At 37.8% G+C, this 72,089-nt stretch overlaps 1 long non-coding RNA gene across 1 annotated transcript; it reads right to left on the bottom strand.

The window, feature by feature from the left end:
• Nucleotides 1-11,400: 11,400 nt before the first annotated feature.
• Nucleotides 11,401-49,536, bottom strand: LOC122230946. The gene is made up of 3 exons (XR_006207969.1): nucleotides 49,388-49,536; nucleotides 27,828-27,986; nucleotides 11,401-11,437 (listed from the first exon to the last, which is right to left on the bottom strand). It is a non-coding gene; the product is annotated as an uncharacterized LOC122230946 (long non-coding RNA).
• Between the last annotated feature and the right edge of the window lie 22,553 nt (nucleotides 49,537-72,089).

Consider the following 72,089-nt stretch of genomic DNA (forward strand, 5'->3'; position numbering starts at 1 on the left):
ATATACAGAATACACTACATTAGTTTTCCAAATCTCAAGTTCAATGTTGTTATTACTGATCTATAAAATTAATCAGAGAGTTTAAGGGAAAAGAAAAAAATATATGAATTAAAATATTAATAAGATGAATCAAATCTAAATTCTGGGTGTTTACCAGAATATTCTTCCAATCAAATGGTGATTACTTTTAATTCCAGCCCCTACATGGTACTTTTAGAATGTAGTTGGTCACAACACAACTAGACTGGTCACAATATAGATTTTCCAGCATTTAATCACATGCCTTTGCTAAGTAGTATAAACAAAATACTATTGCTAAGATGCACCTTTATGTCTCTCAATTTATAGACTACTTCCTCTTATCTCCCTTACTTTTTCCTAAAAATATCCCTATGAAATTGCACTTGGAAATTGAGAATCCAAGCTGTTAAGTGACTTGCCCAAGAATACAAAGTACTATTAGGCAATAGATGAAGATCAAATAGATAATCTGCCTCTGGTTCTCATACACTCTCCACCTTATCACTCTCATCTTTGATACCTCTCATTAGCTGAGGATGCCCTGATGAGAATATTGCAATTTTTAGCATAATGAAAAAAAACAAAAAATGGAAGGTATTCTAATTCTCAGGATTCCTGTATATATTGTGGGGGTATTCATTCATTCAGTGCCTACCTGATGGTGCCTACTATTTGTCTGGTACTGTTGTTGATATTGAAGGTATACAGTATCAGCAATGAACAAAACAGACACAAATTTCAGTCTTCATTTTAGTGTGAAGAGATAGATATACAATAAAAATAATAGTATAATATGTAATAAGTTAAAAAGTAGTAAGTTCTCTGAAGGAAAAATAAATTTAAAAAGTAAAGAAGGAAATGGAAAATGCCAGGAAGGTGGGAGGTTGGAAGGTGTGAACAAAGAAGGTAAGAACCTTGAGGATATCTTGGGAATGGAATTCAAAGTAAAACAAACAGGAAATGCAAAGACACTGAGACAAGAATATACATGGAGAGGTTAAGGAATGGCCAAAAACAACCTATCATAATAACAAATAAAAGTTATAGTAACAGTGGGGTACTAGATGGAATGAAGCATTGTAGATTATTTTAAGAACTTTGGCATTTCAGGGCATCTTGGTGGATCAATTGGTTAAGCGTCCAACTCAATTTCAGCTTAGGTCATGATCTCACTGTCATGGGATTGAGTCCCATGTCAGGTTCTGCACTGAGTGTGAAACCAGCTTAATATTTTCTTTCTCCCTCTCCCTCTGCCCCTCTCCCACTCATGCACTTTCTATCTCTCTCTCTCAACCTCTCTCTCCCCCCTTCCCCCCCAAAAGAAAGAATACTTACATTTAAATGGAGTAACCTCAGAGAGAAAGGGAAACCCTCTTGCACTGTTGGTGGGAATACAAACTGGTGCAGACACTCTGAAAAACAGTATAGAGGTTCCTCCAAAAACTAAAAACTACCCTACAATCCAGTAACTGCACTATTAGGTATTAACCCAAAGTATACAAAAATACAGATTTGAAGGGGTACATGCACCCCAATGTTTATAGCAGGATTATCAACAATAGCCAAACAGGAGAGAGCCCAAATGTCCATTGACTGATGAACGGATAAACAATATGTGGCTGGCACACACACACACACACACACACACACACACACACTGGAATATTACTCAGCCATCAAGAAGAATGAAATCTTGGCATTTGCAACAACATGGATGGAGCTAGAAGGTATTATGCTAAGTGAAACAAGTCAATCAGAGAAAAACAAATGCCTTATAAATTCACTCATATATAGAATTTAAGAGACAAAACATATTAACATATGGGAAGGTGGGGAAGAGGAGAGAGGGAAACAAACCAGAAAAGACTCTTTACAATAGAGAACAAACTGAGAGTTGACGGAGGGAGGTGGGTGGAAGATTGGCTAAATGGGTGATAGGTATTAAGGAGGGCACTTGTTATGAAGAGCACTGAGTGTGGTATGTAAGTGATGAATCACCGAATTCTACTCCTGAAACTAACTGAAATTGACTAACTAAAATTTAAACAAAAAATTAAAATAAATGGAGTAACCTTAGAAGGAAAAAAATTATTGTCAATTAGATATAGATATAGATATAGATATAGATATAGATATAGATATATAGATCTATATCAGTTTGGTTAAAAATTCTAAGAAATGTTATGCTCCTATTCTACATTCCTAAACTTTAAAAAGGAAGGATGCACAAGACATTATAAACATAACTCCATTAAATGCTGAATTATAATTTAGTAGTGGTTCTAAATATGGTAATTTAGTAATTTTGAATTGTAAAACAAATAATTCTTAGTTCTAAGAATTTAGCTCTAAGAATTTAGTTTAGTTAACTAAAATTTAGTTCAGCTAAGTTTATATCTCTTGAAAATGATTGATCCTCAGTAGTCAAGATGAATTACACACTAGAGGAAAAAATAAATAGAATGGATTCACTGAAATATAGAATTTATATAAGTTCATATGTGATGAAAGAGAAATCAAAAGATATGTTTCAAGTCCAAGTTTAAACATATGTGTGATTCAAATCACAAAATTGAATCTAAATTCCTTCTGTTTTGTCTCACTCCAAAGAGTGTCATGAAGATTAAATGAGACTCTGTGTATATGATTGTTTATGTGTGTGTAAGCACTACAAATCACTGTAGATATAGAGTAAATTATTGTAAATATAGCAGTAATAATACAATTTTAAAATAAATGACAAGAAATTGGATTTACATGAATAAAGTAATTGGGATTGTTTACTCTGGAGGACTTCTCTTCCTTCTTCTTAATAGAGGATGTTGCCCAGAATCCTATCTAGAATTCCACCCAATCTTGCTCTCTTCTTCTCTTGTTCAGCTTACATGTTTCCCCTGAGCTCAAGACCCATACTTCCAGGAGCTTATTGAATATATCCATAAGTATATAATCAAACTAATTTCATTATCTTTCTCCCAGGCTATCTCTCCCCATGTAGTCCTACTCTTAATGAATAGAATTGTCATCTACTCAATTTCTCAAGTTCCAAATCTTGTACTTTTCCCAATCACTCAAATCCTCCATCAGTTTGAAAGTACTTACTGTACACTTAGTGCTTAATGGCATGATATAGTCTTGGCTCTGCCATCTACTAGCAGTGAGACATCAACAAAAATCATTTAACCTCTCTGTACCCCACTTAACCAACTGAGCCACCCAGGCACTCCATGTAATCTTTTTTTATAAGAAAAAAATTTATTTCACATTCACTTATTTCTCTTTTTTATTACTTTTTATTTTCATTCCAGTATAGTTAACATAAAGTGTTATATTAGCTTGAGATGTACAATATGGTGATTCAATCATTCTATACATCCCCCAGGGCCCATCGTGACAAGTGCACTCCTTAAACCCATCACTTCTATCACCCATTCCCCCACCCACCTCCCCTCTGATAACCATCAGTTTGTTCTCTATATTTAAGGGTCTCTTCATTGGTTTGTCTTTTTTTCTGTCCTTATTTTTTCTTTTCTTATTTGTTTTGCATCTTAAATTCCACATAGGAGTGAAATCATATAGTATTTGTCTTACTGATTTATTTCACTTAGCATTATAGTATCTAGCTCCATCTATGTCATTGTAAATGGCAAGATTTCATTCTTTTTATGATTTAATAATATTCCATTGTGTGTGTGTGTGTGTGTGTGTGTGTGTGTGTGTGTGTATACCACTTTTGCTTTATCCACTCATCTACCAATGGATATTTGGACTTCTTCCATAATTTGGCTATTGTAAATAATGCTTCTATAAACATAGGGGTGCATATATTCCTTTGACTTAGACTTTTTGTACTTTTTGGGTTAATATATAGTAGTGTGATTACTGGATCTTAGGATGATTCTACTTTTAAATTGTGGAGGAACCTCTATAGTGGTTTCTAAAGTGGCTGCACCAGTTTGCATTCCCACTGACAGTTCAAGAGCGATCTTTTTCTCCACATCCTCAACAACACTTGTGATTCTTGTATTTTTTATTCTAGCCATTCTCACAGGTGTTGAGGTGATATATTGTTGTTTTGATTTGTATTTTCCTAATGATGAGTGATTTTGAACATCTTTCCATGTGTCTGTTGGTCATCTGGATGTCTTCTTTGGAGCTGTCTCTTACTGTTTGTTGCCCATTTTTAATTGGATAATTTGGATTTAGGGTGTTGAGTTTTATAAGTTCTTTGTATATTTTTGATACCAACCCTTTATCAGATATGTTATTTGCAAGTGTCTTCTCCCATTCAGTAGGATGCCCTTAAGTTTTGTTGATTGTTTCCTTCACTGTGCAGAAGCTTTTATTTGGATGTAGTGTCAATAGTTTATTTTTGATTTTGTTTCCCTTGCTTCAGATGACAGATCTAGAAAAATATTTCTATGGCCAACTCCAGAAAGAAAAACTACTACCTGTATTCTCTTCTAAGATTTTGATAGTTTTAGGTCTCACATTCAGGTCTTTAATGCATTTTGAATCTATTTTTGTGTATGGTGTAAGGAAGTGGTCTAGTTTCATTCTTTTGCATGTTGTTTTCCAGTTTTCCCAGAACCATTTATTGAAGAGGCTACTTATTGATGTACTTAGATTCCTTTCTCTTTACTTTTTGCATATCTATTACTGGTTTTTGATTTGTGGTTATCATGAGGTTTGTATATAATAAATTCTGCATATAGAAGTCTATATTAAGTTGATGATCACTTATGTTTGAACTCATTCTTAATTCATTCCCCTACTTCCCCGTGTTTTAGATACATCCTTTTATTTTGTGAATCCCTTGACTGGTTTTTACAGATATTTTTCATACTGTTATTTATCATATTTCCTTTCGCTCAAATCAAAGAGTCCCCTTTAATATTTCTTGTAGAGCAGGTTTAGTGGTCATGAACTCCTTTAGTGTTTCTTTGTCTGAGAAACTCTTTATCACTCCTTCTATGCTGAATGATAGCCTTGCTGGATAGAGTATTCTTGGCTCAAGATTTTTCCAGTTCAGCACCCAATGGCTTGTATCATGCTATTCCCTTGTGACCTGAAAAGTGTCTGCTGAAAAATCTGCTCATAGCCTTATGGGGTTTCCCTTGTATATAACTTTTCTTTCCTGTTCCTGTTTCTAATTTTTTTTCTTTATCACATTTTTTGCCATTTTCATTACTATGTGTCTTGGGTGGACCTTCCTGGGTTGAATTTGTTGTGAAATCTCTGTGCTTCCTGGATCTGGATACTTGTTTCCTTCTTCATATTAGGGAAGGTTTTTTTGCTATTATTTCTTCAATAAATTTTCTGTCCCTCTTTCTCTCTCTTCTCCCAGAATCCCTATAGCATAACACGTATGTTATTATGTTTGATGGAATCACTGATTTCCCTAACTATATTCTTGTTTTATATAATTATTTTTTCCTTCATTTGCTCAGCTTGATTAATTTCCATTATTCTGTCTTCAAGGTCATTAATTCATTCCTCTGCTTCCTCTAAGTTGCTGTTTATTCCATCAAGTGTATTTTTTATTTCATTTATTATGTTCTTCATCTCTGATTAGTTGTTCTTTGTTTTCCACCACTTCGTTAAGGGTCTCACTGATGTTTCCCACTCTTTTCTCAAGTCCTGTGAGTATCTTTATAATCATCACTTTAAATTATCTATCAGGCACATTACTTATATCTTTTCATTTAGGTGTCTTGATGTGGTTTGTCCTACTCTTTCATTTGGGATATGTTCTTCTGTCTCTTCATTTTGTCTAACTCTGTATTTGTTTCTCTGTGTTAGGGAAGACAGCTACATCTTCTGCACTGGAAAGGAGAGGCCTTATGAAGAAAAGTTCCTGAACTCTTCCACGTAGTCACCCCTATTCACAAGAACTGAAGCTTCAAAGGTGTCTCCTATGTGTGATTCATGTGCCTTGCTTTTGTAAATGACCTGTTTTTTTCTTCATTCCAGTCACAATGGCTCTCTCTGCTTATTGTTGGCAGCATTTGGTCCCTGTGGTGTTAGTGGACCAGTCTGGGAATGCTATGGGCTTGAGTTGAGTCAGATCAGGTATTTGCCAGAGATGCAGTAGCACTAAATTTCAGGGTACTTTCCCTGTAATATCCCTGAAAAGCTTTCATTGGTGGGTGGGGGCTGCAGTCAGATCAGTTCTCTGCCCATTACTGGGGCCTCTGTCTGAGTTTTGTGTTTGGTTATATTTCCTTCCTCCAGGGCAGGAGTCACTTTTGAGGGTCTATTTGCACACTGCCAGGCTTATGACACCACACTTTATGGGCTCTGGCTAAGAGTGTATTGGAGAAGGCAGAACTCTCAAAGCACAGTCTGGTGGCTGTGTGGTGGGGCAGGAGTGCTAGCAAGCTTTGAGTGCCAAGGGATAGGCCTTGCACCAATGGAACTGAAGCGGCCCATCTGGTTCTGTGACAGGGCAGTAGTATTAGCAAGCTTAGTGCACCCCTAGTCCTCTGGGGGAGGGACATGCAGCACTGGATTGAGGCTTCCCACTGAAAGGGTGGATTGGTTGAAGCACAGAGTGTGTGGGTAGGGTGGCAGTGCTAGCAACTTAGGTAGCCAATCCTCAGATGCCCATGTATTTACACTGGGGGGTGGGGTAGGGAAATGGTGCCTTCCAGTTCCTTTGTTCCTGGAGGAGTTCCCTGGCAATATCTGTTCTTCTAGGACAGGCTCGGAGAAGAATAAATAACTCTCCCTTCTGTATCCCCCAGGCACCTTTCAAATGGCTACTTATATACTGTATCTCCAGGGGCTGTTTGTTGTTGTGTCTTTTAAGGGCAGGGACTCAGTTTACTCTCATCCTTATGACTCCTATAGCCACACCTAGTGATTTTTTTTTTTAATTTCTGCTTTTAAATCCCATCGGTTGTAAGAATTCATGAAATTTGGCCCCTCTGATTTTTAAAGCCAAATGTTATGAGAATTCATCTCCCCCTTATGGGTCCCCTGTGTAAGGGTCTATTTCTCTTCCATCTCTGGGTGCATGGCATCCTGAGGGCCCATGAGACATCTTGCCCCACAGAAAGTCTTATGAGTCCATTTATTTCCCAATCACGTCTTTGCCCTTCCTACATTTTTTCATGTGGCCTCTTCTCTACATTTAGTTGTGGAGTTTATTCTGCCAGTCTTTGGGTCATTTTCTGAGTTATTTGCACTACTGTGAGTGCTCTCTAGTTGTATCTGTGGGATGTGGAGACCTTAGGGTCCTCCTGCTCTGCCATCTTCCCCCTCTCCCTTATATGTAATCTTCTGCTTAACACAACTCAGTTAAAATTCAGTTGTATCAGAACACCAGAACTTGAATTATAATGATTTTGAGTTTCAAAATGAAGGTAGTATGAGAATCTGTTTAAACATTAACTGAGATCAATTAATCTTCTAGGCTTCAAGTCAATTTCTCAAAATGAGACTTTCCTTTTTACTTATCTTAAGTGATTCATCAAAGTATTACTCAGAATTTATAACAGAAAAGCCAAGAAATGTTTTTAGAAGCTTCACATGTTTAGACATATCTGAATCTATCTATCTATCATCTATCTAATCTATATTTTTGTATATCTGAACACATAAGGTGTTTCCATATGTCAATGCCTTCATAACACATTATTTACTTTGCCTAGTCAGTTCATTCTTTCCCTCTTCACCTGACAACATTTTAGTCATCCTTCAAATCCAGTTCAAATATGCAGTTAACTTTTAAAATACATGTGGCAGTAGCTTATTGATATTATTTAACAAAGTAATTTATTTTGTTTGATTATTTAACAAAATAAATCTCTGAGAGTAGGGAGAAAGAGAAAGACAGAGGGACAAAGAAGGAGGAAGTAGAAGAGAATGGGAAAGAGAGAAAGCAAGCAATCTTCTTTAAAGTTTAAGAGCTTAAACACCTAGATCAATGAATTTTACCATGCTAAACTGTATTTTGTTAAAAAGAAAATACAGTATTATGGAGATGACTACATAGGAGCTGGACTGGATGTACAATTCCAAGTTTAATATGCTATGATTGGAAGCTGGACTTTGAAGCTCAATGATCTGTAGGAGAAGAATCTAGGGCCTGACATTTATGAATTGTGGAAGCTCAAGAAACTCACATCATATCTCTCCATTTTAGTTTCCTTAAACTTAAAATAGCATTCATATGGACCTCTTTTTACATGATTGAAGGTTAAATTAGACAATAAATGTGAAAGGGTAGTCTATGTAATACTGGATGCAAAATGGTTAAGAAATAGTCAGTGGGAGATATTTAATAATGTTAACCAGGAAGTGCCATGACATTCAGACTTTTCTGGAATTAGGAGCTATCTATTTTCAATTTTAACTTCAATAATGAAGTTACTTTTCCCACAAAAAAATATCCCAGGCAGAACGCAGAATACAGAATGCTGATCAATTGGAATGCACAGAGCACTCATGTCAGACAGTATAATGTGGAACAAGCATAAAAAGGCCGTTTCTGAATAATTAATGCCAGATATGCAGAGTGGAATGAAGAAAGCAAATTTTTCCTGTTGATAAAATGAATAAGGTTTTTTAAAATGAAATTGGAAAATATGCAGAAGCTCAGAATGAGTTCTTTGGAAAACAAAATCTATAACAAAACATAACTGTCCTAGCACAAATACTAAATAATTATTCAACCTGCATTTACTGAACTCCAATTGGTACAAGACTTTGCTATACTAATGGGAAAGACACAAGACACTTGTGGCCAAGGCAAGCCTGGAATATACAAAAAAGAAATGACAGAATCTGAATAACAAGAAAAAAAAAGATTGGATCCATATATCTTCTAATATGTTAGATACAACCACTTCAGTTAGACATAGCTTGCTCATGGAGATAGAAATTAACACCAACATAGTTTGTTATATATAATTTACTTTTTAATTGTCTGGTAATAGTCTGACTAGTGTTGAAACAGTCCTTTTTGATCCTTTTTCGCCTTTTCCACAAAGTTCAAAGTGCAAAAATCTCCTCAAGTATTGTTATGTATTGCTCTCTGAACTAAATATTCACTATATATCTATTACAGTAACATTTTTGGTATCCAGAATAGACCCACAAGCTAAGAAATGTACAGTTAAAGAATATGGTCTGGGAAAGAAATTCTCATAACAGCAGTGTGAAGGTCCTTCATGCAATTTGGAGAAAAATATAAATTATCAAGGAATATTAATTAGCCTCATTCATTCACATCTCTTCTATTACTATAGATCATATATTTTGTCCCAATTCCCAAGTTCCTTAGAGCGAGATAAATAATGGCTTAATACAAAGTTTCTAACATAGGCTGTATATAATTGACTAAAGATTGAAAAATATTTCTACCAGAATCTGGGCCCAAAAGATGTGGTTAAGAAAACAATTTGGAAGTTTCTTTGTAGCATGGCTGAAATCACTCATAGAACACCATGACCCAGGGCATTGAAAGACATAAATACTTTAGGCAATTCCTGTTTTAAAAATATCACCAGTCTGTTTGGTTTGAAGAAGTTGCTGTTCTAACCCTTCTTCATACATATAAATAGCACAGAAAAATAAAAGATTGCAAGTAAATTAGAAGAAGGCCCAAATGACCTTTAATATAATATTATGTGCCCAAACCACAAGGTGTTTAAATTAGTAGCTTAAAATGTTCCATTTGACACATATCATGGGAAGTAAAATCTTTTTTTTTTCTTACTTGCTTCAGCTACATTCCTCCAAATTCTTGACCAGCTGAACTGTTTGTTCCAGGTCATCAAATCCCTTAATAATTTAAATTCCCAAATCAGACTTACAAAGGATATGGCTAGGTACATACTGCTGTCGGTTCACTTAGCAGGAAAAGAATGCTACACATATATACTTGTATGTACACAATTTCCTTCAGAAGCATGCAGTAAGTTAATATTTCCACAAAGTTAAGTATAAATAGGAATTTCACTATGTAAACCAACATATGACACCTATGTCAAAGCCTGGTTTAATTTTCAAAGTCTAAGTTCTTTACAGTCTTTTCCAGGTGAGGCCAAGCTGTATCATCTCCCCTCAGTTCTCTGGAAGGCACATGGCTTTTCACCTCCACAAGCCTTAGATAAAATTACATAAGCCAGGCTTTCTCAAAATGAAATAAAAATAATCAGTTCTATAAGATGTGAGCTGTTGTCACTCAGCAGGGAAAAGAGCTCATGGCCAAACTGGGCAATAGTTAGCTCAATAAAGCTAAATAGGTTTTCATTTCTTGTTTGCTGATTGGTAGGTTTTCTCACAAATGTTAATGCTCGTTTTTCATAATGCTATTGCACACTGTAAAAGGAAATAGGTGAAGAATCAATGTTAAATGTGGTGTAGCCTTTCCCAAAGTTATTTGAACATCTCATGGGAGTGGTGTTATGAAGCAAACCTGGTTGGAAAATACTTCCTCTTTGCAGGAAGCACCTCTCAGTCTTTCCCTTTGGGAATCTTTTAACCTAACCCCACTTCCCCAAATATCATTCCTCCTACAACTCCAACAGGTTCTCTGTGCCCTCATGCTGTTCTGGACATTCCTATTAGGAAAAGCTAATTCTCCTCCAAATGTAGGCAATTATTAAACTTAACTCTCTGAAGATAGAGCCTGCTGGCCTTGGCCCTGAGCTCAGTGCAATTTTTATTAATGCTGTATGTCCTGCCCAGCTACTGACTCTGTGTACCATGCCCCTGGCTGCCACCATGCTTGGGGGTGATCACCTACAATTAGCGACTTTTAGTACAAATTTTACTAACACCATGTGTGTGGTCTGCCACACACATACACCAAAAGTCCCTGGCCACCACTACCACCCCAGTGTGCTATGGCCCTAACAGTCACCTGGCTGTGGGAGATCTGGCCTAGGCTTAATGCAAATTTATCTAACACCACAGACCTGCCCAGAGCCCTTCTGCTGCCATGTCTCCCTCCCCCAGCAGGCCTGTCTGGATCTCACTAATATTACAGAGATCAAGCACAGCACACAACAGGCAAACTCAGTGGAGATGTCTGGACAGAAAGGAAAAGTGACTCAGACATGGTAGCAGGATGCAAGCAATGTACACAGGAGACTCCTCTGAAGTATCAGGTTCTGGTGAACAAGGGATACTGCATTACAGGAACTACAGGATCTCCTTTTCATAAAGCAACTACTTTCAAGAGCAGAAGACATAGCTAACTTTCTCAACACACAAAAACAGACACAGAGAAGTAGACAAACTAAGGATACAGAGATATATATCCCAAATGTAAGAACAAGAAAAAATTACAGCAGGAAATCTAAGTGAAAGAGAAATAATTAATATGTCTGATATATAATTTAAAGTAGTTATCATCAAGATACTCACTGTACTTCAGACAAGAGTAGAGGACATCAGTGAGACCCTGTACAAAGAGATAAAAAACAACATGTCAGAGATGAATAACTCAATAAATGAAATTAAAGATGCGATAGAATAAACATTAGTCTACAGGAAGCAGAGGAATGTGTCAGTGACTTGGAGGATACAGTAATGGAAGCAAATAAAGTTGAAAAGGTGAGAGACTAATACTGTATAATGATAATAGACTTAGAGAACTCAGTGACTCCATTAAGTATGCAAACATACCCATTATAGGGATCCCAGAAAGAGAAGTGAGAGAAAAGGGACAGAAAATATATTTAAATAAATAATAGCTGAAAATTTCCAAAATCTGGGGAGAGAAACAGAGATCCAGATGCAGGAGGCACAAAGATCCCCCAACAAATTCAATACAAGAAGGTCCACACCAAGACACATAGTAATTAAAATGGCAAAAAGTAGAGATAAAGAAATGATTTTAAAGATTGCAAGAGAAGACACTTACATACAAAGGAAATTCCCTAAGGCTATGAGCTGATTTTTCAGCATAAACTATGCAGTCCACAAGGGAGTGGCATGATGTATTCGAAATGTTGAAAGGGAAAAATCTGCAGCCAAGAATACTTTACACAGCAAGGCTGTCATTCATAATAGAAGAAAAGATAAAATTTCCCAGAAAAACAAAAGCTAAAAGAATTCAGGAACACTAAACTCTTCAAGAAATGTTAAGGGAAACTCTGTGAATGGAAAATAAAGACCATAAGTAAAGTAAGAAAAATAGAAAGCACAAATTAAAAGGTTGTAAAAGATGATGCCAAATATCTTATATGTGGAGGGAAGTGGAGTAAAGAATGAATTCAAACTTAAGCTGCCATCAGCTTAATATAGAGTGCTCTATGTAGATGTTATATATAAACCAACTGGTAAATACAAATCAAAAACTATAACAGATATGCAAAAATTGAAGAGTAAGAAACCCAACTTTGGTAAGATAACTTACCAAAGAAAACCAGTAAACAGCAAAAGAAGAAAAGGCATCCAAATTGGCAAGGAGGAAGTAAAGTTTCACTATTTGCAGATGTCATGATACTGTGTACAGAAAACCCTAAAGGCTCCATGAAAAAACTACTAGAATTCATAAATGAATTCAGAAAAGTTGCAGGATACAAAATCAATGTCCAGAAATCTGCATTTTTATACACTAATAATGAAGCAGCAGAAAGATAAATCAATAATCCCATTTAAAATTGCTCCAAAAATATGGGAATGCAATTTGGGGCAGCCACTCTGCAAAACAGTATGGAGGTTCCTCAAAAAACTAAAAATAGAACTACCCTATGACTCAGCAATTTCACTACTAGGCATTTACCCATGGGATACCGGTGTGCTGTTTCCAAGGGACACATGCACCCCCATGTTTATAGCAGCACCATCAACAATAGCCAAAGTATGGAAAGAGCCCAAATGTCCATCAGTGGATGAGTGGATAAAGAAATGGTATATATATACAATGGAGTATTACTCAGGAATCAGAAAGAATGAAATCTTGCCATTTGCAACTACGCGGATGGAACTGGAGGGTATTATGCTAAGTGAAATTAGTCAGTCAGAGAAAGACAAAAATCATATGACTTCACTCATATGAAGACTTTAAGAGACAAAACAGATGAACATAAGGGAAGGGAAACAAAAATAATATAAAACCAGGGTGGGAGACAAAACAGAAGAGACTCATAAATACGGAGAACAAACTGAGGGTTACTGAAGGGAGTATGGGAGTATGCATAGCCAAGGGCTAATTCAACCATATGCCATGAGAGATGTCCCTAACACTGATGGCATAAGAATATATGAGCAAAATAGAAGCGACAGAGCTGAGGGCGGAGGTGCTTGTGCATGCAGCTGCCTGGGACTCAGAGTCGGCTGTCTCCCTTTTACAGCCGCCTTTTACAGTGTTGTGGTTTTTAAAGTGGTTTCTCTTGGGCTGTGCTCTTTGGCGTGCCTCTCTGCTTGGCCCCTGTTAGCGAATGGGACTCTAACTCTCCTCAGCCGGCAACCCAGGCTGTGAGCCCAGAATGGCAGACGTCTGCAATCAACGTTGGGGGTGGGGTTCGTGTCTGAACTGCGCTAGTCCTGGCCTTTCCAGCTCCTCGACCTGCTTGTGGAAGTGAACGAAGACGCCTCGAAAGGGGCTAGCCCCGCTAAAGCGAGGGAGTCTGCCACCATCCTGTGCCTTTGGTGGAGACATGAACGCAGGCAGGGAAAGCTTTTTAGCGACGAGCAGGAGAGGCCTTTGATGAGCCTTGGATGCACTTTGGCGAGTATGGATGTTGGGGACGGGCTAACTAAGCGGGTCATCCTGTCTGGGATGGCTTAGGGAGTATTTTGGCTTTCTCCGGTTGGCCCTAAGTGGGCCAGGGACAAAAATATACTTAAGCCGGCAGTTAGTGACCAAGTCTTGAATGTGGGGGCCTGTAGCTGGAGAGGTTGTGGGTCTGCTCTATTACATAAGGTGGGTCTGCCGGTTGTTGTGTATGCAGTCTCACTGCGTGGTAGGGCTCAGAGTCTGAGATACTCCACCTGCTGACCTACCACAGGAACCTTCCCAGGCAGGCCTGCTGGCGACAGCCACTCTGGCCCTGCTTGAATGTCAAAAGCTCCTGAATTGTTCCCTCGTGTCTGAATTGTTCCCTCATGTCTGGGGGTAATCCTGTGACCAGCTGTCCTCGCTTGGACTCTTGTAGGGCTAACCTCATTGGTTGCTTTATCCAACAGCCATCATCTTCTTACTTGTGTATTTCATACTTGTTAACATGACCCTGCAATTTGTAGATTCTTCCAGGAAGTCTGGAATCTGACTTCCAAAAGGATAGTCTTGATGGAATGGGCTCGTGCCTCTTGCTGTGTTACTGAATTAGACAAAAGCCTTCTGGCCAAGGAGAAATGACAGGTCTGCAGGGCGCTTCTGGGGAAGCTCCCTCTCAGTAATTGACATAGACCCTAGTGTGTCTCCTTTTATTGTCTCTGAACAGTGTTGTCTGCACATTATGTGTAGAACAGTACTGCCATGCCAGCACCTTGAAGAGACCAGCCCAAGGGGCAAAGTCAACATGCTGAGAATGGCAGAGCAGAAAGATCTAAAGAACCAGAGTTACCGAATCAACTAATATTGCCTGTGCCCATCTTGGGACTTTTCCTTATAAACGACCTTGTTTGTTTTTATTATGGAAAACTTCAAACATATAGTGTGATGAAAACCCATTCTTCCCTCCATGCATTTACTCAACTTCATTTACCCACCTCATTCTGTTTTTTTAAATTCATCCCCACTTGCTCCCAGCCTCCACTGGATTGTTTGGAAGCAAATTCCATATCATTTCACTCTTAAATACCTAAGATTATCTGTAAAAGAAAATGATTTTTGGCAGAATAGGAAAATCCATAGAGAAAGTAAATTAGTGGTTGCCTAGGACTGGGGAAGTCTGAGGGGAAATGAGTGACTGCTAAATGGATATCGGTTTCTTTTGGGGGTGATGAAAATGTTCTAAAGTTGATTGTAGTGATAATTGTAAAACAGTAAAATAAAACCATTGAATTGTAAAAAAAAAAAAAAAAAAGACAAAGACTATATGAGCAAAATAAAGAGAACCCCTGACCCCCAAACTAAGCCATTAGCCAAAGAAAAGAAAAAAGAAAGGAAGAAAGAAAGCGAGGGAAGGAAGGGAGGGGAGTTGAGAGGAAGAAAGAAAAAGAAAAATAAGTAAAGAAACCTGTATACTGGGGGAGGAGGTGGACAACAACAGCAACAAAAAACTGAAACAGATACACAATTTGACACAATTAGATACCAAATATTTACTATAAGAATATATATATATAAAATAAGAAGATAATAGAGCACTGATAGGTTTCTGCACTTTGATAACATGGGTTCTAAATTAATTTTAATATCTGCTGACATGCACAATTAGCAAACATTTATGGCCTTAATTAATACTGTGGCCCAAATTACACTTATATCAGGGTTCCACTAGATTTAAACAAGGTATCCCCTGTAATCTTAGGAGAATAAAATAGAGAACAAAGAAATATGCCTATTTTAATCATTAAAACTATTGCCTTGTCTAAATTTCACATGGACATAAGCACCCATTGCCTTAAAATATCCTATAGTAGGCATGAATGCTCAATGAGTAATAAATTAAATAATTAATAACGAATAATAAATTAAAATTAAATTAAATCTTTCACCGTTACAAATGAGGTTGAAAAAATGGGACCCCGGGGACAATTATTCCCTAGTTAAAATAATTAATAGTGCCTAATAATTTAAAACAGAACCTTCAAGGCACTCCTGGGTGGCTCAGTCAGTTGAACCTCCGACTTTGGCTCAGGTCATGATCTCACAGTTCGTGAATTCAAGCCCCACATCGGGCTCTACACTGACAGTGTGGAGCCTGCTTTGGATTCTCTCTCTCTCCTCTCTGCCCTTCCTTCACTCATGCTTTCTCTCTCTCTCTCTCAAAATAAATAAATAATTTTTTTTAAACACAGAGCCTTCAAGAATTAAAACCCATTATATAAGACTTATTTGGAGAAGAAGTAATTATCTCCATTGCTTCTCCTTTTAACAGCTATATTTGGCCTTTCTAAAACTTGGAAAAAATGAATGGTGTGTCACAATGTTTTAGCACAAATTTAATGCTGTAGTCCCATGCGTTAACGCCCTCATAACAAATATAACTGAAGTTACTGATTCCATCTCATCAGCCATTGGCATGTATTTTGCTATTATAGATTTGGCTTGTATGTTCTATTCAGTGACTATTTCAACAGCCTCTCACTACAGTTTGCCTTTACCTTCAAAGTCTCTTATGGTCTAAACTGTGTCCCTCTAAAATTCATATATTGAAGTCTTATACCCCTTAGCATTTGACTATATTTGGAGATAAGACCTTTAAAGACGTAATTAAAGGGTTGCCTGGGTGGCTCAGTCAGTTGAGCATCCAACTCTTGGTTTTGGCTCAGGTCAAGGTCTCATGGTTCATGGGATTGAGCAGCACGTGGGGGCTCTGTGCTGGCAGCATTGAGCCTTCCTGGGATTCTCTCTCTCTCTGCCCTTACCTTGCTCATGCTCACTCTCTCTAAATAAATAAATAGGTAATTAAGGTTTAAAAAAGGCCATGTGGATGGGTCCTAATCCAATATGAGCAGTGTCCTTACAAGAAGAGGTTAGGACATGGACAATACACAAAGGGGTGACAACATGAGGACACAGCAAAGAGGCAGCCATCTGCAAGGCAAGGAGAAAGCCCTCAGAAGAATCCAAACCTGAGACACCTGGGTGGCTCAGTTGGTTGAACATCTGACTCTTGATCTAGGTTCAGGTCATGATTTTGCAGTTTGTGAGTTCAAGCCCCATATTGGGCTCTGTGCTGACAGCTTGGAGCCTACTTGGAATTCTCTGTCTCCTTCTCTCTCTGCCCCTCCCCTCATCGCATGCAGGTGCATGTCTTCTGCCTCTCCCTCTCTGTCTCAAAAATAAATAAACTTAAAAATAAAGAAGAAACCAAACATATTGACAACTTGACCTTGGAATTCTAGCCTTCAGAACTGTGAGAATGTACATTTCTGTTGTTTAAGCCAATCAGTCTTTTGTTATGGTAGTGCTAGCAGACTAATGCAACACTTTTACTGAATTTTTCAATAACCTTGCCTTGAACACAGTCTTTGCAGGTAAGATCTTACTGGCATGTAACTTTCTCCTGGAACACAGATATGAAATGACAGTGATGCCATCCTCCTCTAAGAGATTTATTTGACACATTCATTAAAGACACAAATGCATAGAAAGTAGCTACAAAAAGGTGAAGAACCATTGTCCCACCACTTCACTTAAATTCCGGAAAATTATTTGGTAATCTGTGAGAAGCTCCATCCCCGGCACTGTCAAGAAACAGCTATTTACCTTCTTAGCAACCATGATAGTAAACAAGCCAACATGTTTGAGGTCTTTTGGGGTTTTGAAGGCAACACATTCTTTATATGCCAGTATTTATTTAAGTTGCAAATTGACCTACCTATAATGAGACCCCTCCAACAAAAGGCTCCATAATTTGTTCAAATTGCAATATAATGGGCATTCCCAATAGTGCTTTCCAGAGACTCCCTCATTGTAAAGGCTTTAGAAACTTCTATTCATGCCTCCTAGAGACTCTGGCCACCCATAATGACCTTAAGTTTCCCATGTACTTATGATGCAAGAAACTGTCCTCTCCAGCTCCCTTATGTATCATTAGAGTGGCAACTGCTGGCTACATTCTGGGCTTTCCTGAAAATACAGACTTTCACAGGCCCTGGGTCCATGACCCCCATGACCTATAGGTAGTTTCTTGGGTTACAAAAGCAGCACCCTATAAACTTAACAAGGCCACTGAACCTGCCTTGCTAGAGTATGGAGTCAAACTTGGGTCTCCTGGCATATCCCACTTGTGAGGTGACCTCCCCTATACTCAGTCTCTTGTCATGGTGCTAGAGGAGATGACTTGTCTCACAGATCCTTTGGCTACCTAGGGAGCCCTTTGGTCTTAACTGAGTGAACAGCAAAGGGAGTCCATCTTTATACATAACATATTTAGAGTTCAATGGAGAGTTACTGCTTTTCATATATCAGCTGGGATGTCAGCACAATTGGTCAAACTTCAGGCAGTTATCTTGGCACCAAATGACTTGAACAACAATTAGCTCCAGTTGCACATTTTTACAGATTCTGCCATTGTCAATGGTTTGGCTGTCTGGACCAAGAAATTGCAGAATCAACAATTCCTTATACAAGGTTTTACCCTTTTAGGTAAAGAATCCTGGGAATCTGTTGCCTTAGATATCTAAAATATAAATTAACATTACATATGTCTCTGCACATACTAGAAACACAATACAAGGCATCAACAAGACACTCCTTATTCTGTTCAGATTTCCAGAGTTCACTGACAGTGACCAATACACTCATTTTACACAAAACAGACAATGCTACTCTCTTGAATAAGGCTTTCAATGGAAACTCCCTTACCAGGCACACGTAGCATTATAATGGCTCACTTCAGTTAAAAATCAACTAAATGAAACTTGGCACATTTCAGTCATTAGTCATACGATGACTGGGGTGAATTGTAATAAAGATTCTGACTCTATTTTTTTTTTACATTTTGCTGCCGATAGCTTTTAAGCCTCGCTCCACTCTTTTCCCCTTCTGCCATACATCTGAACAACAGAATAAGAAAGCCCAGGTACTTCTTCCTGTGCCACCTGCAAGAAGTTCAAAATCATGCATAAGAAACCTCATCTATGCTACCCATAACCAACCTAAAAACTCTAAACTAGATTCGTTTTCTGGCTCTCTCAAGTCATTTTTGGAATGCTTGGCAGCTGTCCTGCTCTTTCCAGAAAGCCTCATTATATAAATAATAGGCCTTCCCATACCCTCTTGGTGGTGTGTGGCATCATGATCTCAATGACTCCACAAAATTTTTGGTGAAAGTATAATCTACTTCAGAGTGACTACAACCTCCACTAAATGAGTATATACTTATTTTTAACTATCCTCAGATAAATAAACCTTGAAGCACTGCTCTAGAACACTTTAATAACACTCTTCCCAACTCTTCTTTTGTTCTGTTCCTTTTTTAACCTATGAATAAAACAGTACTATTTTTTATTATTTCATACAGGCAATGTTTATCTACATGTCTACAACTTAAGTGCCATTTCTTTTTCAATTTCCTACCTTCTGTCTAGGGTCATTTCTTTCCTTCTTCCCTTTAGCATTATCTTTATGGCTTTATCTTTCCTTTATCTTATGGCTTCCTTTGTTGCCCTTTCTTTGTAGATGGTGCACCTTGTTTTTGTGGATGCTTTGAATAAATTCTCTTCAGTTTTATGCTGTTTCATCACAGTCAAAATGTGCAGATGTAGATTTTTTTCTAATTTATCTTGTTTGGTATTTACTTTGTTCCTCTTAAGTGTGGATGCCCATATTTAACGAAATTATTTTCAGCCATTGTCTCTGCATATACAGTGACCACTTAGACAACATGAGTTTGAGCTGCACAGGTCCACTTATATTTGGATTTTTTAAATAAATACAGTGCTATAAATGTATTTTTCTCTTATAAGTTTAATAATGTTTTTATTTTCTCTAGCTTACTTTATTGTAAGAATACAGTATGTGATACATATAAAAAGTATGTGTTAACTGACTATGTTATCAGTAAGGCTTCTGTCAACACTAGGCTATATAGTAGATAAGTTTTTGGGGAAATCAAAAGTTACACGCATAGGGGTTGTAACTCTTAACACCCATGTTGTTCAAGAGTCAGCTGTATTGCCTCTTTCCATTTTATCTCTTCTCATTTTTTGGCAGTTCCTTTAACTTATATTACACCTTATTCTGTCCTCCATATTTCTAAAACTTTCTTTTATATTTCCATCTTTTTATCTTTCTCTGTTCTACATTCTGAATAATTTATTTCAGTTCACTAATTATTTCTTCAATGGTGTCTGACATGCTCTTTAAACTACACACTGATTTTAAAAAATTAACAATTATATTCCTTTCTCTGTTTTGTTCTATTTTTTAAAAGCTTTCATTTAAACTCATTAGTTAACATACAGTGTAATATTAGTGTAATATTAGTTTCAGGTGTATGATATACCTCCAATTATATTTGATTTCTTATTCAAATATTGCTGGTAATTTTTGAAATTTCTCTGTGCTTTTGTGTTTTTTACTCTTTTAAAAATATATTTAAATATTTCGTTTATAGTTATATTGACAATTTCAATATCTGACATCCCTGGGGAAATCTCTCTGTGGTTTTGCTAAATTTCAGTCATGAAAGCTTGAGTGTAATCTAAAAAATTCCTGCAGTCTTAACAGAAGTTGCTATCTTTCAGAGAGGATTTACATCAGTTTCTACCAAAAGCCAAGGTTTGATGTCAACCTGGAATCAATAGAGTTAATGATAAAGATTCTAAAGAGTGAATATAAGATTTTCCATCTTGCAATGGACAGATAATTTAACTCCTTATTGCTTCACTAATACAAGCATTTTCTTTCAAACCAACCTCCTTTTCCAATTTGTTCTCCAGTTATTGCTCACTGCTGCTACTTCAGCGTAAACTCAAAAATTTATTAAAATATTTGTCTGTCTAGGGAAAGTGCTCTGCAGTTCCATGCCACCCCAAGGACAACACAAAATGATAAAATGGAAGAACTCTCCTCAAAATAAACTCCAAGAAGTAGCAACAGCTAACGAATTGATCAAAAATGATTTAAGCAATACAATGGAACAAGAATTTAGAATAATAGTCATAAAATTAATTGCTGGGCTTGAAAAAGGTATAGAGGACAGCAGAGAATGTATTGCCACAGAGATCAAGAGACTAGGAAATAGTCATGAGGAGCTAAAAAATGCTATAATTGAGATGCAAAATAAAATGGAGGCGACCACAGCTCGGATTAAAGAGGCAGAGGAGAGAATAGGTGCATTAGAATATAAAATTATGGAAAAAGAGGAAGCTGAGAAAAAGAGGCATAAAAAATCCAGGAGTATGAGGGGAGAATTAGAGAATTAAGTGATGCAATCAAATGGAACAATATCCGTATCATAGGAATTACAGAAGAAGAAGAGAGAATGGGGCTGAAGGTGTACTTGAACAAATCATAGCTGAGAACTTCCCTGATCTGGGGAAGGAAAAGGCATTGAAATCCAAAAGGCACAGAGAACTCCCTTCAGATGTAACTGAAATTGATCTTCTGCATGACATATCATAGTGAAACTGGAAAAATACAACAGTAAAGAGAAAAATCTGAAAGCAGCTAGGGATAAACAGGCTCTAACTTATAAAGGGAGATGCATAAGACTATTGGCAGATCTATCTACTGAAACGTGGCAGGCCAGAAAGGAATAGCAGGAAATCTTCGATGTGATGAACAGAAAAAATATGCAGCTGAGAATCCTTTATCCAGCAAGTCTGTCATTCAGAATAGAAGGAGAGATAAAGGACTTCCCAAACAAACAAAAACTGAAGGAATTCATCACCACTAAACCAGCCCTACAAGAGCTCCTAAGGGAGATTCTGTGACTGAAATGTTTCAAGGACCACAAAGTACCAGAGACATCACTACAAGCATGAAACCTACAGACATCACAATCACTCTAAACTGATATCTTTCTATAATAACACTGAAGGTAAATGCACTAAATGATCCAACCAAAAGACATAGGGTATCAGAATGGATAAAAAAACAAGACCCATCTATTTGCTGTCTCTTATAAGAGACTCATTTTAGACCTGAGGACACCTTCAGATTGAAAGTGAGGGGATGAAGAACTATCTATCATGCTTCTGGAAGTCAAAAGAAAGCTGGAGTAGCCATACTTATATCAGACAAACTAGACTTTAAATTAAAGGCTGCAACAGAGATGAAGAAGGGCATTATATAATCATTACAGGGTCTATCCATCAGGAAGAGGTAACAATTATAAATGTCTATGCACCAAATATGGAAGGCCCCAAATATATAAAACAATTAATAACAAACATAAGCAACCTTATTGATAAGAATGGGGTAATTGCAGGGGACTTTAATACTCCACTTACAACATTGGATAGATCATCTAGACACAGGATCAATAAAGAAACAAGTGCCCTGAATGATACATTGGATCAGATGGACTTGACAGATATATTTAGAACTCTGCATTCCAAAGCAACACAATATACTTTCTTCTTGAGTACACATGGAACATTCTCCAAGATAGATCACATACTGAGTCACAAAACAGCCCTTCATAAGTATACAAGAATTGAAATCATATCATGCACACTTTCAGACCATAATGCTATGAAACTTGAAATCAACCACAGAAAAAGTCTGGAAAACCTCCAAAAGCATGGAGGTTAAAGAACACCCTACTAGGGACGCCTGAGTGGCACAATCGGTTGGGTTTCTGATTTTGGCTCATGTAGTGATCTCACAGCTTGTGGGTTCAATCCCCTCATCAGGCTCTGTACTGACAGCTCGGAACCTGGAGCCCGCCTCGGATTTTGTGTCTCCCTCTCTCTCTGCCCCTCCCCCACTCACACTCGGTCTCTCTCTCCTTCAAAAATAAATAAACATTTTAAAAAAACAAAAGAACACCCTACTAAAGTATGAATGGGTCAACCAGGCAATTAGAGAAGAAATTTAAAAATATATGGAAACAAATGAAGATGAAAATACACCAATCCAAACGCTTTGGGATGCAACAAAGGCAGTCCTGAGAGGAAAATACATTGCAATCCAGGCCTATCTCCAGAAACAAGAAAAATCCCAAATACAAAATCTAACAGCACACCTAAAGGAAATAGAAGCAGAACAGCACAGACACCCCAAACCCAGCAGAAGAAGAGAAATAATAAAGACCAGAGCAGAAGTAAACAATATACAATCTAAAAAAACTATAGAGCAGATCAATGAAACCAAGAGTTGGTTTCTTGAAAAAATAAACAAAATTGATAAACCTCTAGCCAGGCTTCTCAAAAAGAAAAGGGAGATGACCCAAATACATAAAATCATGAGTGAAAATGGAATTTTTACAACCAATCCCTCAGAAATATAAGCAATTATCAGGGAACACTATGAAAGATTATATGCCAACAAACTGGACAACCTGGAAGAAATGGACAAATTCCTAAGCACCCACACACTTCCAAAACTCAAACAGGAAGAAATAGAAAACTTGAACAGACAACATAACCAGCAAAGAAATGAAATCAGTTATCAAACATCTCCCAACAAATAAGAGGCCAGGACCACATAGCGTCCCTGGGGAATTCTACCAGATATTTAAAGCAGAGATAATACCTATCCTTCTCAAGCTATTCCAAAAAATAGAAAGGGAAGGAAAACTTCCAGACTCATTCTATGAAGCCAGCATTACTTTGATTCCCAAACCAGACAGAGACCCAGTAAAAAAGAGAGAACTACAGGCCAATATGTCTGATGAATATGGATGCAAAAATTCTCAATAAGATACTAGCAAATCGAATTCAACAGCATATAAAAAGAATTATTCACCATGATCAAGTGGGATTCATTCCAGGGCTGTAGGGCTGGTTCAATATTCGCAAATCAATCAGTGTGATACATCGAATTAATCAAAGACAAGAAAAGAATCGTAAGATCCTGTCAATCTATGCAGAAAAAGCATATGACAAAATTCAGCATTCTTTCTTAATAAAAACCCTCGAGAAAGTTGGGATCGAAGGAACATACTTAAACATCATAAAAGCCATTTATGAAAAGCCCGCAGCTAATATCATCCTCAATGGGGAAAAACTGAGTGCTTTCTCCCTGAGATCAGGAACACGACATGGAAATCCACTCTCACCACTGTTGTTTAACATAGTGTTGGAAGTGCTAGCATCAGCAATCAGACAACAAAAGGAAATCAAAGGCATCAAAATTGGAAAAGATGAAGTCAAGCTTTCACTTCTTGCAGATGACATGATATTATACATGGAAAACCCTATAGACTCGACCAAAAGTCTGCTAGAACTGATACATGAATTCAGCAAAGTTGCAGGATACAAAATCAATGTACGGAAATCAGTTGCATTCTTATACACTAACAATGAAGCAACAGAAAGACAAATAAAGAAACTGATCCCATTCACAATTGCACCAAGAAGCATAAAATACCTAGGAACAAACCTAACGAATGTTGTAAAAGATCTGTATGCTGAAAACTATAGAAAGCTTTGAAGGAAATTGAAGAAGATATGAAGAAATGGAAAATCATCCCATGCTCATGGATTGGAAGAATAAATATCATCAAAATGTCAATACTACCCAAAGCTATCTACATATTCAATGCAATCCCAATCAAAATTGCACCAGCATTCTTCTTGAAGCTAGAACAAGCAATCCTAAAATTTGTATGGAACCACAAGAGGCCCCGAATAGCCAAAGTAATTTTGAAGAAGAAGACCAAAGCAGGAGGCATCACAATCCCAGGCCTTAGCCTCTACTACAAAGCTGTAATCATCAAGACAGCATGGTATTGGCACAAAAACAGACACATAGACCAATGCAATAGGATAGAAACCCCAGAACCAGACCCAAAAAAGTACGGCTAACTAATCTTTGACAAAGCAGGAAAGAATATCCAATGGAAAAAAGACAGTCTTTAACAATTGTGCTGGGAGAGCTGGACAGCAACATGCACAAGAATGAAACTAGACCACTTTGCTACACCATTCACAAAAATAAACTGAAAATGGATGAAGGACCTGAATGTGAGACAGGAAACCATCAAAACCCTAGAGGAGAAAGCAGGAAAACACCTCTCTGACCTCAGCCGTAGCAATCTCTTACTCAACACATCCGCAAAGGCAAGGGAATTAAAAGCAAAAATGAATCACTGGGACCTTATGAAGATAAAAAGCTTCTGCACTGCCAAGGAAACAATCAACAAAACTAAAAGGCAACCGACAGAATGGGAAAAGATATTTGCCCATGACATATCGGACAAAGAGCTAGTATCCAAAATCTATAAGAACTCACCAAATTCCACAACTGAAAAACAAATAATCCAGTGAAGAAATGGGAAGAAAACATGAATAGACACTTCTTTAAAGAAGACATCCAGATGGCCAACTGGTACATGAAAAGATACTCAACGTCGCTCCTTATCAGGGAAATACAAATCAAAACCACACTGAGTTACCACCTCACGCCAGTCAGAGTGACTAAAATGAACAAATCAGGAGATTACAGATGCTGGTGAAGATATGCAGAAATGGGAACCCTCTTGGGGCGCCTGGGTGGCACAGTCGGTTAAGCGTCCGACTTCAGCCAGGTCACGATCTCGCGGTCCGTGAGTTCGAGCCCCGCGTCAGGCTCTGGGCTGATGGCTCGGAGCCTGGAGCCTGTTTCCGATTCTGTGTCTCCCTCTCTCTCTGCCCCTCCCCCGTTCATGCTCTGTCTCTCTCTGTCCCAAAAATAAATAAAAAAACGTTGAAAAAAAAAATTTAAAAAAAGAAATGGGAACCCTCTTGCACTGTTGGTGGGAATGCAAACTGGTGCAGCCACTCTGGAAAACAGTGTGGAGGTTTCTCAAAAAATTAAAAATAGATCTACCCTATGTCCAAGCAGTAGCACTGCTAGGAATTTACCCAAGGGATACAGGAGTGCTGATGCATAGGGGCCCTTGTACCCCAATGTTGATAGCAGCACTCTCAACAATAGCCAAATTATGGAAAGAGCCTAAATGTCCATCCACTGGTGAATGGATAAAGAAATTGTGGTTTATATACACAATGGAATAATATGTGGCAATGAGAAAGGATGAAATATGGCCTTTTGTAGCAACATGGATGGAGCTGGAGAGGGTTATGCTAAGTAAAATAAGTCATACAGAGAGAGACAGATACCATATGTTTTCACTCTTATGTGGATCCTGAAAAAGTTAACAGAAGACCATGGGGGAGGGGAAGGGGAAAAAAAAGGTTAGAGAAGGAGGGAGCCAAAACATAAGAAACTCAAAAACTGAGAACAGACTGAAGGTTGATGGGGGGGTGGTAGGGAGGGGAAGGTGGGTGAGGGGTATTGAGGAGGGCACCTGTTGGGATGAGCACAGGGTGCTGTATGGAAACCAATTTGACAATAAGTTTCATATAAAAAATAAATAAATAAGTAAATAAATAAATATTTGTCTATTTATAAAATGATTCTTGGAGATTTTCCTTAACTCCTTTAAGTCAAGCAATTCATTAGAAAAGTATTTTTTATTTAAGATATACTTGGTTTGTAGTAGATGGGCCTTCAGAATTTACCTTACTCCTAGAAGCAGGTGTTTAATGATTAGAATTCCAGCCCCATTCACTGGAGAGGTTTTCAGGCACATAGGCCAGATGTGTCTCATAACTAGCACCCCAGAAGCAATTGCCTCATCCACGTATACATCATAGGAGTAGTCCTTCTCTAACATTTAAGCAGAAATAGGAGATTCATTATGTAGGTCTTCCAGACTCCATTCTTTGCATTTTCTATTATATTTCTTTTAAAAAATATTATTTTTAGTTTTATGTGACTGGTTATCTCTTGACTGTTTTATTTGCTTTTTCTTTCATTTTTAGGGCATTTAGTACTATTTTTTAAAATGCATCAGTATGCTAGTAATAATTACTAAAGAGATACTTTATTCAAGTTGTATGTCATGATGATAAACTAAAAACATTTTACACTCTTTGCCTGGTCTTCTCAATCTGAAAATTTCATGTACACATTGAATAAAATGATTACTTTTGACTCAGATTTTAATTATAACTAAATTTTTATTTAATGGCTCACCTTTCTGAGCTACAATTTCCAACTAGCAAAATTACTGTACAGAATTTAGAGTGGCTGTGTGCCACCTCGGTTGTTTAGGATATAACTAGGTTACAATTATGACAGCAAACCAGTTCCAAAAAGCAAAATTAGTTTAGTAGCAATTAAATTCAGAGAGCCATTCCAAAGAAAGCTAAGCAATAACTTTAATTGAGTTGTACATAAAATGAAAAGGGTTCCAAGCAAATGTTTCTAAATATTTTGTAGAAAAGTGACACTTATCTATAATTTTTTCAACCTTCTTCAGCCACAGAGATAAAAAACTATATATTGAAATTTTACATGAAAAGATCATAAATTGTTAAGTAGCTCACAAAAATGTCAAGGTGAACTTCATTTGTTAGTAAACTCTCAAAATACAGTTTTTCACATCTCTTAAGGGGAAAAATTAATTTCCACATTCTATCTATTGCGACTTTTCAAGAGTGAAGCAAGATGAAAAAAAATTTTATGTGATTAAAATTACCAACAACTATTTCTTACAGTCTCCTATAATAATTAAAAAGACTCCATGGAATAACTATTTTTCTCCCAGAAGGTGTTTTCTGCCTTTGAATTTTATCTTCATTAAAGTAAATGAATGCTTTATGAATTTGTCTTCATAAAAGCCCCACTTCCTGTCATAGTGGAATAACAGATAGGGAACTCATATTCCTGCTGTACACAACTCTAAAAAACGCAGGGTTTTGATTTGTGAGAAAAAAAAAAAAGAGGCACATGGCAGCAACATATTTGCCCACACATTCTCTATGAAGATATATTCACAATATGGCATTTGGAGGTTAAGCCAAACAGACCAGTATGATCTCTGAGCTGAGACGTAGAGACTGAAGTTCAGAGTAATGAAGCAGTTGGAATTAACAGGGTATATTACTTTGCTCACAAATCTGCAATGTGGGCAGAACTCAGTGTAGATATCTAATTTCCACTCCACTCAGTCATTTGGAGGAGGTCAAAAGCTGCTGGTTGGAATCATCTGAAGATTTTGTTCACTTACATGCCTGGTGGTTGACACTGGAAAGATTCAAACTATTGGAGGCTGGAACAGCTGGAGCTTCTTGGGCATCTCCATCTCTGTGACTACTATATATATTTTCTCTATCCAGAAACTTCATGTAGTCAGGCTTCTCATATGTCAATTCAGAGCTTCCAAGACCTGTGTCTCAAGAAAGGGAAATAGGCAGAAGCTGAATTGCCTTTTCTAACCTAGCTTTTGAAGTTATTCTGCTTCTCACCTAACATATTAGAAGTGAATCACAAAGAGTGCCCAAATTCAAGGAGAGGGGAATCTTTGTAGGAGGAATGTCAAAACATTTGCAGACATGTTTTAAAACTACTTCAAGATCCAGAATCACATGAGATTCGTCTTAGATGGAGACAGAAATGACATTTCATGCAGAAGAAATAACTTGATAGATTGAGGTAGGGAGAGGAAGCAGTAAGAGATGGTGGTTGTCAGAAATAGGTAATTGCTGGAATATAAAATTACACTGAATGCAAAATGCAGACCAAATTTCATACTGTCAGAGTTGAAGAAGCCAAAATTTCTTGAAGAGCAGGGCCTTTGGGCTGTGCCTTAAGAAGGAATGATGCACAACATCTTAAGGAGAAATTAGAAAGATGAGTAAGAATATCAAATTGGGCCTTAGTGTAGCTGGAATGGTTAAGGGAGAGGGTGCAGGTAGCCACAGTGTAGTGAGAAATTAAAGCTCAGAGGTTAACTATAAAAACAGAGTACAGACAAATTTTGAAAATGGAAACATCTGGTTTTGGGTGATTTCAGTCTAGAAGGGCAGTTTGAATAATGACAATACATTTGTGTAACTTTTTTTAATTTTAAGGAAATTTTTAAGGAAAATAATGCAAAGCTAAAGGGCAAAAGTAGATAAATTGATTTAAAAAGTCCTATAAAATGTCTGTTTTGGTATAGAAATAAAAGAAAACAGTATAGAAAATTAAGCATGAAAGGACACAAGGAAGTGATAGAATAGGGGACAGTGACAAAGCAAAGAAAAAGAGTAGAAGTGAAGTATGATTCTCATAACCAGTAAAAATAGTGAATCCTTGGGGGAAAGGAAGGAGAAATTTTATCATCAAAATATTCCACCTAAAGAGGTATAAGAGGAAATATAAAAGGAAAAAGTTAGACAAAGTGCTCTGTTTTAATAAGCAAGGTTTTAAGGTCATCAAACTTAAATTCATAATAAATATAAAACTACAGATTCTATCAGAAATTAGTTGTTACTTGTGGGAAATACAAGGCCTTTTTCTAGTATGCAATAACAATATCCCAATACATGATAATATGCTAGGATTTCAGCATAGCTATTGGTTAATAAGATTTGCTATATATTTTTACAAATTATACTACATTTGTAAGCTAAATGCAAGAGACCATAAACCAACATATAAGAGAATATGGGTTGAATAGATTTCTGAAAGCATATTTTGAAGTAAGCTTTAACATTTTTTACTACATCAGGGAGCCTGGGTGGCTCAGTTGGTTGAACGTTTGACTTTGGCTCAGGTTATGATCTCACAGTTCGTGGGTTTGAGCCCCACATCGGGCTCTGTGCTGACAGCTCAGAACCTGGAGCCTGTTTCACATTCTGTGTCTCCCTCTCTCTCTGCCCCTCCCCTGTTCACGCTTTATCTGTCTCAAAAATTAAAAAAAAATTTTACTCTATGTTTATCATACTCTCAAATAGAATTTATTAATGAATTTTGTGGATAGATCTGTTTCTTGTTTTATGTAGAAAATAAGGGTTTCTTTTTCAGTTACTTGTTCTGGCTTGATAATGAATTTACAAAAACATGTAGGCACTGTGTAAAACAATTTACATGTATTATTTCTAACCCAAACAATAACCATTCAAGTAAGTGTTAATTTTATCCCTGTTTTAAATCCCTATTTCATTGAATTTTGTGGAGATTAACTGACTACCAAGACTGAATAGTTTTTAAGTGTCAGGACAAAACCTTGAACACAGCTCTGGATACTAATGATGCACTTCATCACATTAACGATCTAAGCAAAATATGAAGTTAAGGATAAATTTAAAACCATATCTAATTAGAGACTTTTGGGAAGATGGCAGGGTAGGAGGATCCTGGGCTCACTTTATCCCACAGATATACTGAGATAACAGCCACATCAGTGCAACTATCTCTAAAAACAACCCAAAGACTGGCAGAGCAGGCATTCCACAGTTAATAGTAAAAATGAAGCCACATTGAAAAGGATAGGAATGGCAGAGACATAGTTGGGAACCAATGAGGTTAACCACAAACAGGAGGAATACCAAATCACGGAGAAGGGAAAAGTCTACCAGTCATGCCAGGCACAAGGGACTGTACTAGGAAGATGAGTCCCCATAACATCTGACTTTAAAAAGTGGTTGGGCTTGGGATGTAAGGCTAGGTACTTTAGAAATTAGCAGGCTTAGCTCTGGGAGAAGCAGAGGGCAACAGGTAACTGATTCCCTGCCCTTAAAGAGCCAGCATAATAAATAACCTCACCACATAAGCATAGCAGCAACAGTTTGAAAAGTGCCGGGGTATACATGAAGATTTATTTACTAATCTCAGAATGTGTGCTGGAGGGGGAGAGATCTCTAGAAGACTTCTGCAAGAAAAATAGAGTTGGCAGGTATCATTTCTCCTCTCAACCTTCCAGCCTAGGTAGTCAAACACTTGAAGGAACCACTGTGAACACTTCCATTCTAACCTGCTAACACAGCCTGCTCCACCCACACTTTCTCCTGTGGATCCATTCCATCCACCCCTGTCACTTAGCAGGTATTCCCCCAAAGCAGGTCCTGGCCTGACACATCCTGAAAGCATCCTGGGCAAGGACATACACCATTCAAAAGTGAACCCTGCCCTGGGAATAACGGAAGATAACCACATGCACCTGTCTGTCCACAATCCTAGCAAGTGACCCTTATAGCAAGCACTGCCCATTAGTGCATCTGCAGCCCAGCAGACATCTGGTCAGAATTCTGATTGTGCTAACAAACAAAAGTCTCTCATGGGACAAGGTAAGGAGAGCACCCTACATTTTGGAACAACTGCAGCCCTGGAAAAAGAGCTGAGGGCAGGCATCTGGTCTGCTTGCTGACACTCCCCAACTATAAGCCTGAGGCAACCCAAGACTGACCTCTTAACAGCACAGGAATCCAACCCTGTCTGGGCTAAAATGGGCCACTGCAGCTGACTGGACTTAAAGCAAACACAGCTCAGCCACAACAGTATGACACAAACAACCCACATGGGAGACACCCCTGAAGCACCTGGTTCTGGTGAACAGGGGGCATTGTGCTACAGGGCACCATAGTATCTCTTCTTCATAAGGCCACTACTTTCAAGATCAGGAGATATAACTGATTTTCCCAATACATAGAAACAAACACCGAGTGAGACAAAATAGAAATACAGAAATATGTCTCGAATGAAAAACCAAGGAAAAAACAAACAAAGAGCTAAATTAAATGGAGATAAGCAATATGCCTCATAAAAAAATAAAGCAATGGCCATAAAGATGATCACTGGACTTATGAAAAGAGTGGATGATCTCAGTGAGATCATCAACATAGAGATTAAAAATATAAAAAGGAACCAGTCAGAGATAAAGATCAACAACTGAAATAAAAAATACACTATAAAAAATCAACAGGAAATTAGAGAAGGCAGAAAATGATTCAGCAACCTGGAAGACAGGGTAATGGAAAGCAACCAAATGGAACAGGAAAAAGAAAAAAAAGAATAATAAAAATATGAGAATAGGTTAAGGGAATTCAACAACATCATCACCCTAAATAACATTTGCATTATAGGGATCCTAGAAGGAGAACAATGAGATAAGAGAAAATAAAAATTAAAGAAATGATAGCTAAAAACTGCCCTAACTGGGGGTAGGAAACAGATGTCTAGATTCAGGAAGCACATGGAGCCTCCAACAAAATCAACCCAAGGAGGTCCACACCAAGAAACATAATAATAAAAGTGGCAAAAAGTAGTGATAAAGAGAGAATTTTAAAAGCAGCAAGATACAGGGTGCCTGGGTGGCTCAGTTGGTTAAGCATCTGACTTCGGCTGAGATCAAGAACTCACTGTGGGTTCGAACCCTGTGTCGGGCTCTGTGCTGACAGTTCAGGGCCTGGAGCCTGCTTTGGACTCTGTGTCTCCCTCTCTCTCTGTTCCTCCCCTTCTCTCACTCTCTCTGCCTGTCTATGTTCTCTCATGTGCTCTTTCAAAAATAAATAAATATTTTAAAAATTTTTTTTAAATAAACAAAAGCAGCAAGAAAAAATAAAACATTCACTTACAAAAGTAACCACATTAGGGTATCAGCAGAATTTTTTCAGCAGAAACACTACAGACCAGAAGGGAATGACATGATATACTCAAAGAATTCAAAGGAAAAATCCTGCAACCAAGAATACTCTATCTGGAACAATTATCATTCAGTATACAGGAAGAGATAGAGTTAACCAGAAAAACAAAAGTTGAAGAGTTCATCACCACCAAGCCAGTCTTATAAGAACCATTAAAGGGAATTCTTTGAGCAGAAAGAAAAGGCCATGAAGAGGAATAAGAAAATTATAAAAGGAAAAAATTTGACAAGTAAATACAAACATATACTAAGTAGTAGATAAATCACTTATAAAGCTAGTATGGAGGAAAAGCACAAAGGCAGTAAAATCAATTATATCTATAAAAATTGGTCAAAGGTTTACAAAATAATAGCATGTAAAGTATGACATCAAAACATAATATGTAGGGGGTATAATAGCTAATTTAGTGCTTTTAGAATGGGTCCAAACTTAGGTGACCATCAATTTATGTAGACTGCTATATTCATAGATGTAATTTGAACCTAATGATAACCACAAATCAAAACAGATACACAAAAAAATAAAGAGAAAGGAATCCAGCATAACACTAAAGAAAACCATCAAACCACAAAGGAAGAAGGCAAGAGAAGAAAGGAATAAAGAACTACAAACACAACCAGAAAATAACTCACAAATGACAATAACTACATACATCTCAATAATTACTTTAAATGTGAATGTACTAAATAATCAAAAGACATAGGGAGACTGAATGGATAAAAAAGACCCACGTGCATGCTACCTACAACAAACTCACTCCATACCTAAAAAGACATGTAGATTAAAAAAGAAGGGACAAAAAATCACTTACCATGTAAATGTCAAAAGAAAGCTGGGTACCAACAACTTATGTCAGACAAAATAGACTTTAAAACAAAGACTTTAACAAGTGACACTGAAGGACACTATGTAATCATAAAGGAACAATCCAATAGGAAGATGTAACAATTGCAAATATTTACACACCCAATATGGCGGCATCTAAATACATAAAGTTACTATTAACAGTCCTAAAGAAAAAAACTGACAGTAACATAACAGTAATAGGGACCTTAACACCACATTTACATCAATGGACAGATCATTCAGACAGAAAATCAAGAAAGAAACAGTGGCTTTGAGTGACACATTGGACGAGATGGACCTGACAGATATATACGGAAAATTTCATCCAAAAATAGATGGGAAAGTTAAAATAGTGGAGTACAAGTAGGACCCTATGCTTGCCTCATGCCTTGAACACAGCTATATAAATATCAAATCATTCTGAACACCCAACAAATAGATCTCAAGACTGAGAAAACAAACAGAACAACTAGAAGGAGAGGAGAAGCCATATCATGAAAGGTAGGAGGAGCAGAGATGTGATTTGGAGAAGGAAGGGGATCATGGGTGCTATGGAGGGCAGGGAGCCCTGATCACAGAGAGTGGAGAGAGAGACACACACACAGAGACAGAGAAACCCACAGGCGATCACAGAAGTGAAAGATTTCACCAAAAATATTGGCTGGGAAAATAAGAGGGTCTCATTATTTTATTTTATTATTTTATTTTTTTAATTTATATCCAAGTTAGTTAGCATATAGTGAAACAATGATTTCAGGAGTAGATTCCTTAATGCCCCTTACCCATTTAACCAATTCCCCTCCCACAACCCCTCCAGTAACTCTCTGTTTGCTCTCTGTATTTAAGAGTCTCTAATGTTTTGTCCCCCTTCCTGTTTTTATGTTATTTTTGCTTCCCTTCTTTTATGTTCATCTGTTTTGTGTCTTAAATTCCTCACATTAGTGAAGCCATATGATATTTGTCTTTCTCTGACTGACTAATTTCACTTAGCATAATACCCTCTAGTTCCATCCATGTAGTTGTAAATGGCAAGATTTCATTCTTTTTGATCGCTGAGTAATGCTCCACTGTATATGTACCACATCTTCTTTATCCATTCACCCATCAATGGACATTTGGGTTCTTTCCATACTTTGGCTATTGTCAATAGTACTGCTATAAACATTGGGGTACATGTGCCCCTTCAAAACAGCACACCTGAATCCCTTGGATAGATACCTAGTAGTGCAATTGTTGGGTTGTAGGGTAGTTCTATTTTTAATTTTTTGAGGAACCTCCATACTGTTTTACAGAGTGGCTGCAACAGTTTGCATTCCTACCAGCAGTGCAAAAGAGATCCTCTTTCTCTGCATTCTCGCCAACATCTGTTGTTTCCTGGGCTGTTAATGTTAGCCATTCTGACAGGTGTAAGGTGGCATCTCATTGTGGTTTTGATTTGTATTTCCCTGATGATGAGTGATGTTGAGCATTTTTTCATGTGTCAGTTGGCCATCTGTATGTCTTCTTTAGAGAAGTGTCTATTCATGTCTTTTGCCCATTTCATCACTGGATTATTCGTTTTTTGGGTGTTGATTTTGATAAGTTATCTATAGATTTTGGATACTAACCCTTCATCTGATACGTCATTTGCAAATATCTTCTTCAATTCCGTTGGTTGCCTTTAGGTTTGCTGATTGTTTCCTTCACTGTGCAGAAACTTTTTATTTTGATGAGATCCCAGTAGTTCATTCTGGCTTTTGTTCCCTTGCCTCCAGAAATATGTTGAGAAAGAAGTTGCTGTGGCTGAGGTCAAAGAGGTTTTTACCTGCTTTCTCCTCTAGGATTTTGATGGCTTACTGTCTTACATTTAGATCTTTCATCCATTTTGAGTTTATTTTTGCGTATGGTGTAATAAAGTGGTCCAGGTTAGTAGGCACATGGATGGCTCAGTCGGTTGAGCATCTGATTTAGGCTCAGGTCATAATCTCACTTCTTGAATTGAGCCCCAGGTCAGGTTCTGTGCTGACAGCTTGGAGCCTACTTCAGATTCTGTCTTCCTCGTTTTTTGCCCCTCCCCCACTCACACTCTATCTGTCTCTCAAAAATGAATAAACCTTAAAATAAAGTGGTCCAGGTTCGTTTTTTTCCCATGTTGCTGTCCAGCACCATTGGCTGAAGAGACTATCTTTATTCCATTGGGTATTCTTTCCTGCTTTGTCAAAGGCTAGTTGGCCATATGTTTGTGTGTCCATTTCTGGGTTCTCTATTCTGTTCTGTTGATCTGAGTGTTTGTTCTTGTGATAGTACCATACTGTCTTGATGATTACAGTTTTGTAAAACAGCTTGAAGTGCGGGATTGTGATGCCTCCAGCTTTGGTTTTCTTTCTCAAGATTGCTTTGGCTATTCGGGGTCTTTTCTGGTTCCATACAGATTTTAGGATTATTTGTTCTAGCTCCGTGAAGAATGCTGGTGTTATTTTGATAGCGATTTCATTGAATATGTAGATTGCTTTGGGTAGTATTGCCATTTTAACAATATTTGTTCTTCTTATCCAGGAACATGGAATATTTTCCCCTTTTTTGTGTATTTTTCAATTTCTTTCACAAGGTTTCTATAGTTTTCAGTGTATAGATTTTTCACTTCTTTGGTTAGATTTATTCCTAGGTATTTTATGGTTTTTGGTGCAATTGAAAATGGGATCTATTCTTGATTTCTCTTTCTGTTGCTGCACTGTTGGTGTATAGGAATGCAACCGATTTCTGTGCATTGACTTTATATCCTACAACTTTCCTGAATTCATGAATCAGTTCTAGCAGTTTTTTGGTGGAATCTTCTGGGTTTTCCATATAAAGTATCACGTCATCTGTGAAGAGTGAAATTTTGACCTCCTCCTGGCTGATTTGGATGTCTTTTATTCCTTTGCGTTGTCTCACTGCTGAGGCTAAGACTTCCAATACTATGTTGGATAACAGTGGTGAGAGTGGACATCCCTGTCTCGTTCCTGACCTTAGGGGGAAAGTGATCAGTTTTTCCCCATTGAGGATGATATTATTGGTGGGTCTTACATTTATGGTCTTTATGATCTTGAGGTATGATCCTTCTATCCCTACTTTCTTGAGGGTTTTTATCAAGAAAGAATGCTGTTTTGTCAAATGCTTTCTCTGCATCTATTCAGAAGATCATGTGGTTCTTGTCCCTTTTTTGCTGATGTAACATATCACACTGATTGTTTTATGAATATTGAACCAGCCCTGCATCCCAGGTATAAGTCCCACTTGGTCGTGGTGAATAATTTTTTTTAATGTATTGTTGGATCCAGTTGGCTAATAACTTTTTGCGGATTTTTGCATCCATGTTCATCAGGGAAATTGGTCTATAGTTCTCCTTTTTAGTGGGGTCTTTGTCTGGTTTTGGAATCAAGGTAATGCTGGGTTCCTAGAAAGACTATGGAAGTTTTCTTTCCATTTCTATTTTTTGGAGCAACTTCAAGAGAATAGGTGTTACCTCTTTAAATGTTTTGTAGGATTCCCCTTGAAAGCCATCTTGCCCTGGACTCTTGTTTTTTGGGAGTTTTTAAATTACTAATTTGATTTCTTTATTGGTTATGGGTCTGTTCAAATTTTCCATTTTCCCTTTTCAGTTGTGGTAGTGTATATGTTTTAAGAACTTGTCCATTTCTTCCAGATTTCCCATTTTATTGGCGTATAATTTCTTGTAATATTCTCTTATTATTGTTTGTATTTCTGCTGTGTTGGTTGTGGTCTCTCATGTTTCATTCTTGATTTCATTAACTTGGGTCCTTTCCTTTTTTTTTTTTTTTTTGATCAATCTGGCTGGGCTTATCAATTTTGTTAATTCTTTTAAAGAAACAGTTTATGGCTTCATTGATTTGTTCTACTTTTTTTTTTGTTTTGTTTTGTTTTGATATCATTAATTTCTGCTCTAATCTTTATTATTTCCTGTCTTCTACTGGTTTTGGGTTTTATTTGCTGTTCTTTTTCAGCTCTTTAAGGTATAAAGTTAGTTTGAGTATCTGAGACCTTTCTTCTGTCTTTAGGAAGGCCTGTATTGCTATATATTTCCCTCTTATGACCGCCTTTGCTGAATTACAGATATTTGGGGCTGTGGTGTTATCATTTTCATTGGTTTCCATATACCTCTTAATTGCCTCTTTAACTTCTTGGTTAACCCCTTCCTTCTTTAGTAGGATGTTCTTTAGTCTCCAGGTATTTTTTATCTTTCCAGATATTTTCTTGTGGTTGACTTTGAGTTGCATAGCATTGTGGTCTGAAAATATGTAAGGTATGATCTCAATATTTTTGTACTCTTGAGGGCTGATTTATGTCCCAGTATGTGATCTATTCTGGAGACCATTCTATGTCCACTGTAGAAGAATGTGTATTCTGCTGCTTTAGGATGAAATGTCCTGAATACATCTATTTAGTTCATCTGTTCCAGTGTGTCACATTGTTTTCTTTTTGATTTTCTGATTAGATGATCTGTCCATTGCTGTAAGTGGGGTGTTGATGTCCCCTACCATTATGGTAGTATTATCAATGAGTTTCTTTATGTTTGTGATTAATTGATTTATATATTTGTGTACTTCCATATTTGGAGCATAAATGTTCACAATTGTTAGGAGTTCTTGGTGGATAGACCCCTTAATTATGATATAATGCCCTTCTTCACCACTTGTTACAGTCTTTATTTTAAAGTCTAGATTGTCTGATATAAGTATGGCTACTACAGCTTTCTTTTGTCGACCATTAACATGATAGATGGTTCTCTATCCTCTTTCTGTCTGAAGGTGTCTTTAGGTCTAAAGTGGGTCTCTTGTAAACAGTATATAGATGGATCTTGTTTTCTTTTCCATTCTGTTACCCTGTCTTTTGATTGGAGTATTTAATCCATGATGTTTAGAGTGAGTACTGAAATATCTGAATTTATTGCCATTATGTTGCTTGTAAAGTTGGAGTTTCTGGTGGTGTTTTCTGGTCCTTTCTATTTTTTGCTGCTTTTGGTCTTTTTGTTTGTTTTCTTGTTTGTTTGTTTGTTTGTTTGTTTGTTTGTTTTCGTCTTTTCCCTCCTCAGAGAGTCCCCCTAAATGTTTCTTCTGGACTGGCTTAGTGGTCATGAACTTCTTTAATTTTTTTTGTCTGGGAAACTTTTTATCTCCCCTTCTATTTTGAATGACAGGTTTGCTGGATGAAGAATTCTTGTGTGCATATTTTTCTGATTCAGCACGTTGAAAAAATCCTGCCACTCCTTTCTGGCCTGCCAAGTTTCTGTGCATAGGTGTGCTGTGATCCTGATCTGTCTTCCATTGGAGGTTAAGGACATTTTTCCCTTACTGCTTTCATGATTCTTTCCTTACCTGAGTATTTTGTGAATTTGACTCTTATACATCTTGTTCATGGTCGGTTTTTGTTGAATCTAATTGGAGTCCTCTGTGTTTCCTGGATTTTGATGTCTGTGTCTTTGCCCAGATTAGGAAAATTTTCTGGTATGGGTTGCTCACAGTACCCTTCTCCCCCTTTTTCTCTCTCTTCCTCTTCTGGGACCCTTATGATTCTGATGTTGTTCCTTTTTAATGAGTCACTAAGTTCTCTAGTTCTTAAATCATGCTGTTTTGCCTTATTTCCCTTTTATTTCTGCTTCACTGTTCTCCATAAGTTTGTCCTCTATCTCAATGATTCGCTGCTCTGCTTCATCCATCCTTGCTGCCATGGCATCCATCTGAGATTGCAGCTCAGTTATAGCATTTTTTATTTCATCCTTACTAGCTTTTACTTCTTTTGTCTCCGCAGAAAGGGATTCTAATCTATTTCAACCCCAGCTAGTATTCTTATTACCATGATTCTAAATTCTGGTTGAGGCATCATCTTGTATCTGTGTTGATTAAATACTGGCTATCATTTCTTCCTGTTCTTTCTTTTGGGGTGAATTCCTTTGTTTCATCATTTTGAAGGAAGAAAAGAAGCTAATAAGGTAAAAAAAATTAAAAATTAAAAACAACACAACAAAATCAAATAAAGGATGCTAGTTCCTAGGTGTGTTTTATTCTGGTTGCTGAAAGGAACTTGATAGATTATAGAAAAAAGGGAAAGATAAAAAAAAGGAAAAAAAGAAAAAAGAAGGAAAACGTTTGAAAATTTGAAAAAAATGAATACACTAAAATAAAATAAAATGAAATTGCAGAAGTAAAATAGAATTATGATTATTTACAAAAAAGTAAAAATATAGTGGAAACAAAATTAAACTTTTTTACTAAAAATAGAAAATAAAAATACACATTTTATCTTTCTGCATTTAAGAGTAAGAAAATAAAAGAAAAAAAGTGAGTATATGGACTGGCGAACAGAATGAAATATGATGGAAATTACATCCATTTTCCCTTAGAAGTCAAACTACGAAGCACTTTATAGTCCACAAACTAAGCAGGCAGAGAGACTTGTGTTCCTGAAGAACGAGGTTGGCCCAGTTGGGTGGAGTTTAGTGTAATGGCTCCATTATCCACTAGATGGCCCTGCTTAGTTTACTGGGGTGGATTGTTGTGGCGTATGTAGCTGTGTATGAGCATGTGCAGAAAGGGTGAAAATAGCATCACCCAGCTATGCAGTCTCTAGTATCAGAACTCTGTGCTCTCCCACCAGCAATTGGTCACCCTCGTTTGTTTGTGGCTACCATCCACTCCCCACTTTTACACTGTCTGTGACCAGGCCATCAGGCTGCTAGGTGGCACCTCTCTCCTGAGTTCATCCCAGATGTGGCTGTGTTCCCAAACCCTCACTTCTGAGGGATTGTGGCTTTGACTCATTCTGACCCACTGAGGGAAGGTCTCACAGAGCAATGGCTGAGTGCCTGCCTGCCTCCAGAACATTTGTGAGCCCACACTGCTTGCAATGTCCAGAGACTGCAGCTAGGTGCCAGCCTGCTCCAGAAAAATTCATGGAATCATGTAGCAGCAGTGTTTCAGGGATTAAGGTAAATCACAACACACATCTGGCACCAGGCTTCCCCCTTAATGTCCTTGTTCCAGCACCAGTGAATGTGGTTGTTCTCCAGGCTCTGCTGGGACTTTGCCTGTGGGGTGGCCACACAGCCTCTACCAAATGTCCTCCCAGCAGGGGAACTGCCTTCCCTGTGTGGCCCAAGGACCCTTCAGACCTTGCTCTCTGCTCTTGGTGATTTGCCCTTCCCACCAGAGTACTGCCAGGTATTGAGCTGTAGAGTTTCAGACTCTGTGCTTCCACTGTTTATAGAATCTTAATGGAATTTAAACCCTCTCTTTTCTCCTTTCTTACTTTTTTGTTCAGTCCCTTGTGAACTCTTTCTTTTTTCTCCTGCCGCTTTTGGGAGGGGAGGTTTTCCCACCCTCTCTCCCTGTAGCCATCCTCTCTCCACAAGCAAAAACAGCTCCCTACCCATCATGGCTTCTCTCTCCCCCAGTTCACCTCTCTGAACAATGTACCTGTCGAGTTCTGTGATTCACGTTGTGTAGATTGTTGTGTTAATCCTCAAATCAGTTTTCTAGATGTGCAAGATGGTTTAGTGTTGATCTAGCTGCATTTCAGGGATGAGAGATGCAAAAAAAAACCACTTCCATGTTGTTCCACCATCTTGGTTCCTCCAAAAGAGGGGCTCATTATTATGAGTTTTTACAACTAGCAGAGCTCAGAGAGTGGAGATTTAGGAATCCAGTCTGTGGCCAGTGTAGAGCCTGGCATGTGTGGTGCTGTTCCTGTGGAGAAGGAGGGCAGTGGCCTGGGAGAAGATGGTGTGATCTGAGGATCCCCTGGGACACACGGAGAGAGGTGTTTCCTCCGTGTTGGAGTGCATCAGAGAGGGGGGATCATTGCTTCTCAGAGGACAAAATACCCGGTGGGTACCATTGCACTCCCTCACCCATTAAGCACAGGTATAGAGATACCTGCTTGTTGCTGTGCCTTACTCTAAAATCCAAGATCCTATGTATTGGTGTGACTGCCCTTCTTGGACAAACCAGCCATAGTGCAGTGAGACCCTACCCTAGAGGACCAGCACAGGTCCATGCCATGCTGATTATCTAAAGTTCAGAGTTTTGAAACTCAGCTGGTATGCCTGAGTTAAAAGACAGGTACACTGAATGGCCAGGTAGGCAGACAGCCCCAACACAGACAAGGTGAAGGCAGGGATCAGAGGGATACTGGAGACACACGTGGAGATATTGTTTGCTCTTCTGTGAGGGCTTCCAAGACACTGGCAGGTGTGAACTCTCATCTCTGGGGGTGACAGAGAGAGCTGATGCCTCACTCAGTACAGACTGAGTTCAGTGAGTAGAACATCAACAACAGTGGAGCCACATACAACAAGCCCCACCCTTCTCCACTTTTCAGGTGCTTTTTAACTAGAACAAATATGCCTGAGTACCAGACCATCAAGGCCATTCCACAGAAGACCAACACAAACCTCCCTGCAAATACCAAGTTTACTAACCATAGAGTGCTGAAAAGCTTCAGCTCTAATGGAAATAATATCAGACCTCTTTTAGCAAGCAGACCAGATAACACCTAGTTAAAACTTGCCACACTATGGACAAGGTTCAAACACTTTCCACTTCAGCCAAGGAGAAACTCTGAAGAGGACTGATGTGAAGGAAAGAGCAGCCAAACACAGTAGCAGAGTGCATACAGCATACAAAAGAGAAACTCCTGAAGTGCCAGGCCCTGGACAGTATATGACCTCTTCTCCATAAAACCATTACTCTCAGTAGCAGGAAACATAATACACTTTCCTAACACAGAAAGAAGACAGAGACATAAACAAAAGGCTAAGATGAAAGAATTCATCTTAAAAGAGAGAACAAGAAAAGGTCATGGCCAGGGATCTAATGTAAACATATAAGCAATATGCCTAACCCAGAATTTAAAACAGTCAGAAGGATATTGCTGGACTTAAGAAAAGCATAAAAGACACCAAGGAGTCCCTTAATGCAGAGATAAAAGACCTAAAATCTAGTCAGACCTAAATAAAAAATGCTATAACCAAGATGCAAAAGCCACTTGCTGTAATGACCACAAAGATGGAAGAAACAAAGGAGTGAATAAGTGATATAGAAGATAAAATTATGGAAAATAGGGAAACTGAATAGAGAGAGGGAAAGAAAAATCATGGATCATGAATGTTGACTCAGAGGATTCAGCAACTCCATAAACCATAATAACATTCATATCATAGGAGTCCCAGAAGAAAAACAAAGGGAAAGGGGGCAGAAGGTTTATACGAGCAAAGTATAGCTGAAAATATTCCTAATCAAGGGGAAGAAGCAGACATTCAAATCTCAGAGGCAGAGAGAACTCCTATCAAAATTAACCAGAACAGACCAACACCAAGACATATCACAGTAAAATTTGAAAAATACAGAGATAAGGAAAAAAATCCTAAAAACAACAAGGGAAAGGAATTCCCTAACCTACAAGGGAAGACAAATAAAGTTAGGAGTAGACCTCTATCAGAAATTTGCCAGGCCTAAAGGGAGTGGCATGATATATTCAACATGCTGAATGGGAAAACATGTTGCCAAGAATACATTAACTAGCAAGGCTGCCACTCAGAATAGAAGGATAGATAAAGAGTTTCTCAGACAAACAAATACTAAAGGAGTTCATGGCCACTAATACAGCCCTACAGGAAATATTAAAGAGGACTATTTGAGTGGGAAAGAAAGACCAAAAATGACAAAGACTACAAAGGAACAGAGAAAATTTCGAAAAACTACAACTTAAAGGTAATACAATGGCACAAAGATCATAGCTATCTATAATCACTCTGAATGTAAATGGACTAAATGCTCCATCAAAATACATAGGATATCTGAATGGATTCAAAAAAATCAAGACTAATCTATATGCACCTACAAGAGACTCATCTTAGACGTAAAGACACCTACAGATTGAAAGTGAGGGGATGGAGAAGCAATTATCACACTAATGGACATCAAAAGAAAGCCAGAGTAGCCATACTTATATCAAACAAACTAGACTTTAAAACAAAGACTGTAACAAAAGATGAATAAGGGCACTATATCATAATATATCATAATAAAGGCATCTATCCAACAAGATCTCACATTTGTAAACATTTATGCCCCCAAATGGAAAACACCCAAATATATAAAACAATTAATAAAAAACATAAAGGAACTCATTGATAATAACACAATAGTAGCAGCGGATTTAACACCACACTTACAACAATGGACAGATCATCTAAGAATAAAATCAAAAAGGAAACAATGGCTTTGAATGACACACTGGACTAGATGGACTTAAAAGCTATATTTAGAACATTTCATCCTAAATTAACAGAATACACATTCTTTTCAAGTACACATGGGACATTCTCCAGAATAGATCACATTTCACAATATTTGACAATAAGTCACAAATCAAGCCTCAACAAGTACAAAAAGATTAAGATCATATCATGCATATTTGATGACCACAATGCTGTGAAACTTGAAGCCAACCAGAAGAAAAAATTTGGAAATACCACAAATACATGGAGGTTAAAAACAATCCTACAACAGAATGGGTGGGTTAACCAGGAAATTAAAGAATAAATTAAAAAATACATAGAAACATATGAAATATTTAAAAATACACAGAAAGAAAGAGGGGCACCTGGGCGGCTCAGTCAGTTAAGTGTCCGACTTTGGCTCAGGTCATGAATTTGAAAACTGTGGGTTCAGGCCCCACGTCAGGCTCTGTGCTGACATCTCAGAGCCTGATCCTGCTTCAGATTCTCTGTCCCTCTTTCTCTCTACCTCTTACACCCTCTGTCTTCCTCTCTCAAAAATAAATAAATATTTTTTAAAAATGTTTATGACATAGAAACATATGAAACAGTATGGTCCAAAACCTTTGGGGTACAGCAAAAGCAGTCATAAGAGGGAAGTATATAGAATATAGGTCTACCTCAAAAAGGTAGAAAAATCTCAAAACTCTCAAACATAATGTAACCTTAAACTTAAAGTAGCAAGAAAAAGAATAGTAAATGAAACCTAAAGCCAGAAGAAGGAAAATAATAAAGATTAGAGCAGAAACAAATGATAGAGAAACAAACAAAAACAGTAGAACAGACCAATGAAACTAGGAGCTGGTTTATTGAAAGAATTAAAAACTTTATAAACCCCTAGCTGGACTTATCAAAAAGAAAAGAGAAAGAATCCAAATAAATAAAATAAAAAATGAAAGGGGAGATATTACAATCTACACCACAGGAAAAATTATAAGAGAATATTATGAAAAATTATATGCCAACAAATTGGGCAATCTGGAAGAAATGGATAAATTCCTAGGAACATATAACCTCCCAAAACTGAAACAGGAAGAAATATAAAATTTGAACAGACTGATAAACAGAAAAGAAGTTGAATCAATAATCAAAAATCTCCCAAAAAACAAAAGTCCAAGGCCAGATGACTTCCCAGGGGAATTCTACTAAACATTTAGAGAAAAGTTAATACCTATTCTTCTCAAACTTTTCCAAAAAATATAAATGGAAGGAAAACTTCCAAACTCATTTGACAAGGCCAAAATTATCTTGATTCCAACACCAAAAAAAAAGACCCCCTGCTAAAAGGGAAAAATTACAGACCAATATCCCAAATGAACATGGATGACAAATTTCTCAGCAAAATACTAGCAAATTGAATCCAACAATACATTAAAAGAATCATTCACCACAGTCTAGTGGGATTTATTCCTGGGCTGCAGGAGTGGTTCGATATTTTCAAATCAGTCAATGTGAATCACCACATTAATAAAACGATGATCTGTCAATAGATGTAGAAAAAATGACAAAGTATTGCATCAATTCTTAATAAAAACCCTCAACAAAGTAGGGATAGAAGGAACATACCTCAAAATCATAAAGCACATATGAAAAACCCATAGCTACTTTCATCCTCAGTGGGGAGAAATTGAAAGCTTTTTCCCTACAGTCAGAAACACGACAGGGATATCCACTCTCACCATTGTCATTCGATATAGTACTTGAAGTCCTAACCTCAGCAATCAGAAAACAAAAAGAAATAAAAGTCATCCAAATTAGCAAGAAGTCAAACTTTCACTCTTCATAGATGACGTGATACCCTACATAGAACCTGAATGACTACACACATACACACACACACACAACACAAAATCTCTAGAACTGATACAGAAATTCAGTAAAGTAACAGGATACAAAATCAACATACAGAAATCTGTCCATTTCAATACAATATTGAAGTGGCAGAAAGAGAAATATAGGAATCACTCCCAGTTACTATTGTACCAAAACCCATAAGATACCTAGGAATAAACCTAACTAAAGAAGTAAAAGATCTGTACTCTGAAGACTATAGAATGCTTATGAGAGAAATTGAAGAAGACACAAAGAAATTTTTTTAAAAATCATGTTCATGGGTTAGAAGAACAAACACTGTTAGAATGTCTATACTATCCAAAGCAATCTACACATTCAATGCAATCCTTGCAAAAATACTACAAGTATTTTTAACAGAGCTATACAAACAATCCTAAAATTTGCATGGAACCACAAAGGAGTCTGAATAGTGAAAGCAATCTTAAAAAAGAAAGGCAAAGCTGGAGGTATCACAATTCTGGATTTTAAGCTATATTACAAAAGCTGTAGTCATCAAGCACAAACACAGACATAGATCAATGGAACAGAATAGAAAACTCAGAGGGGTGCCTGGGTGACTGTCATTTAAGGGTTTGATTCTTGATTTCAGCCCAGGTCATTCATGAGATCAAGCCCAGACAGCTCAGAGCCTGCTTGGGATTTTCTCTCTACCTCTCTCTCTGCCCCTTCCCAGTACTCTCTTTCTCTCCTTTCAAAATAAACATTAATGAAAAAACACAAATGGATCTATAAGGCCAACTCTTCTTTGAAAATGCAGGAAAGAATATCCAATGGAAAAAAGACAGTCTCTTCAACAAATAGTGTTTGGAAAACTGGACAACAAAATGCAGAAGAATGAAACCATACAACTTTCTTACACCATACACAAAAATATATTCAAAATGAATGAAGGACCTAAATGTGATACAGAGAACCACCAAAATCCTGGAGGAGAAAAAAGTCAGTAAACACTTTGACATTGGCTATAACAACTTCTTGCCAGGCACATCCCCTGAAGCAAGGGAAACAAAAGCAAAAATAAACTTTGAGACTTCATCAAGAGAAAAAGCTTCTGCAATTGTGAAGGGAACAATCAACAAAACTAAAATACAACCTTCAGAAAAGGAGAAGATATTTGCAAATGGCATATCTGATAGTTAGTATCCAAAATATATAAAGAACTGATGCAACTCAATAGCCAAAAACAAATAATCCAGTTAAGAAATGGGCAGAAGGCATGATTAGGTGTTTTTCCAAAGAATGCATACAAATGGCTAAGAGACACATGAAAAAATGCTCAACATCAGTCATCTTCAGGGAAATATAAATTAAAACTATGATGAGATACCACCTCACAAATCAGAGGGGCTAAAATTAACAACACAAGGAAGAACAAATGTTGGAGGGTGCAGAGAAACACACTGTTGGTGGGAATGCAAACTTGTGCCACCACTGTGGAAAACAGTATGGAGGTTCCTCAAAATGTTAAAAATAGAACTATCCTATGATCTAGCAATTGCATTACTAGGTATTTACCCAAAGAATTAAAAAAAAATAGTGATTTGAAGGGATATATGCACCTCTATGTTTATAGCAGCATTATCAACAATATCTAAATTATGGAAAGAGACCAAATGTCCACTGACCAATGACTGTATAAATAAGATTTGGTATATATACACACACAATAGAATATTACCCCGCCATAAAAAAAAGAATGAAATATTGCTATTTTCAAGAACATGGTTGGAGGTGGAGTGTATTATGCTAAGTAAAATGTCAGTCAGAGAAATATAAACACCATATGATTTCACTTATATGTGGAATTTAAGAAACAAAACCGATAAACATAGGGGAAAGAAAATAAAAGACACAGACAAACCATAAAAGAGACTCTCAACAATAGAGAACAAACTGAGGGTTACTGGAAGGAAGTGGGCAGGGGGATGGCCTAAATGGGTGATGAGTATTTATGAGGGCACATGTGATGAGCACTGGGTGTTGTAGGTAAGTGATGAATCACTAAATTCTGTTATTGAAACTAGTATTATACTGTATGTTAACTAAATAGAATTTAAATAAAAACTTGAAACAAAAAAACACAAAAATAGTTATTCTTTGGAGTTGTTTTCTGAAGACCCCTGATACAGATGTAGCCACATCAATGTGCAAATTTTGTTTGTTGATGAGTTAGTTTATATCTAAAGCTGAGTGGGGAGAACTTTTTGGTTTCTTGTTTTCACATTAGCTTTATAGTGATTTCAATAAAAATATTTTCAGGCCCTTGAACCTTTAAAAAATTGTGAAAATGCTCATAATTAACTGTATGAAAAACACTCCTGTTATAAGATCATGTGAAAAGTCAGCATCTTAATAATTTAAAATAAATATAAAGAGAAAAGGGAAAAAAAACAACACAGAAAAATACACATTCTTTTCATGTGGACATGGAACATTCTCCAGAATAGATCACACATTACTCCACAAAATAAGCCTCAACAGATTCAAAAATATCAAAGTCAACCAAGAAATCAAATAGGAAATCAAAAAATACATGAGACAAATGAAAACGAAAACACAACTGCCTCAAATCTTTGGGATGCAAAAAAGACAGTTCAAAGAGGGAAGTTTATAGCAATACATGCTTACCTCAATAAACAAACACAAATTTCAAATAAACAACCTAGTCTTACACCTAAAGGAGCTAGAAAAAGAACAAAGTCCAAATCTAGTAGAAGGAAGGAAATAATAAAGATTAGAGCAGAACTAAATGAAATAGAGACTTAAAAAGCCCCTATACAACAGATCAATGTAGCCAGGAGCTTGTTCTTTGAAAATATCAATAAAATGAATAAACCTTTAGCCAAACTCATAAAGAAAAAAAGAGACAAAAGTCAAATAAATTAAATCAGAACTGAAAGAAGGGAAATAACAACCAACACCACAGTAATACAAAGAATTACAGGAGAATATTATGAAAAACTATATGCCCATAAATCGACCAACCTAAATGAAATGAATAAATTCCTAGAAACACATAACCTTCCAAAAGTGAACCAGGAAGAAATAGAAAGTTTGAACAATTACTAGCAATGAAATTAAATCAGTCATAAAACAAACAAACAAACAAACAAACAAAAAACTACCCATGTCCCCAAAAAAGGTCCAGGACAAGATGGCTTCAAGGCAAATTCTACTAAACATTTTAAAAAGAGTTAATACAGGGACACCTGGGTGGCTCATTCGGTTGAGCATCTGACTCAGCTCAGATCACGATCCCAGGGTTGTGGGATTGATTAAGCCCCGCTTAAGATTCTCTCTCTCTCTCTCTCTCTCTCTCTCTCTCTCTCTCTCTCTCTCAAATAATAAATAGAATAGAATGGAATAGAATAGAATAGAATAGAATAGAATAGAATAGAATTAGAATTAATACAGGGAAAAAGAAGGATGGGATGATAGCAGAGGAGGAGGACCCTAGGCTCACCTCATCCCAAGGGTACAACTTGATAACACTCACATCAGTATCAGTAACTCAGCAAATGACCCAAAGACTGGCAGAACAAACTCCACAACTAAATATATAGAAGTCACATCAAAGAAGGTAGGGAGTGTAAGGAAGCAGTGGAAAGGTAAATAGATCACAGGGCTCTCTGCTGGAGGAAGGGACTGGCAGGCACAGAGAATGGAGAATATCACACCCAGGAGCTTGCTTGGGAAGACAAATTCCCATAACAATTGGCTTTGAAAACTAGAGGAGCTGAGTTTCAAGTTTCCTGAGTTCTTACAACCAGCAGGACTTAAATCAGTGGGCTCAGTTTGGGGAGAGTCTGGAGGACAATAGGAAACTGAGTCCTTGTCCTTCCTCTTTTAAAGAGATGACACAGCAAACAGCCTATGAGCAAACAGCTTAGAAGTAGCAGTAAGAAAAATGTCTCGGTCATGCAGAAGAGTTATTTACCAATTTCAGAATGTGTCCAGGATAGACAGAGACTCCTCCAGAAACAAAAGAGCTGGTAGGTGCCATTTCTCTATCCCACGCTTCAGTTTAAACACAGGACCATCTACGGGAACCAGCGTGGTGCTGACATTAATTATCTAACTTGCTTGTACCAAGCCCAGTCTCTCCCCTGAGACTTTGGTGGATTTTCCCTTCCCAGTCACACTTACCTCAGTCCCAGTGCTGTTGGGTCCCTCTCCTGGAAGACAGGGCATACCTTGCCAACACCACATCTCCCGACCCACCTGCTTTGTGGGACCTTGGTCCCAGTTGTGGTGATGGTGGAACCCCTCTAAGGAGGAACCAGCATACACCTTGTTCAAACTGTGTGCCCTACCCACACATGTTTTGCAGATCCTAAGTTCACCCTTCCCACATTTACAACTATGTATCACTCATATCTGAGTAAAAAAAAAAAAAATAAAACAGAGAGTAACCCAAATACTGGCAGAAGAAACTCCACTAATAAATGTAGAGAAGAAGCCACATCAGAGACATTAGAAAGGGCAGAAATAGGTGGTCTGGCGCTGCACACAGAAAGGAAGAATCTCCAGTTGAAGAGAGGGGAAAGCCCCAAATGGAACAGGAAAAAGAAAAAAATTATAAAAATTGGGAAGAGGTTAAGGGAACTGATCAACATCATCAAATAATAATTGCATTATAGGGATACTAGAAGAACAAAGAGAGAAGAGGGAAGAAAATGTTTTTAAAGAAATAATAGCTGAAAACGGCCTTAATTGGGAGTAGGAAACAGACATCTACATCCAGGAAGCACAGACACTCTCCATCAAAATCAACCCAAGGGGGTCCACACCAGGAAGCCTTCATGGGGATATGGAATCCCCATAATTTCTGTCTTTGAAAACCATCAGGCCTGAATTCTATGAGTTTGTATATCAGCAGAACTTGGAGCCTGGAGCTTTAAGTCAGCTGAGCCACCTAACTTAGCCCTGAGCAAGCTGGGAGCACAGGAGGGCCACTGATAGCCAGATCCCCACCCTTAAAGAGACAACAGCCTGAAAAGATGCAATATAAAAGTGACAGCTTACACAACAGAAGGGTAATCCATTTATACTTATTTTGTTGGGGGACTTTTCTGAGAACAAAAGAGCTGGCAGGTGCCATTTTCCTCCCCTGACCCCCAGCATAAACACAGAGCTTTGTGGTACTGAGGAGGCAGCACTGTACAGACACATAATATCTAATCTGCTAGCAGTGTGTCCTGTACACAAGTTCTCCTGAAGATTCACCTACTCCAAGCCTGCTGGCCTTGACCCTGGGCTAAGCACAAATTTTGTTAACTCTATGCATGTCCTGCCCAGCTGCTGTCTCTGTGCACCTTTCCACAGTAGACGCCTCATTTCAAGGGATCTGGCTTGGGACTAGTGACTCAGTACAAATTTCCCTAACACCACATATGCCCAGACCAGCTGCTGCATGCACAGACATCTCACACTCCAGCCACAATATTCCACACAGAGCTGTTGAATACACAGACACCCTGCCCTATGCACAGACACTGAACATGCCTAGCTACTGCCACTGCTATGTGCCACACTTCTGGCTGTTGCTGCACTTCCAGGGATCAGCCTAGGACTAGCTGCTCAGTGCAAATTTTGCTAACTCTGATCCCACACCCACAATTACTCCCATTACTCTGAATGGATCTCACCCATTCGGAACCACCCTGTCTGGGTTTCACTAACATCACAGAAAGTAAGGAGAGCCCACAATAGGCAAAGAGTCAATCTAGACATCTGGACTAAAAGGAAAGGCAACTCAGGTATAATAGCAGGAGTTAAGCAACACAAATAGGAGATTTCCCTGAAATGCCGGGTTCTGGTGAATAGGGGACACTGCTCTGTGGGTGCTAAAGGACCTTGTCTGCATAAAACCACTACTTTCAAGAGCAGAAAACATAGCTGACTTTCCTAACATACAGAAACAGACACAGAGAGGTAAACAAACAAACAAAAAAGAGACAGAGAATTATGTCCCAAATGAAAAAATAAGACAAAATCACAACAAGAGATCTAAGTGGAAGAGAAAGAAATAATATGCCTGGCAGAGAATTTAAAGGAATGAATATAAAGATACTCACTGGACTTCAGAAAAGTGTAGAGGACATCAGTTAGACTCTGAAAAAAGAGATAAAAAAATTATATCAGAGATGAAGCACTCAATAAATGAAATTAAAAATACAATAGACAAAATAAACAGGCTACAGGAAACAGAGGAATATATCAGTGACCTGGAAGACAGAGTAATGGAAATGAATCAAGCTGAACAAATGAGAGATAAATAAATACTGCATAACGAGAATAGACTTAGAGAACTCAGTGACTCCATCAAACATAAGGACAATTGCATTATAGGGAGTTCAGAAGGAGAAGAGAGAGAGGGGGGAGTAGAAAATGTACTTGAAGAAATAATAGCTGAAAACTTCCTGAACGTGTGGAGGAAAACAGATCCAGATTCAGGAGGCACAAAGATCTCCCAACAAATTCAACCCAAGGAGTTCCATACCAACACACATAATTAAAATAGCAAAAAGTGGAGATAAAGAAAGAATTTTAAAGATTGCAAGAGGAAAGAAGACACTTACATACAAAGGAAATCCCCTAAGATTATGAGCTTATCTTTCAGCAAAAACTTTCAGGCCACAAGGGAGTGGCTTTATGTATTCAAAGTATTGGAAAGGAAAACTCTGAAGTCAAGAATACTTTACCCAGCAAGGTTATCATTCAGAATAGAAGGAGAGATAAGGAGTTTCCCAGACAAATAAAGGTTAAAAGAATACATGACCACTAAACCAACCCTCCAAGAAATGTCAATGGTGACAATGTGAGCAGAAAACAAAAACTATAAGAGTAGGAAAAATAGCACAAAACCAAAAGAAAGGTATATCTGTAAAATCAGTCAAGAGAAGTACAAAATAAAAGGATGTACAAAATAATACCAATGAATTCAAAATTAAGTGACAATCAGCTTAATACAGAATGCTATATGCAGAAGATGTTATATTTGAACCTAAGGGTAATCACAAATCAAAAACAAGTAATAAATATACAAACAATAAAGTAAGGAACCTAAGTATATCACTAAAGAAAACCAGGAAACCATGAAAGAGAGACAAGAAAGAATCAGAGAAAAATTATGAAAACCATCACGAAACAAGTAACAAAATGGCAATAAATACATATCTATCAATAACTACTTTGAATGAAAATGGGCTGAATACTCCAATGAAAAGATGTAGGGTAACAGAGTGGATGAAAAATCAAGAGCCATCTGTATGCTGCTTACACAAGACTCATTTCAGACCTAAAGACACCTGCAGATGGAAGGTGAGGGGATGGGATATTTATCAGGCAAATGGATGTCAAAAGAAAGCAGTAGAAATACTTATATTAAAAAAAATAGACTTTAAAACAAGGTTTGTAAAAAGAGACAAAGGATACTATAAAATAATAAATGGGACAACCCAACAAGAAGATGTAACAATTGTAAATATATACGCAGCCAACAAGCACCTGAATACATAAAACATTTAATAATAAACATATAGTGTTGGAGAAGTGGATAAAAAGTACGCCAAGGATGGCTGATTGGACTAAAACAAACTCTGGTCTCTAGCTTAGATACCCCTCCTCCGGTTTCTTCTTCCTTTGTTTGCTGTGTGGGTGAAAACCTCCACAGATATGGAGGCTGTCGGCTATAAATTACCCTCCCCACTTGCATTCCGGGCTCACACCTTTGGAGAAACAGTCTCCTCTGAGTCTGCCAGTGTAAAGTAAGCCTCCAGTTCACCAAGATATCCGAGTGCTGCTTGGTTTTTCCACCAGTGTTCCAGCCTGGTTCCGTAACATACTTGGTTTCCTGACCAGGAAACCCAACTGTGCTGGCCCATTGTTGCCACTGGTTTGGGAGAACAGCGAGGCGGTGATGGAATGAAGGATCACAAGGGAGAGTGCGCACCCTGCCTAAATTTTGGCAGTCTGCTTCTCTGTCCCCTTCAGGCCAGCCCCGCTCTGCTGTTCCCGCTGGACTCAAGGAGACTTGGCAGGTGAGGACCTGAACCTGACGTTGGAACCGGAAAGGCTGCAGCCCAATCTAGTCAGGCCCACTCGCAAGAGTGGAGAGGGGACCTGATCACTCCCCAGGACTTCAGAAGTGTCACAGGTAGGGATTCTATGGTAAGGAATATAATAACATCTGGTGTGTATGTGAATGTGAATGTGCGACTCAGTCTAGCTTGCCTGCCGAGTTCGGTTCTGTGGCTCCACAAGCAGGCACCCTTGGGGTCCCCAGGGGTCCACGGAGTCTGAGTGGGCCCATCTGCGATTCCATGATTGATGGCGCTTGGTCTGTGGCAATATCAGAATGTTTCTGATCATGGGTCGCAGGGCTGGTACCTGTGGGGCTGATCCTCACCTGAGTTCCTTCAGGACACTGCCAGACAGGCATCTGGCTGGTCTCCTCATTGGAAGGGGTGCCCCTGTCCCTCTGTCTTTGTGACTCCACATCATGGGAGCATTGTCGGGTCAGTATGGAGCCACGAGAGCCAGGCAAAGGTTTTAGTCACTTCATCCAGAGACTCACGCAGGGAGTCAAAGAAGCCACCCACCGCTCCCCTAATGTTCCCCTCTTCATGACTCTTTAGACTCCCTCCTCTCTCCCCTGAGCTTGAAACTCCTCCCCTGGTGGACTCACTGCTGCCACCTCTGATGCTGTCACCAGCCTCGCAGCCAAGATGCTGCTGGGGCAGCCGCCCATTTCTCCTCCCCTTCCAGGCCAGAAAACCCTCCCCCACATGGCTCCCCAGCCAGATTGCGCCCTCGGCCAGGCACAGGAACTCTACAGATGCCAGTCCACATCTGCTGATTTCAAGAGGCCCTCGGGGGGGGGGGGGAATCAGAGCAGGGGGCTGAAAAGGCCATAAATATGTCCAGCTGCAAGGGGAAAAGACATTAAAAAGAATAAATGTCCCAAACAGGGAAAGTCCCAGAAACCTAGTGGAAATCAGGAGGAACCTTGAGAAGGGGACCTTATTGGTCTAGCCTAGATAGAACCAGACTAAAAGGGGACACTGACTCTCTCTCCCTGTTCCTCTGCTTAACAGATGTGAGGGATTCTCTCTCATTTTTCAGGTTAACAGCTATGATTGGAGCCACCTTTGGTTAGTCTACCTCAGGACAGGGACTTTAAGGAATATTCCCAAGAAGTTGCTGCTTCTGCCTTCCCCTCCCCCTCACGTTTCTGCACCAACTTGGGTGTGGTCCTATACCATCCTCAGTGTCTCCGGCACCATTGGTTCCTCCTTCCACCCTCCAAGTCAAGGAGCAAAGTGCACCCTCCTTGGACCACCCATTTCAGATACCTCCACTCGTGCCCCAAATGAAAATTGACACTGGGAAAAAAATTGATTGATTTTTAGGTGGATGCAGGTGAAACATATTCGATGTTTAAACTAATTTAAGTTTATTGGAACTGTCTTAAAGTTATCAGCAAAAGTCAAATAAGCTCATGTTATTTCTGTTGCAATTTGTTAATGATAGTTAATTTTGTCTGTCTCAAAGTTTTCATGGGTAATTGTTAAGATAAGTTTCAAGGTCCTTGGTAACCTGAAACTTTTCCAATAGGATGGAATGCTAAAGCTTTGAATATTGAACATAAGTTTGTGTTTTTAACTTCTTATTGCTGAGAAATTAAGGCTATTCGGACCTATTGGAAAACATGCTTTGTACGTAATTGGTTCATGAATTTACCATCCAAAAAAATTCTGATGTAAACACCTCTCAATTGGTTACTAAGTCCTCAATTGGAGACTAAGGTTTCCTAAGAGTTAAAATTCTGCTAAATGTACTTAAGACTGATGAAAATAAAGAAAGTAACTCTGTATGTAGGAAAATAGGAGGTATATAAGAAAGATATAAGGAATAGAAATACAGTTTCATTGTAGGTTGAAGAAAGTAATTTTGTCCTAAATGAGACTGGTTATTTGGATAGAAATGGCTTTGGGACAAAATTTAGAAGCAAAAGAAAGTTATAAAAGGTTGAGATGAATGGAATCTTAAAAGTACACTAGTATAAGGTTGAAATCCTGCTTTTCTCTCCGCTCAAATGACAAAGTTTTCTTGAACTGTTGATCTGCTCTTGATAATATAATGCAAACAAAGGTTTATCCTCCAGGAGAATCAAAGTTTTAGGTCTCATCTCTATCAGGTCTTTGATAACTTAGTTAAAACTTCTGAATGTTAAAGGAGCTAGGTTTTGATAACAACTGTATAATGCTATACATTCACCTTTGGGATTTTTTATTGCCACTTTAGTTGAGTATATAAAATTGTAAGATTTGTAATGATCTGTAATCCTATTTAGGATGAACTTATGACTTCTGAGGTTTTAACAAACTTCTCAGCATTTAAATGGTAAATGAAGACTTCTTGACCAATTAGGTCCTTTTATTTGGGATGTTAAGTTACTTGGAAAAGCTCTGTCATACAATGGTAAACCTTAGATTGTATTGCACAGGTGAATGCTGTAACTGCCTGAATATATGCAATTCCTAAAATTTTAATGTTTTGATATAAGGTCATCACTTAATAGTCTGATTACTTGAGATGTTATGTGTCACAGAAATAACCAAATTTCTTTGTCAATTGCATCATAATGAACTCTCATCATCTTTAATGATATCTATTTCTGAGATTTTGTCATTTATAATTGTTCTTATTCTCTCACAAAATATGTTTCTTCTTCAAGGAGATTTATAAAAAGGACTTTGGGGATAAATACAGGTATTTGACATCTTTAAGATTAATACTAAAATGGGTAAAAATTTCCAGAACTAAAAAGCTGCATTCAAATTGAACAAGAAGTAGGAACATGGGATTAAATGAACTGAGGAAGCTTATAGTTTTGTGATTCTTATTGAAAATATTGCTGGTTTTCTAATGTTTCATCTTCCAGATTAAGGAAGCTTTCTCTTAAGATATCTATAATATACAAAAATGTCATAAAGCATGCATATGTAAACTGAAGCATTTATCTTTTCTCTCTACATAATTCCCCTGAAATTCAAAACTCTCAATGAGTATTCTTTCTTTCATGGCAATTACAATCATTTGCATAAGTTCAATAAGAATCTGTTCATCTTATAACAGGTCACCATTTGGAAATACTGGTTATTTTACCAAGGCTTTGACTGGAATGTCATATTTGAGGATGACATTCATAAACTCAGATATGACCAGACAACTTTAAGGAATTAGGGTTGGCTTTATAAAACATGGAGCCATAAAGCCCCTTGGAAATCCTGCCTGGTGCCTTGCTTACAGAGTTCCCAGCAGCCTCACCAGATAAGTAAAGAAGGCCACTTCCTGGCAAGTGCAGGAACCTCAGGATATCTTGGGGACCTCATGAATAGGAATTCACCCAATTCTACAGGTATTGCAGGCTTGTCTGATGGCAACTATTTGGCTTGGCTTCTGGTCTGGAGAGGCTACTAACAATTCAACCTGGAGATTCCTTATAAAAGGTTCCAACAAAGCAAACTTTAAAAGATCCTCATGATCAATCGTTATTCTTGATGAGTTTATGTAAATAATTAGGCCAGATTTATGAAGACTGGATTTGTTCTACAAATGCATTGGTCTCAATTTGGCTATCTCTGGAAGGGGGAGGGGGGTTTAGAGAGAACAACTATGTTTCAACAATGCACCATTATGGATGTTAAATTCTAGTTATGATTGCCTTTAAATGTTTGTTGTTTGCCTAAACTGGACAACTTGAGGTAAACTTCAGAATATTGTCACAGTATTTCATGTATACGCAATCTTCTATGCTTGTTATTCTATGGGGATAATAATAAGACCCATGGACATATGATTATTAAACAACTGAAAAACAGGATGGATCTCTAAATATGCAAACCATATCTTCCTTAAACCTGATCTGACAGTTATCAGAAACCTGCCCCTTTCAAAGACTTGGAGGTGGACTTTACAGACATACAGCCAAAGAGAGGATTCAGTTTCAGGTATCTCCCCATGGGTCCATCACTCCAGAGCTAAGAAGGCCAACTCAGAGGAACCCTCAAACTGGCGAAGTGATCCAGATCCAGTCAAACTGCTTAAACTGACCCTCAAAAATACACTGACCCCTGAGATCTCCAGCCTTGCTCCAGCCACACCCCGGAAGCTGGCTGGCCTGCACATGGCAGAAGCTTGAGGAATCAACACATGGACTGAGCCCAGGAGTTTGGATGCAACTCTGCCAGCCTTTGTCCCTTACTGGTGTCATAGCCCTGATCTTACTTCTTGCTATTGGGCTGATAGAGACTGCACCAACAAGCTGGGCATGGGACAAAAGTTGCATGCCAGGTCTCACATACCTCCTCTGGATTGGAGGGTTACTAAGTATTGCCTGTATATTATGATAACCTCTCTCACCCTCACAACTGCTGCTTACCCACTTTGTCCCCAGGATTGTTACATGACAATAAGGGGAGGTCAAGGGCATTCAGTGCCTTCACCTCCCTCCACAAAGAGTGCTACAACGGAAAAACACCCACTCTCTGTCAGTCACCTGGTGCCCCAAGGACTAAGTATTGGACTGTAGAGATAACCCCAAATGTTAGGAACCCATGTCACAACAAGGGCCTTCATAGGGCTTGCTACACTTACATTCCTCAATGGGGGACCTCGGGGGATCTTGGATGGGGGAGGGATGCAAGACAGGGCCCTTCAAAAGGTTATAAAGGATACCCAAGACAGGGTAATACAAGCCATAAAGGTGACCACTCCCCTGGCAGCCTACCAGGGTTTGAACCTTTCAGCTCTAAATCAGATGCTTACCAATTCCCCACTCCAGTGTTGGGCCAACACTACAAGTCCTCCATAAAATAGATAATCACACCCAAACCTGCTGGATGTGCTTGCCCCTCAGCCAGAGAGCTTACTTAGCCACTCCCCTCCCTTTGACTGGGAACCTCCTGAAAATCTCAAAACCAACACCTCTGTCCTAATTGGACCCCTGGCCACTGGGATCCGTCTCACAAATGCCAACAATCTAATCTGTACAGGCCCAGAAGGTATAAATGCTACCTCTCTATACAGAAGAAATATAATCTTAAAGAGGAGTACAACCCTATGTTCCACCCCTGGGGTGTCCTATCTATGTTCTAATTTGGCCTACCAATGCTTAGAGGCCAACTGGACTCAGATATGTTATTCCATCTTCCTAACCCAAGAGATATCTGTATACACTGAAGATCAGCTACTAACAACCTTTAGACCCACCTCCTGGGCTAAATGGGCAATCCTGCTACCCATTCTGATAGGAGCATGAATTGCAACAGGAATAGGAACTGGAATAGGAGGCATAGTTTCATCCATAGGACTATACCATAGACTATCTCAAGAGTTAAATGAAGGCATGGAACAGGTGGCAGATTCTCTGATAAATTTACAAAGCCAAATAAACTCTCTGGCAGCAGTGACCCTCCAAAATAGGTGAGCTCTCAACCTCCTCACTTCAGAGAAAGGAGGGACTTGCATCTTTCTGGGGGATGAATGTTGCTATTTCGTAAACCATTCAGGAATAATTACAACTAAGGTTAAGGAACTCAAGGAAACAATTCAACACAGACATCAGGAAAATATCAATCAATGAAAAGGATGGGATCTCACAGATTGGGCATCCTGCCTTCCTGCCCTGGTAGGGCCCCTCCTCTCCATAATTTTACTTGTATCCATTGGCCCCTGTATACTGAATGCTATGGTATGTTTTATTGAAAACACTGTTGCTTGCCAAACTACTGCACATATCTTAACCTTCCGAGAGTACCAACCTATAAAACTGAAAGATGATGCCTATTAAAAGTTTTTTTTTTTTTTAAGGCATCAAAGGGGGGAATGTTGGAGAAGTGGATAAAGTATGCCAAAGATGGCTGATTGGACTAAAACAAACTCTGGTCTCTAGCTTAGAGACCCCTCCTCTGGTTTCTTCTTCTTTTGTTTGCTGTGTGCGCAAAATCCCCCACAGATATGGAGGTGGTCGGCTATAAATTACCCTCTCCACTTACATTCTGGGCTCAGACCTTTGGAGAAACAGTCTCCTCTGAGCCTGCCAGTGTGAAATAAATCTCCAGTCGACCAAGATCTCTGAGTGCCGCTTGGTTTTTCTGCCAGCGTTCCAGCCTGGTTCTGTAACAATAGGAACATATCGATAGTAATACAACATTGTAGGGGATTTAAACACCCCACTTACAGCAATGGACAGACCATCTAAGAAGAAAATAAAAAACAATGACTTTGAATGACACACTGGACCAGATGGATTTAACAGATATATTCAGAACATTCCATCCTAAAACAGCAGAATATACATTATTTTCAAGTTCATATAAAACATTATCCATAATAGATGACATATTAGGCCACAAAACAAACCTCAACAGATTAAAAAAGATAGAAGTTATATCACGCATCTTTTCTGACCACAATGTTGTGAAATTAGAAACCAACCACAAGAAAAAATGTAAAAAGACCACAAATGCATGAATGTTAAATAACATGCTACTAAAGAACAAATGGATCAACCAAGAACTCAAAGAAGAAATTAAAAAAGTACACGGTATGGAGAGGGCCAACATGGAAGAGAAGTAGGGGGATCCATGTGTCCTGCATCTCTCAAACAAAGAAATGTAGAAGCCAAAGGACTTTGAACACAAGAGCCTTGGAGGAAAAGAGACTGAATCTACTAGGAAGAAAATGGGAAAGCTGGAAAAAAGATAGGTGGGTAACTGTGAACTGGGGGAGATAAAAAAAAAAGTCCACGTGGGCATGGAGGGGAGGGACCCCCTTCTGTAGAGAGACAAAAGGAAGAGAAAGAGTGGCTAGGGAAGTGCAGGACTGTAGCTGGACAGGAGAAAGATCTCAGACTGAGACAGAGAGATCCGATGTCTAACTGCAGGGCTTTCTTTGGACTGGGGCCAGCTCCCTGTTCGAGCACGTAGGGAGGAGGGGAGCCAGCCCTGGGTGCGGTGGTAGGTCAGATGTTCAGTCCACAGCTGGAGAAAGTGGTTCCCTCCCTGGAGGGCTGCATGATAGCACAGAATCTGCCTGCATCCACCACCCCCGGGCACAGTGGCTAGGCTGAGAGCTCAGTATGCAGGAGGATAAGGCAGCCATTTCCCTGGAGTGCTGTGGGAAAAGACAAAGCTTGCCTGCATCTGCCACCCCAGGGGCTCCTGGCAAGGGCAGCAGCTCTCAGTCCGCAATAGGAGAAGTCGGTCCTCCCTGAAGTGCCGCAGCACAGACAAAGCCTGACAAGACCATATATCACCACACTGAGAGGCGCTTCCTCAGTGCCAGAGTGCAGGGAGCTGGGATTTGAATGCTAGCCAAGCACAGGATCAGGGGAGTAGGTGGAGCAAGAACTGCCCTGTCTGCACCCACAGCACAGGGAGGATGACTCAAATGGAGTCCACTGGGTCTGGTTCCATGGAGAAGAGACTGGGAGATCACCATCCACCCCTCCCCCTCTCACCAAGGCGGGTCCTCATGGATCACTCCCAGGCCAATAGTGGAGGTGGGCTCAGAATACGCCAAATCACGCCCCCTTGCACTGGGTAAATGCGTATGACTGAGAGCCACAGACCCTGTGGACAGCTCCTCGTAACAAGCAATGCATCATTGCCTGGATTAACTATAGGTCAATTATGGATATATAGATATATTCCCCACCCCATTTCTCCTCCTTATCTCTTCCCTCCCCTAGGCTGGTTACTCTGGTTATTGTCTGTCTAAACAGGCATATTTAATCCATTGTCTTGATACATGTTCTACACCTCCGTCTTTACACTCCTTTCTCTCTCTCTGGAATAATCACCATATAGTTTCTCTGTCTGGGTAATTTTATCTTTGTTTCATTTTCCCTGCCCCCTTCTTTATTTTCCTTTCTCTTTCTCTGGACTAAGCCTTTTAGTCACTCTGCATAATCAATGTTCATTCCCACCCCCCACCTACACCCCACTCCTGTCATTTCTCTCCTTGTATATGCTCTTCCATTAGCACCACATCCACCCTCTTCTTTACTTGTAGTCGGTGTTTTTGGGTTTTTTGCTTTTAGTCTTTAGGTTTTTGTTTTTGTTTATTTGTTTGTTTGTGTTATTTATTTGTGTGTTTGCATGTTTTTGTCTCCTGTTTGTCTGTTTTCCTTTACAGGGCTACTCCAAGGAACAAATCAAAGCACACCTGGTAGAGGGTACAAAATATTACTATAAGTAGGGTAATAAAATAACCAAAGGCACAACAACAGAAAGCAAGTAACAATACCTGAAAAAAACACCTCCTGAAGGGCTAGGCCCTGGACAGTGTATGACTTTCCTTTAATATAGCAGTACTTGCAGGTGCAGAGCACACAAGCTTTTAAAACACATTAGGGACAGAAAACTAGCCAAAATGACTGAACAGAAGGATTCTCCTCAAAAGAAACTCCAGGAAGTAGCGACAGCTAACGAATTGATCAAAACCAATTTAAGCAATATAATGAAACAAGAATTTAGAATAACAGTCATAAAATTAATTGCTGGGCTTAAGGAAAGCATAGAGGACAGCAGAGAATCTATTGCTACAGAGATCAAGGGACTAAAAAACAGTAATGATGAATTAAAAAATGCTATAAATGAGGTGCAAAATAAAATGGAGGCAGCCATAGCATGGATTGAAGAGGCAGAGGAGAGAATAGGTGAATTAGAAGATAAAATTATGGAAAAAGAAGAAGCCGAGAAAAAGAGAGATAAAAAAAATCCAGGAGTAAGAGGGGAGAATTAGAGAACTAAATGATGCAACCAAACGGAACAATATCCATATCATAGGATTTCCAGAAGAAGAGAGATAAAAAGGGGCTAAAGGTGTACTTGAACAAATCATAACTGAGAAATTCCCTGAAATGGGGAAGGAAACAGGCATTTAAATCCAAGAGGCACAGAGAACTCCCTTCAGACGTAACTTGAATCAATCTTCTGCACGACATATCAGAGCGGAACTGGCAAAATACAAGGATAAAGAAAAAATTCTGAAAGCAGCTAGGGATAAACAGGCCCCAACATACAAAGTAGACACATAAAGGTAGTAGCAGATCTATCTACTGAAACTTGGCGAGCCAGAAAAAATGGCAAGAAATCTTCAATGTGAGGAATAGAAAAAATATGCAGCCAAGAATCTTTTATCCAGCAAGTCTGTCATTCAGAATAGAAGGAGAGATATAGGTTGTCCCAAACAAACAAACAAACAAACAAACAAACAAACAAAAAAACTGAAGGAATTCATCACCATTAAACCAGCCCTACAAGAGATCCAAAGGGGCTCTGTGAGTGAAATGTTGCAAGGACCACAAAGTACCAGAGACACAACTACAAGCATGAAACCTACAGATAACACAATGACTCTAAACCCAAATGTTTCTATAATAATACTGAAAGTAAATGGGCCAAATGCTCCAACCAAAAGACATAGGGTATCAGAATGGATAAAAAAAAACAGGACCCATCTATTTGCTGTCTACAAAAGACTCATTTTAGCCCTGAGGACACCTTCAGACTGAAAGTGAGGGGACGGAGAATTATGTTACTGGAAATCAAAAAAAGCTGCAGTAGCCATACTTATATCAGACAAACTGGACTTTAAATTAAAGGCTGTACCAAGAGATGAAGAAGGGAATTACATAATAATTACAGTGTTTATCCATCAAGAAGAGCTAACAATTATAAATGTCTATGCACCAAAAATGGGAGCCCCTAAATATATAAAACAATTAATCACAAACATAAGCAACCTTATGGATAAGAATGTGGTAATTGCAGGGGACTTTATACTCCACTAACAGAAATGTATTGAACATCTAGACAGAGAATACATAAAGAAACAAGGGCCCTGAATGATATATTGGATCAGATGGACTTGACAGATATATTTAGAACTCTGCATCACAACGGAACAGAATATACTTTCTTCTTTGGTGCACATAAAACATTCTCCAAGATAGATCACATACTGGGTCATAAAACAGCCCTTAATAAATATAAAAGAATTGATATCATACCATGCACACTTTCAGACCATAATGCTATGAAACTTGAAATCAACCACAGGAAAAAGTCTGGAAAATCTCCAAAAGCATGGAGGTTAAAAAACACCTACTAAAGAATGAATGGGTCAACCAGGCAATAAGAGAATAAATTTAAAAATATATGGAAAAAAAATGAAGATGAAAATACAACAATTCAAACACTTTGGGATACAGCAAAGGCAGGCCTGAGAGGAAAACACTTTGCAATCCGGGCCTATCTCAAGGAACAAGAAAAACCCCAGATACAAAATCTAACAGCACACCTAAAGGATCTAGAAACAGAACAGTAAAGACACTCCAAGCCTAGCAGAAGAAGATAAATGATAACGATCAGAACAGAAATAAACATTATAGAATCTTAAAAAACCGTAGAGCAGAACAATGAAACCAAGAGTTGGTTTTTTGAAAAAATAGACAAAATTTATAAACCTCTAGCCAGATTTCTCAAAAAGAAAAGGGAGATGACCCAAATACATTAAATCATGAATGAAAATGGAATTATTACAACCAATCCCTCAGAAATACAATTATTAGGAAATACTATGAAAAATTATATGCCAACAAACTGGACAACCTGGCAGAAATGGACAAATTCCTAAGCACCCATAAACTTCCAAAACTCAAACAGGAAGAAATAGAAAACTTGAACAGACTGATAACCAGCAAAGAAATGGAATCAGTTATCAAACATCTCCCAACAAATAAGAGGCCAGGACCAGATGGCTTCCCTGGGGAATTCTACCAGATATTTAAAGCAGAGATAATATCTATCCTTCTCCAGCTGTTCCAAAAAATAGGAAGGGAAGGAAAACTTCCAGACTCATTCTATGAAGCCAGCATTACTTTGATTCCCAAACCAGAGACCCAGCAAAAAAAAAAAAAAAAAAAAAAAAAAAAAAGAACCACAGGCCAATATCTCTGATGAATATGGAGGTAAAAATTCTCAACAAGATACTAGCAAATCGAATTCAGCAGCATATAAAAAGAATTATTCACCATGATCAAGTGGGATTCATTCCTGGGCTGCAGGGCTGGCTCAATATTCACAAATCAATCAGTGTGATACATCACATTTATAAAAGAAAAGATAAGAACCATATGATCCTGTCAATTGGTGCAGAAAAAGAATTTGACAAAATTCAGCATCCTTCCTTAAAAAAAAACCCTCAAGAGGGTCGGGATAGAAGAAACACACTAAACATCTTAAAAGCCATATGAAAAGCCCACAGATAACATTATCCTCAATGGGGAAAAACTGAGAACTTTCCCCTGAGATCAGGAGCATGACCGGGATGTCCACTCTCAACGCTGTTGTTTAAAATAGTGTTGGAAGTGCTAGCATCTGCAATCAGACAACAAAAGGAAATCAAAGGCATCAAAATTGGCAAAGATGAAGGAAAGCTTTTACTTTTTGCAGGTGACATGACACTATACGTGGAAAACCTGATAGACTCCACCAAAAGTCTGCTAAAACTGATACATGAATTCAGCAAAGTCGCAGGATACAAAATTAATGTACAGAAATCATTTGCATTCTTATACACTAATAATGAAGCAACAGAAAAACAAATAAAGAAACTTCCCATTCACAATTGCACCAAGAAGCATAAAATACCTAGGAATAAACCTAACCAAAGATGTAAAGGATCTGTATACCACAAACTATAGAGAATTTATGAAGGAAATTGAAGACGATATAAAGAAATGGAAAGACATCCCGTGCTCATGGATTGGAAGAATAAATACTGTTAAAATGTCAATACTACCCAAAGCTATCCACACATTCAATGCAATCCCAATCAAAATTGCACCAGCATTCTTCTTGAAGCTAGAACAAGCAATCCTAAAATTTGTATGGAACCACAAGAGACCCTGAATAGCCAAAGTAATATTGAAGAAGAAGACCAAAGCATGAAGCATCATAATCCCAGACTTTAGCCTCTACTACAAAGCTGTAATCATCAAGACAGCATATTATTGGCACAAAAACAGACACATAGACCATGGAATAGAATAGAGCCTCCAGAATTGGACCCACAAAAGTATGGCCAACTAATCTTTGACAAAGCAGGAAAGAATATCCAATGGAAAAAAGACAGTCTCTTTAACAAATGGTCCTGGGAGAACTGGACAGCAACATGCAGAAGAATGAAACTAGACCACTTTCTTACACCATTCACAAAAACACTCAAAATGGATAAAGAACCTGAATGTGAGACAGGAAACCATCAAAACCCTAGAGGAGAAAGCAGGAAAAGACCTCCCTGATTTCTTACTTGCTACATGCCCAAAGGCAAGGGGATTGAAAGCAAAAATGAACTACGGGACCTAATGAAGATAAAAAGCTTCTGCACTGCAAACGAAACAATCAACAAAACTAAAAGGTAACCGACAGAATGGGAAAAGATATTTGCACATGACATATTGGACAAAGGTCTCGTATCCAAAATCTATAAAGAACTCACCAAACTCCACAACTGAAAAACACATAATCCAGTGAAGAAATGGGCAGAAGACACAAATAGACACTTCTCTTAAGAAGACATCCAGATGGCCAACAGGCACTTGAAAAGATGCTCAACATCGGTCCTCCTCAGGGAAATACAAATCCAAACTACACTGATATACCACCTCACGCCAGTTACAGTGGCTAAAATGAACAAATCAGGAGATTATAGATGCTGGCGAGGATGTGGAGAAATGGGAACCCTCTTGCACCATTGGTGGGAATGCAAACTGGTGCAGCCACTCTGGAAAACAGTGTGGAGTTTCCTCAAAAAATTAAAAATAGATCTTCCCTATGGCCCAGGAATAGCACTGCTAGGAATTTACCCAAGGGATACAGGAGTGCTGATGCATAGGGTCCCTTGTACCCCAATGTTTATAGCAGCACTTTCAACAATAGCCAAATTATGGAAGGATCCTAAGTGTCCATCAAGTGATGAATGGATAAAGAAGTTATGGTTTATGTATACAATGGACTACTACTTGGCAATGAGAAAGAATAAAATATGACTTTTTGTAGTAACATGTATGTAACTGGACAATGTTATGCTAAGTGAAATAAGTCATACAGAGAAAGATAGATACCATATGTTTTCACTCTAATGTGGATCTTGAAAAACTTAACAGAAGACCATGGGGGAGGGGAAGTGGGAAAAAAAGTTACACAGAGGGAAGGAGGCAAACCATAAGAGACTCTTAAATACTGAGAATAAACTAGGGGTTGAAGGCAGGTGGGAGAGGGGGAAAGTGGGTGATGGGCATTGAGGAGGGCACCTGTTGGGATGCGTACTGGGTGTTGTATGGAAACCAATATGCCAATAAATTTCATATTTTAAAAAAAGTACATGGAAACAAATGAAAATTAAAACATAACAGTCCAAATACTTTGGGTTCAGGAAAACCTCTTCCAAGAGGGACATTTATAGCATTACAGGCCTACCTCAAGAAGCAAGAAAAATCTCAAGTAAACAACCTAATCTTACACCTAACAGGGTTAGAAAAAGAACAACAAAGTAAACCAAAAACTAGCAGAAGGAATGAAATAATAAAGATTAAAGCAGAAATAAATGATATAGAAATTAAAAACACAGTAGAACAAATCAATGAAACCAGGAGCTGGTTCTTTGAAAAGATCAACTAAATTGATAAACTCTAGGCAAACTCATCCAAAAAAAGTAGAGAAAGAACTCAAATAGATGAAATCACGAGCGAAAGAAGATAAATAACAACCGACACCACAGAAATGCAAACAATATAAGAAAATATTATGAAAAACTTCAACAAATAGACAACCTAAAAGAAAGTGGGTAAATTGCTAGAAACATATAATCTACCAAAACTGAATGAGGAAGAATTAGAAAACCTGAACAAATTATCAGCAGAGATATTTAGTCAATAATTTATAAACTCCCGAGAAACAAAAGTCCAGGACCAGTTGGTTTCACAGGTGAATTCTACCAGGCATTTAAAAAAGAGTTAATACCTATTCCATTCAAACTACTCTAAAAAATAGCATAAGAAGGAAAACTTCCAAGTTCATTCTATGAGGTATCACCGTGATACCAAAAACAGATAAAGACACCACAAAAAAAGAGAATTACAGGCCCATATTTCCGATGAATATAGATGCATAAATACTAAAAAAAAAAAAAAAACATTAGCAAACAGAATCCAACAATACATTAAAAAAAATCTTTCAGCATAATAAAGTGAGATTTATTCACTGAATTTAAGAGTGGTTCAATATCACAAATCAATCAACATGATATATCACATAAATAAGAGAAAGGCTAAAAAACCACATGATCATCCCAATAGATGCAGAACAAATATTTGACGAAGTACAACCATCCATTCATGACAAAAGTCCATAACAAAGTTTTAGAGGAAACATATCTCAACATAATAAAGGCCATATATGAAAAACCCACAATAAACATCATACTCAGTGGGTAAAACTGAGAACTTTCCCCCTAAGGTCAGGAATGAAATAAGGACGTCTGCTCTCAAAACTTTTATTCAATATAATACTGGAAGTCCTGGCCATAACAATTAGACAACAAAAAGAAATAAAAGGCATCCAAATTGGTAAGGAGAAGAAAAATGCTCACTATTTATAGATGACATGATATTCTATAAAGAAAACCCTAAAGACCATCAAAAAACTACTAGAACTGATAAACAAATTCAGTAAAGTCACAGGAAACAAAACCAATGTACATAAATCTGTTGTATTTTGATACACTAATAATGAAGCAGCAGAAAGAGAAACCAAGAAAATAATCCCCTTTAAAATTGCACCAAAAATAGTAAGATACCTAGAACTGAACCCAACCAAAGAAGCCAAAGACCTGTACTTTGAAAACTATAAAATATTCAAGAAAAAATTGAAGAGGCCACAAACAAATGGAAAGATGCTCCATGTTTATGGAATGGAAGAATAGATAGTATTAAAATGTCCATACTACCCAAAGCAATCTACACATTTAATGCAATCCCTATCAAAATATCAATAGCATTTTTCATAGAATTAGAAGACAAAATCCTAAAATATATATATATATATACAGAACCACAGAAGACCCTGTCTTCAGTTATATTATAAATTGCAGGCTTCAGTTATATTATAAATCTGTAATCATGAAAACATCATGGTACTGGCACAAAAATAGACACATAGATCTGTAGAACAGAATATAAAACTCAAAAATAAACCCACAATTAAATAATCAATTAATCTTCAACAAAGAAGGAATGAATATACGGTGGGAAAAAGCTATTTTCTTCAACAGATGGTGTTGGGAAAACTGGACAACATACAAAAGAATAAAATTAGACCACTTTCTTTCACTATATGCAAAATAAAGTCAAAATGAATTAAAGACCTAAATGTGAAACCTGAAACCATAAAAATCCTTGAAGAAAGCACAGGCAGTAATCTCTCTGACATTGGCCATAGCAACATTTTCTAGATATGTCTCCTAAGACAAGAGAACCAAAATCAAAAATACACTATTAAAATAAAAATCTTTTGTACAGTGAAGGAAACAATCAACAAAACTAAAAAGCAATAAATACAATATATATCAATATTACTATAAAAGAGTGAGGTTGTAAGAAGAAGCATCAGAAACTAATAGTCCCAAAATAGGCAACCTATGGAATGGGAGAAGATATTTTGCAACCTGTGGAATAGGAGAAGATATTTTACAAATGACATTTCCAATAAAGGGTTAGTATCTCAAGCATATAAATAACTCATAAAACACCAAAAAATTAATAATCCAAATAAAAAATTTGCAGAAGACATGAATAGATATTTTTCCAAAGAAGATACACAGATGACCAACAAACACATGAAAAGATATTCAACATCACAAATCATCAGGAAAATCATCACCTCATACCTGCCAGAATGGCTAAAATCAAAAACACAAGAAATGAGTGTTGGTAAGGATGTGGAGGAAAAGGAATCCTTGCGCACTGTTGGTGGGAATGCAAACTCTTGCAGCCACTGTGGAAAACAGTGTGGAGGTTTCTCAAAAAGTTAAAAATAGAACTATCCTGGGGCACCTGGGTGGCTCAGTAGGTTAAACATCTGACTCTTGATTTTGGTTCAGGTCATGATCTCATGATTTATGGCTTGTGAGATTGAGCCCCACTTCTGTCTCTATGCTGACAGCACAGGACCTGCTTGGGATTCATTCTCTCTCTCTCTCTCTCTCTCTCTCTCTCTCTCTCTCCCTCTCCTACTCTCTCTCTGCTCCTCCCACATTTGTGTCCCCCCCTCAAAATAAATGAATAAATTTAAAAAAAAAGAACTATCCTGTGATCCAGTAATCTTACTATGGGGTATGTACTGTAAAAATACAAAAACACTAATTCAAAGGGAAGCATGCATTCTTATGTTTATAGTAGCATTATTTACAATAGTCAAAATATGGAAGCAGCCCAAGTGTCCACTGATAAATGAATTGATAAAGAAGTGATCTATCTAGATATTTATGTATGTATATGTATATGTATATCTAGATATAGAGATAGAGATAGATATCTAGATATCTAGATATAGATAGATATAGATATATATGTATGTATATACATATGTATATACATATATATGTATGTATATATGTATGTATATACATATGTATATACATATATATGTATGTATATATGTATGTACATATATAGATATATATGTATATATAATGGAATATTTTAACCAGAAAAAAAGAATGAAATCTTGCCATTTGCAATAACGTGGATGAAGCTAGAGAGTATAATGCAAAGCAAAATAAGTCAGTCAGAGAAAGACAAATACCATATGTTTTAACTTATATGTGGAATTTAAGAAGCAAAACAATAATGATAAAAAGAGACAAAAAACCCATAACCTTAAATACAGAGAACAAACTGGTGTTTACCAGAGGGAGGGTTGGTTATGGGATAGATGAAATAGAAAGGGGTTTAAGAGTACACTTATTTTGATGAGTGCTGAGTAATGCATAGAATTGTTAGATCATAATATTGCATACCTGGAACTAATACAACACTATGTTAGTTATACTTTAATAAAAAAGACAAAAAATAGAATTAGATAGTGGTGATGGTTACATAAGTGTAAATGTGCAAAAAATCACTTAATTCGAAACTTTCAATGAGTGAATTTTATACTATGTGAATTATATCTCAATAAAGCTCTTTAAAAAACGTACCTAATAATGGCTCTAATCTCTCTCTTTTATTTCACACAGGAACAGACACAAAAGCGTACTAGCATCCAAGAGGATCAATGTTTGATAATTAGGTCAGAAAGACCCAATTGGGAGAATAAATTTACAATGTCATTTTTTTTATGAATACAGGTGAGTTGATTTTTTAATTTGCTTGTATTTACTGTTATTCATTCTCAAAAATTCTTCCAATAGCTAATATTGACTAATATAAAGCATACACTTATAATCTAGACTGTTTCCATATATCCATGTTTCTCTCTCAGAACATTGTATATATGTATATATGTGTATCTATCAGTACCTCTCTACTTGTAACTATCCAGTTATAGATTATTTATCTCTACATAGAGATAGATATACACTCATTCAGAAATAGGTATCACTGTGAGAAAATATTCAGCAGTCTCATATTATTTTGAGAGACATCTTTCAAGAAATATTGGTTTGTTCCATAATAGCCATCTATTATTTGAGAATTCTTATTCTGATTAAAGGTAATTGGTATGATATTTATATCTGTAAAAGAGTGTGTGTCTTAGGTTTACATTAAAGTAAATTCTTAGAGTCAATTTAATTTTCCACTTTGCAATACACTTTCAAAATAGGCTAATAAATATGCAATTATTATCTGAGTTCATAGTAAGGAACAACTATGGCATACAATTTTTATATGTCACACACTAAGAAAGGGCTTCTAAGTGTCCCAAGAGCACATGTAGTCCAGGAAACCATAAGATGTTATTGGTTGCAAATATGAATTCTGAGTAAGTTCATGACTAGGGAAAAATGGGACCCTATTTTAAGACTAACACTTTCTAATGCTTCTTTTTACAACCCCTGCCATCATGACATAGTGCAGAGAAAAGTAAAGCAATATTTTCTCATTTTACTTCTATTCTTTCAAAAGGATAGAGTAGGGGGAAATTGTAAGGTGATTTCTCACACTGAGTGAGAGCTAGCACTGCTCACTGAATATACCTTAATGTAATGAAGTTGGTGATGTTTTCTGGAAATAAAATCCTATTTTTCTTAAGCTGACAATGGAGGCAAGAAAGCTGTTTTGAAGCTTCACAGATTCTTGCTCATTAGACATACATATTTCCCATAATTATGAAACCAAATTCACAATGCTTCCCTCTGGCACAACAGTAGAGCATGGAAATCAGTATGAAATTTGGCATCTGATCAAAAAAATTATCATTAAAAGTGGAAGAATCATTTTGATATGGTCATAAGTAGTGCTCTAAATCATAGCCAAAGCTCCTCAACTCAGGAAATTTTTTTGAATCCTCATTCAATGCATATGACAGTGTTAGGTGGATCTATAGGTTACAATTTGCATGTCATATAAAACCCTGAAGTTCTTTGAGTTTGTAATTGTTAATTCTATGTACCGTAAAATTAAGTATGTTGTACTTAAGCAGGAAATAACTCTCTAATGCCAAAAAAATTTAAAGGAAAATATATTAAACTATTTTATTACTCTAATATA

Source organism: Panthera tigris, chromosome D1 (genome assembly GCF_018350195.1).
Source record: "Panthera tigris isolate Pti1 chromosome D1, P.tigris_Pti1_mat1.1, whole genome shotgun sequence".
In the NCBI taxonomy this organism is placed as follows: Eukaryota; Metazoa; Chordata; class Mammalia; order Carnivora; family Felidae; genus Panthera; species Panthera tigris.